At 45.4% G+C, this 69,183-nt stretch overlaps 1 protein-coding gene across 2 annotated transcripts; it reads right to left on the reverse strand.

The window, feature by feature from the left end:
- Nucleotides 1-419: 419 nt before the first annotated feature.
- On the reverse strand, nt 420-38,098 carry HAS3 (hyaluronan synthase 3). 2 transcript variants are annotated; one of them, XM_077454158.1, is made up of 4 exons: nt 37,900-38,098; nt 21,858-22,466; nt 13,346-13,447; nt 420-7,098 (listed from the first exon to the last, which is right to left on the reverse strand). In XM_077454158.1, exons 2-4 carry the CDS (start codon nt 22,464-22,466, stop codon nt 6,169-6,171), a joined length of 1,641 nt encoding a protein of 546 aa, XP_077310284.1. In that variant the 5' UTR covers nt 37,900-38,098; the 3' UTR covers nt 420-6,168. The 2 variants fall into 2 exon arrangements, with proteins under 2 accessions (XP_077310284.1, XP_077310276.1); XM_077454150.1 differs by lacking the exon at nt 37,900-38,098 and having other exon boundaries at nt 21,858-22,880.
- Between the last annotated feature and the right edge of the window lie 31,085 nt (nt 38,099-69,183).

The following is a 69,183-nucleotide window of genomic DNA, read 5'->3' on the forward strand; positions in this document are numbered from 1 at the left end:
TGGGGGGGGGGGCGATGAACAAGGTAAGTATTCTTATTCCATACCCCACAGACTAAACAAGCAGGTAACTCTGCTTAAGGGGGCAGCAAATGAATAGCAGAGTTTAAACACTAAATGGAGATCAGCTTTAAGTCCTTTGCGTTGATTGAAGACATCTTGTGAGAAGAGGTACTGTGTGGGACAGCTCTGGACTGAAGGCAAGTATTACAGCCAGGGCTATTTTTTATTTTTAAGCACACTGAGGAACATTTATAAAAAAAATATATATATATGAAGCTGGGGCTGGGCTTTAAGAATACCCCATAGCACAGACGTATATTATTCTAAATAACCAAACAAATCTTTCAGGTTTCATGCAATGTAATGATGCAAGCAAAACACCAGACAGGTTAGATTTGTATAAGCCTCTTTATTTTAGGAAGATTTGAAAAAAAAAAATCCTAAAAGGCATATCACAAAATAAATAAACATTTATAAATTGTAAAAACTGTACAAAATAAATTCAGCATTAAGAACATTCAGACCAGGGACTGGCTCATATCATGCTCCGTGCAGAGGCCATGCTAACACCCTGCATTGTCGCATATAGCAGACCCAAGTATCGCTCACTGTGCCCTGGAGGTTTGTGATATGGAGGACGATCAAACCTGAGCGAAAGAAGAGGAGAGTGTTGGTCACAGCCACCAATCAAGTGATTTGTTTTGTTAAAACTGAACTCCAGGTATGATGTTAACTGCATACTTTGTATTGGTCCAGCTTGGGGCACCGATCACTGTAGTAGTGCGGCTACTATATTGATTGGCAACTTTACCAGAAGCCGCTCGGGTATAAGATATGCATACCTACAATGGTCCACGTTGGACCAATGAAAGTATGCAATTAAGATAAAATCTGAAGTTCAGCTATATGAATTTATTTTAGGTGTCAATTTTCTTAGGGGTAGAAATAGGATTATACAGTGCCTTGAAAAAGTATTCAATCCATTGGAAATGTTCCCTATTTTGTGATGTTACAACCAAAAACGTAAATGTATTTTGTTGGGATTTTATGTGATAGATCAACACAAAGTGGCACATAATTGTGAAAGGGACAGAAAATGATAAATGGTTTTCACATTTTTTTTACAAATAAATATGTGAAAAGTGTGGCGTACATTTGTATTTAGCCCCCCCCCTGAGTCAATACTTAGGCAATTACAACTGCAAGTCTTTCTGAGGATGTCTCTACCAGCTTTGCACATCTAGAGAGTGACATTTTTGCCCATTCTTCTTTTGCAAAATAGCTCAAGCTCGGTCAGATTGGATGGAGAGCGTCTATGAACAGCAATTTTGCCGTTTGTTCATTAAGTTTCTCTAACAAACCCCTGAGGGTGTCACAGAACAGCTGTATTTTTACTGAGATTACATTACACACAGGTGGACTCTATTTACTAATTAGGTGACTTCTGAAGGCAATTGGATCCACTAGATTTTAGTTGGGGGTATCAGAGTAAAAGGGGCCGAATACAAATGCACGCCACACTTTTCAGCTATTTATTTGTAAAAAAAAATTAAAACTATTTATCATTTTCCTTCCACTTCACAATTATGTGCCACTTTGTGTTAAGGCCCATACACACGATCTGACTTTTTAACAACAAACATGCAAATTAGCTGTTTTAAGGCAACATTGGACCGTGTGTACGCTCCATCAGACAAACTTTTTAGGTTTTCAGTGGACTTTTGTTGGTTGTGCGAATGGACAAACCTTTCGACCACAGCATAAGTCCGATGGAGCAAAGTCCAATCGTGTGTACAGAAAACCATCGGACTTTACAAACACGCATGCTCAGAACAAATGCAAAAGATCAGAAACAATACAGAAGTTGACCAAGGGTGGCAGTAAAGAGCAGAAAAACCACGTGATTTGGTGAAAGTTGGCTGAAAAAGTCTGATCGTGTGTATGCAATACAAGTTCAGGGCCAACGCCCTTTGTACAGAAATCCATGGGAAAGTTTGTACAAAGTCCGATCGTGTGTATGAGGCTTTAGTCTATCCCATTAAATACATTTATGTTTTTGGTTGTAACATGACAAAATCTGGAAAATGTCAAAGGGTGTGAATACTTTTTCAAGGCACTGTAGATGTCTTTCCATGAGCAACGGACAGACAACTGCCCGCCAGAGTGCCTGGACCCACAGCAATCTTCTCTGTGACTTCAGTAATAATACAATGTAGCACAAGCAAAGGAAGAATCTGAAGATCTCTGTGTGAGGAAGAGGATATCCTTTAGAATTTTTTCAACCTCTAGGACTAGGGCACTCCTCTAAGGTTTATAGTCCCTTGATCATCACTATTGCATTTGAATTTGTTGCGTTGCTTGCAACTTTTGCATCACATATTACTTTAATACGCTTATGCCACGTACAGACGATCGGCTTTTCCGACAACAAATGATGCATGTGAACTTGTTGACAGAAAGTCTGACTGTGTGTACGCTCCATGGAACATTTGTTGGTGGACTTTCCGCCAACAAATGTTGGCTAGCGGGTTCTCAAATTTTCCGCCAACAAATGTGTGTTGTCGGACTTTCCGATCGTGTTTACACAAGTCCGTCGGACAAAAGTCCACGCATGCTCGGAATCAAGTACGAGTCGGAAGCGCTGGGTCTTGTAAAACTAGTGTTCTTAATGGAGATATCACGTACGTCTTGTACATCACTACGTTCGTAATTGTCGGCCAACATTTGTGTGTCCGTGTGTATGCAAGACAAGTTGGAGCCAACAACCTTCGAACAAAAATCCACGGTTTTGTTTTCGGAAAGTCAAATCGTGTGTATGGGGCATTAGTGACTGGCAGAGGAACAGACTGCCACCAATCTTTCAAAGCCAATAAGGACCTGTATGAGTGAAGAAAAGCAAAGAATGATAATAGATTTGTATAAGGACAGTGTTGGTGAACTGTGCCATTGTTGTATGACATCTTCTATTGTTCCCTGCACAATATGGACACCTTTGTTCAGGACAGTATTTATCCATGGAAGATTTGTGCATCCACGCTCTCTAGCAGGGATGGGGGAATTGAATGATTTCTCATGTCAACAAGAGAAATCTCATTCTATATGGTCAGCTTAAAGCATAACTAAAGGCAAAAGATTTATTTTAGTTTTGGATAGCATGTAGAGTGATTAGACTGCTTGTCAGTTATTATTGATTTTCTGTGCACCCATTAAGGAGATTCACCCTCTCTATTTGTCCTGTTTTTCATTATCAATGAAAGTGAAAAAAAGAAAATCCCAAATTTTCGGTTGTCCCCCCAGAAAAGTAATAGAGAGGAAATCTTCCAATGGGGATACTAGTTCTGGTGACCTGGGGGTCCCCAAGGAATTCCATTAAACAGGGATTTCCCCTCACTTCCTGTTTAGCTATGGGACAGGAAGTGAAGGGAAATCTCTTCAATGGGACACAAATAGCAAAAACAAATCTGACAGGGGTTATAAGCATCCCTTACTGTATTCAAAATGGAAAAAAAAGTTTTGTCTATAGTTCTACTTTAACCACTAGCCAACCGCCGCGCACACATATACGTTGGCAGAATGGCTTGCACAGGCAAATGGACGTACCTGTACGTCCCTTTGAATTTGCCGCCTTGCGGGCACCTGCCTGCATGCCACGGGTGCGTGCCCATGGGTCCCGCAAACTCAATGTTCACCGGTGGCCCGCGATCATGAGACAGAGAGGCAGAACGGGGAGATGCCTATGTAAACAAGGCACTTCCCTGTTCTGCCTAGTGACATGACAGAGATCTACTGCCCCCTGTCACCGGGAGCAGGGATCGCTGTCATATCAGTGGTATCCCACTCTTCAAATCACTTCCTAGGACAAACTTAACCCCTTGATCGCCCCCTAGTGTTTAACCCCTTCCCTGCCAGTATCATTTATACAGTAATCAGTGGCTGTTTATAGCACTGATCGCTGTATAAATGACAATGGTCTGAAAATAGTGTCAAAAGTGTCCGATCTGTCTGCCATAATGTCTAAGTCCTGATAAAAATCGCAGATCGCCACCATTACTAGTAAAAAAAAAAAAAATGAATAATAAAAATGCCATAATACTATCCCCTATTTTGTAGACACTATAACTTTTGTGCAAACCAATCAATATACGTTTATTGCGGTGTTTTTTCCTCAAAATTTGTAGACGAATACATATCGTCCTAAACTGAGGAAAAAAAAATTTTTTTTTTATATATTTTGTTGGGGATATTTATTATAGCAAAAAGTAAAAAATATTGCTTTTTTTTTAAATTGTCGCTCTTTTTGTGTTAGCGCAAAAAAATAAAAAACGCAGAGGTGTTCAAATACCACCAAAAGAAAGCTCTATTTGTGGGAAAAAAAGGAAGTTAATTTAGTTTGGGTACAACGTCGCCCGACCGCGCAATAGTCAGCCAAAGCAACGCAGTGCCAAACCGCAAAAAATGCTCTGGTCAGGAAGGGGGTAAATCCTTCCGGGGCTGAAGTGGTTAAGTTCAGTTGCAGTATTTCGATCTCTCCACAAATTAATGGATTGTAGGGTGCCATAGATAGTTGCACAAACCTGTTCCTCAATCACTTTAATTTCTGACATTGTTGATTTGCAAGCTTGTGCAATCCATCACAGATAATTGGGTTGATCAGAAATCCCAACACAATGCAATGGGGAGGACACTTATGAAATCCTATTAAATCCTCCCACATGTTTTTAAGCTTTAAAGAACGCATTCCCTAACGCAGCCAGAGCAAAGCGGGGATAAGATGTCAGGATGAGATGGATATGTTGCAACCCTGAACATTGTTCTCCTGTATTGATAAATTCTGCGGGAACTGTTTAATTCATTACATGCAATTTATTCCACTGAATCATACAGCGAGGCGTTTTGCTGTTCACACCTCTCACAAGCACTTCATATTGCAGTTTCTTTTAACACTTTGGAGCAGTGTGGGAGTCAGGAATGGTATATTGGGAGGGATGGAGTTAAGTTACCTTTTTTGCTTTGTCCTGCATGAAATAAGGAAAGAGTCACTTTGTGTCAGGCTGGTTCACACCAAAGATGCACTGCACACAGAACGCACGCATTTTCATGGCTTGAGAAACATTACATTAGGCAGCCCATTCAAAATGAATTAGCTGTAACGTAAATCAGTGCATGAAAATTTTGTGCATGCAGCATTTTTTTTTTTTTTTGTAGCACAATGTAGAAGTGCCCAAGACAAGTTCCATCTTAAATGGTGCCATTGCCCATAACATAAAGTAGTGTGATGGCGGAACGACGGTCCAGGCTTCCATGTCCATTGTAATCAAGTTTGATTATACTTTTTAGCCCTCCCTGTTTAGCTCATTACTTATCATATTTATGCTGTCATGTTGGCGTCAGGAAAATTGTATCAAATACTTACTGTGATTTTCCTTTCCTGATGCCAATCCATGGCAGCATGCCTTGGTAGCATCCCTTTTTTTTGAGCTTGTTATTTTTATGGAGAATGGGAGAGGTTGCTCTAGCTTTCCTTTTATAGATTCAAACAGGTCATGTAGGTGGAGATAGGTGGTGGAGCTATATCACTTGTATGCTGCCATGGATTGGTGTCAAGAAAATTACGCTAAGTATTTGAAACAATTTTCCGTTTTTTGTCTGTGAACCTGTTGGAGAGTTTTCCATCATTTCCTGTCTTGGGAAATCTCCCAAGCAGGGACACAGTGATAAATACTTTCTAGAAGCCCTAACCCTTCCTGCTCTGCCCAAAACAGAAACAAACTCAAACTTTGTTGCTTGAGTTGACCTTCAAGAGAAGATTAGATTAGGTTTAAGAACCCCATTTCTGTCGATGTAGTTGTGCAATGCCCTTCAGAGCTTGCTCACAGTGATTGCTTTTTCGGTGGCACCAAACCGATAATACCGAGTATGTTAAGGCTGTGCCAGGTATGGCTCATATTGCTTTGGCAACTTGCTCTTCTTCTGATCTGCCTGAGGTATATGTATGCATAGTGTAGTCTTGTCTCTGTTAGACTTTGCTGGTGATAAAATTGTCCCTGGTGACTTCAATCTTCCACTGTCTTTGACCCTGGTAGGCCGCGCAAGGTAAACTTTTGGCTGGTCCTGTCGTTGTAACATTCTTGCGGTGTCATCTGAAACAACTCATCTGACCTCATCCGTTCACACTTCTGCTAATGCCAGGTTGTAAAGCTCCTGTTTCTTGCCACAGCGCCGGGCAACAATCGCCACGTACAAGCTTAGAAGCGCTAGCCAATAACAGCCATACAGTATTGCTCCCGTTATCAGGAACAGCAGTTCCGTGTCAGTGAAGGGGTCCTGACTTTGGCAGTAGGCTGTGTACACTAGACCACCCAAAAGGACACAGAACCAGACGGATACTGGTACTACCCCCATGAAGTTAACTACAAGCTTTTTGCGTCCTGAGGTACCCCAGCCAGACTTGTTGATGGTGATCACGGCAAACATTTTGGCAGGTAGCAGGCTTGTCATATAGAGAAGAGAATACAAAGACATGAAGATCATTTCAACATTGCCACGGAGGAAGCACGCATAGGTGGCCTTCACAATGCCGACAAGCTGAACGGTTAGGAGGAAAAGCATGATGTTCCAAATGCGGCCACGGTAAAAAAGCTGCACCACGGTGGCCACCAGAAAGAATGGGAAGAAACCGGTCACCACTGATTCGTAGGTCATCCAGAGGTGATGCTTGTGGAACCACAGAGCGTTGTACAACCACTCCCGAAAATAAGATTTGCTCCACCGTGTCTGCTGGTTAAGCCAACGCAGGTACCTGGTAGGGGTCTCTGTCAGGCACTTGGAACGCGCTGTGTACTTAGTCCGAAAACCCATACTAAGCACGCGATTGGTGAGGTGTCGGTCGTCTCCAAAGCTACATTTCTGTCCCAAGAAGGTCTGATGGTACCAATCCTCCAGGAAATATTGCAAAAGGCTGTTCCGATACATCCCCAGTGGGCCGCTAATGCACTGCACACAGCCAAAGTAGGACTGGCAAGCTCGCTCCACATTAAATGCCATCCAATAACGCACACTGCTCAAGAAGGAGATCCATGAATCATATTTGTTTAAGATCTGGAAGGAAATCAAATGAGACATCAATGGCAGTAAGAATTGAGTCAATGAAACAAAATAATCCTAAAGTTTCTGGGTTAGCCAATCACATTCCTGTGATTCAGGTTGCTATGAAAATACTTATTTTTTCTTCAGTTTTCACACATGTGGTGTGCTATAGTCTTCAAAGTTAGAGCACGTATATAATAATGGAAAGGTTGAGACCAGGTATTCCTGGAGGGAGCCCAACACTCTTTAAAAGTATAGGGACGCACTGGACACCCAGCAATAGCACAATGGCAGCGAAGGTTTCCAGTGCGTCCTCTCACCAATTCACCAATAGTACAAACAAACGACAACTGACCCAACCTATAAGGCTGGGTTCACACTGCTGCGGTTACGAGAACCGGATGTGATTCGCACCGCACTGCAGTGCAAATCACATCTGATCTCTGTGCGATGCGCATTCAGCCATACAGATAGTATGGCTGAATTCGTATTGCACCCGCCCCAAACTCGCACAGGACCCTTTTTTGGTCCGCAGCAGAATCGGATCGCATGGGTGTTCACACCATGCGATCCGATTCCTGTCCGAGTTTTTCAGATCGCACTGCAATATGCGAACTGATCTGGGGGTGTCATTAACATTTCACTGACACTCCCAGCAGTTCGCATAGGGCAGTGTGAACTGCCGCCGGGAGGTATGCGATGCGGGACCCCGCCGCGGATTCGCGGCGTTCCCGCATCGCTGCAGTGTGAACCCAGCCTTAAACACGAACAAAAGAGGGCGCACCAGCCTAGTGCATAATCCAACATTTATTGAAAAGCAATCGTTTAACATTATACTAATATATATAATTTTAAACGATTGCCTTTCAATGTATGTGAGATAATGCACTAGGCTGGTGTGTTCTCTTTTGTTCATGTTTTCTGTTCAAACTTTTTCATTAGTGATAAGCAATAAACATCAACTGATACTCTCAGTAGGACAGTAGATAACGTAACTTACACAGCGTCTCATTATACAGCAATACAGTAGAAAAGAAACGTTTGCTAGGTGCAACGATACAGTATATAATTGTTTTATCTATAAGTATACAAACATCGGGTTCATTAGGGAAGCTGAAACAAGAGAGGCATAATCCCAGTTCTATTGTGTGTTTGGGGTGGGAACGTTCCTCAGTAATTTGAGGACTAGGAATTTGTAGGGTTTGTGCAATCAGTAATTAACATTACCAGTGGTGAGATTATGAATAAAGCGGATAATTGGAGAGAAGGAAAAAGATCAGGTAAAGAAAAGTGATTAGAGGAGAGAAGCAAGAGTAAGTTGGGTGGAGGTTGTCGGGAGGATCAAAATACTGTGAACCGAGGTCTGGGATATCTACAGGGAGGCTAATGCCCCGTACACACGATTGGAAATTCTGCCAGCAAAAGTCCGATGTGAGCTTTTGGTCGGAAATTCCAACCGTGTGTATGCTCCATCGGACTTTTGCTGGTGGAATTTCCGCCAGCAAAAAATTGAGAGCAGGTTCTCTATCTTCCCGACGGAAAAAGTTCCAATTGGAAATTCCAATCGTCTGTAGCAATTCCGACACGCAAAATTCCTACGCATGCTTGGTAACAATTTGACGCATGCTCGGTAGCATTTTCATTTTCTCGGCTCGTCGTAAGTGTCGTTCATCACCGCAATTCTTGACGGTCGAAAGTTCCGAGAACTTTTGTGTGACCGTGTGTATGCAAGCCAAGCTTGAGCGGAATTCCATCGGAAAAACCATCCAAAATTTTTCCGAAGGAAATTCCGCTCGTGCTCGTATTAGGCTCCAGTAAATGTTTGTACAAGTCTGGAGGTAGAAAATGTTCTACCCTTGGGTGTGAAATTTTGAGGTGTTGGAGAATTCTGTATAAAATTGTAGCCTCGATTTTGCTATGTATCATAGCTTGGGTGATTCTATTCTTTACTTCGGTGAGGTTTAATTTGGGGGGGTTTCCAGGCCTTAGATATTGTCTGTTTGGCTGCTGTAGTGAGTTGAAGGAGGAGACGGAGCTGGGATTTAGTACAGTCCACCGTAACATGGTTCAGTAACGCTAGAGAGAGGTCAGGGTCTATTGTAGTTTAAAGAAGAGTGGAGGCCATGCGGAATATAGATGCCCAAAATTGCTGTACCTTCGGGCATAACCACCATGTATTGGCGTGTGTGCCCTTCTTACCACAGCCTCGGAAGCATACCGAAGGACAGTTCGGTAAAAATTTAGATATCCTAGCCGGGACTAAATACCACCGTACAAGGACCTTTGTTCATGTTTTGTAGTGGTTTCAGGACATCTCTATTCCGAGAGGGCAGCAAGGCTTGTGGCTACATCACCGTGACACGGAGTTATTCTCAATAATAATACACCTCCTGCGCAATAATGTAGTGTTCCAGTAAGGGATACTGGGACATTACATTTTTGCGCAGGAGATGTATTTTTGTTGTTTCCACCCCAACCTATAACTGGCCTTTGCTGCAAGGAGCACATAGAAGGGCGACACATGTCAAAAAACAATAAAGAAAAATTCCCAGCTTCCCAACTAACCGAATTGTGCTGTCCCTAGTGTACCTTTTAGTGTATCCATTATCATATATGTGCCCCAACTTTGGAGACTCTCAAAATGTATGAAGTTAGGACTGCAGTACACCAGGGTGCCACGAAGGTGCCCTGCAGCTTACGCATATATTTGAAAATGTGTGCAATCGAAACCTCTGGTTTTAAAGTGAACTGTTAGACAGCACAAATCAGTTTGCTGCAGACTGGCTGGTAAGTGTGCTGGGAATTTTTCTTTGTTATTTTTTGACTGCTATATTCTTCAATGTAGATACCAGTCTTATTAAATCTAGTTATAATATTGGAACCCCAATGTATTTTGTAAGGTCAGCCTACCCAAAATATTAGGTTCTGGATAAACGCTGGTGGGTCAGATCATACGGTTTTGTCTCACATCTCTCCAGAGCACCAGGGATTACACCACCTTGTCAGGGTTTTCCTCTGCCAACCCCTTTGGCATAAGTCTTACTCCTTTAGTTGAAATTCTTTAAAATACATTCAAGTGTTTGGTACCCCAACATTTCATATTCCTGATATGTGCCTGATGTACCATGTACTTTTATGATAAAGTATCCTGTTATCTTTGTATTGCTTCCTTTGTGTGAAATCCCTGGTGTTCCTACTAGTCTCTTTGCTTTCCTATTAAACTGACCACACTAAGAAGGAGAGAAAACCACGGTCAGTTTTCTAGCTGTGCTGGGAACTCAGCCTGCTCTCCTCCAATGATCAGACTTGTCCTGAGACACCCTGCCCATGCCGCTAAGAACAGAGGGAAGACGATCACTTATTAAAAAGCGATAAAGAGGTTTCGCCCGGGCGGATGGGAGGTGAGCGAGGGGTGGAGGTGGGAGGTAGGAGATGACTGAGGCCTTTCTTCATCTACCGCCTCCTAATAGAGGATTTTCTGTTCAAGAAGGCTTTGACCTCTGAACGTTTGGTCAGGAAGTAGGGCCAAAACGAATCGATAACTAATCAATTATGAAATTAATCGATTACTAGGCCACTAACATAATGGGGTTTAATGGGGTTAAACAAAAAATTTAATTAGCCCTTTATAGTACAAAAAGAGCAAATCGCTACTGTAAATATTACTTTCACTGTCCCATAGTAAAAAATGAACCCCTTACAATAGCGATTATTTTCTCTTTTTGTACTAATTTTAGTTTTTTTAAACCCATTATGTTACTAAACATCTCAGGCCTGGGTCACACCTCTGTGTTTTTTGGTGCTTTTTGCAGAAACACACTACAGTTCATTTACATGGTTTCCTATGGGACACGTTCACATCCATGATTTTTTCAGCTGCTGCGTATTTGGAAAAGACAAGGACATTTTAACACAAAACGGTGCTATTTTGTTTTTCTGGTTTAATATACTTCAATGGAGAAGCTGCAGAAAAGCAATGTAATAATGCGTTTTTGCGGCAATTTGTATTTTTTTAATCTGCCCAACAACAAATTGGCCAAAAAAATATGTAAAAATGCAAATCGCAGCAAAATTAGCTTTTTTTTTTTTTCTAAGGTTATTAACCGATTAATCGAAACAATAATCGGCCAACGAATCGATTATGAAAATAATCGTTATTTGCAGCCCTATCAGGAAGTATCTGCCACTTGACTTATATTGATACGTTTGGAATGTGTGTGTTCTCAGCCTCTCCTTCCGTCCATGTGATGAAGCCAATATGTTTCTTCCCTTCCCTCCCCAATTGTTTCTAATATGTGTATGTATTGTATTGTCTAAGCCCATGTTGGGCATTTGTAAAAGAAATAAAATTTATATAAAAAGTGACAAAGTGGTATTTACAGTATATATATATATTTTTTCAATATATACACAAATGTTTTGCCTTTCATTTCTATTTTAACCACTTGCCGACCGCCGCACGCCGATGTACGTCCTATTTTTGAAGAGGGATATCTCGGTAACGGCAGCAGCTGCTGCCACAACCGAGATATCCATCTCTTCAGGCGGCGGTCGGCTGTACGATAACGGTGGTCTCCACGGCGGATTCGCCACGAGATCACCGCTATCGGCGGCGGGAGAGGTGCCACCCCCCCTCCCGCCGCCCTCCCACACCTTCCGCCGCTTACCGGAGCCGTCAGTAGCGGCGGAGGCGATCGGGTCCTCTTCCTAGCTGGGTATAGAGACAAGTGAGGCTAAGATGGCCCCCACTCGTCTCTATACCATAGGAGAGCGGAAGCGACGTCAAAACGTCGCTTCCGCCCATACCTCTTAAAGGTATATTTTTTTTAAATGTCATATTTTCTTTTTTTTTTGGCGTTTTAGCCCAAATATGAGATCTGAGGACTTTTTGACCCCAGATCTCATATTTAAGAGGACCTGTCATGCTTTTTTCTATTACAAGGGATGGTTACATTCCTTGTAATAGGAATAAAAGTGATCCATTTTTTTTTTTAAAACTGTGTAAAAATAAATAAAATTAATTAAAATAAATAAGAAAAAAAAAAGTTTTTTAAAAACACCCCGTCACAACGAGCTTGCGCACAGAAGCGAGCGCATATGTGAGTAGCGCCCGCATATGAAAACGGTGGTCACATTGCTAACGAATTCTGCTGCCCCCCATAGGAGGGGGTGGTGGAAGAAGGGCCTGCCCTCCGGAAACGACGAGGGAACGAGTTGCCTGGTTCTGGAACCAGTCTCGATACCATCCCCTACTCATATTCCCTCTTTTTTTCTTCTGTTTATTATAAGTATAATGTGATGGCTGGCCCTTTGGTTTTACGTTCATGCTTTGTAGCCCCTGCGAGGGCGCACAAGGAGCAGATTGTAGGCTCTTGTTTATTCCTGTTTATTCAACTTTTCAATAAAAAATATTGAAACAGAAAACGGTGGTCAAACCACACATGTGAGGTATCGCCGCGATCGGTAGAGCGAGAGCAATAATTCTAGCCCTAGACCTCCTCCGTAACGCAAAAAATGCAACCTGTAGAATTTTTTAAATGTCGCTTATGGAGATTTTTGAGGCTAAAAGTTTGACACCATTCCACGAGCGGGCGCAATTTTGAAGCGTGACATGTTGGGTATCAATTTACTCGGTGTACCATTATCTTTCACAATATAAAAAAAAAATTGATCTAATTTTACTGTTGTCTTATTTTTTTATTCAAAAAAGTGAATTTTTTCCAAAAAAAGTGCGCTTGTAAGACCGCTGCGCAAATACGGTGTGAAAAAAAGTATTTCAATGACCGCCATTTTATTCTCTAGGGCAGTGATGGCGAACCTTGGCACCCCAGATATTTTGGAACTACATTTCCCATGATGCTCATGCTCTCTGCAGTGTAGTGGATCATCATGGGAAATGTAGTTTCAAAACATCAGGAGTGCCAAGGTTCGCCATCACTGCTCTAGGGTGTTAGAAAAAAAACAATATAAAATGTTTGGGGGTTCTAAGTAATTTTCTAGCAAAAAAAACTGTTTTAAACATGTAAACACCAAGTCTGAAAAAGAGGCCTGGTCCTTAAGTGGTTAAACTAAGTGTGTTGTTTTACAAGGTGATCGTTTACAACCACTTTAAGCTTGGGGATCCCATTATGTTGGTCTCAGCAAGTGAGCTGACTTGGGAAGTCAGATACATATACAGTAACATTGCAATGCCTCTAAAACGGAATATACTCTTTACCTGCACTAGCCATTCAATCGAAAAAAAGGTTGTGACATTTACCTGTACATCTCCTCCAACTCCACCCACTTTTGGGTCTTCCTCCAAAATCCGCAGCATTTCTGCAGTGCATGCTGGGTCCAACACAGTGTCAGAATCGCAGACCTACAAACAAGTTGAAATGGTAAAAAAATCATGTAGAGCTGTTCTGTTTTTACGTATTCTGAAATCGAATGTATACAGTATCAGACATGCAGGAAAATATACTACACTGAGTTGCAGATGTACCTCATATACCATGTACAGTGGAGATCTGTCAGGCACTCCGACCCTGTCCACATTCTTTGCTTTAATCCACCAGTTCAGCCTTCCCAAAGTCCTGTGCAAGATTTAACCTTCTGAAAGGCGACTCCCTACCCCGACCTCCCTTTATTACAGCACTCAAGCCTGGTGATTGGCTCCTCAGGTACCACGTGAGCCACTGTTTGATGGCAGAGTGGAGGATCGCGTTTTCCTATTTCCAGGAGCAGGAGGACTGTCATTGGCCACTGCTAAAGCCAATCATGGTCCTGCTAGCCCCGCCCACCATCTGGAGGAAGATGACTCGCTTGGCCACTACCAATCTCAGAAAGAGGATTTTACTGCGATTGTGAAAATCCCAATCCGGTGACAATTTGTGGAATGTTGAGCTTCTGGCAACTTTGTTGAAATTATTCCTGAACCAATGCGTCACTTACTACCGAACCGGCACTCTGTGTCCCTTTACGCCACAGCCAGTATTCAGCGCAATTTCTCAACTCTGGGAGCCCAACTTATGATCCTGCACACGGGCCCACTGTTCCAGAAAATGCCCCTGACCTGAGCTCATCATTGCGCATCCATTCCTGATGCTTGTATGTGACATCACATACATCCCATACAGCACATACAAGCAAATGCTGATGCTGACTTTGCGGCGTCGCACCGATTCCCAAAAGTCGTTTCTGTACTACTTTTGCAGATTTCAGGTGCGATTTCAATAGACATCTGTGTAGGAAACCACACAGATGTCTCTGAATTCGTCAGACTGACATGCGGGAATGAAATTGTGCAAGTTTACCTGAACTCGCACTATTTCAATCCGGCATCAATGTGAACCAGGCTACCAGGGGGGGTGGTGGCACAACCAACACAACTACCCCAGACAAAGACACGGCCAGCGATGATCACCCCCTGCACGCACGGGAGACACGGACACAGCCAGCAGCGTTCATCCAGCACCCGCAGCATTCCCCCCCAGACACTGACACATCCAGAAGCGATCACCCTGCAGTACCCCCCCCCTCCCCCACCTGGCGGGAGACACAGCCAACAGCGATCACTAGGTGTGGAGGCATGGAGGAGACACGGAGGCAGGGAGAAGGAGGCGCCGGGCTGCTCCAGTGAGGACACATGCATCCTCCTTTCCGGCCGACTGGAACCTAGAAGTGTGTCCTGAGACACGATTGGCCAGGGAGTCATAAGACTCCCTGGCCAATAGGTGCTTCCAGATTGGCCTGGAGGAGAATGTGGCAAAATAGCAAATATTCATTTGCTAGTGTCCCACAACTGGGTGGGATCAGGTTGCACTCTCTCTGCGCCCCGAGCCCACCCTATTTTGAAGCCTATTAGAACCTCTAGTTCTAATCAGGTGATCCAAAATACACACCTAACGCCTATCCCTGCAATTGTAATTCATGTGTCCGGCGTCCTGAAAGCGGCCAGGCACATTAATAGGGCGCGGTAGCGGTGTTGGGGGGGGGGCGCCACCCATGCGCCCACAATGTACGGGCCGCCACTGGTACACACTATAGAGGGACATGCTTTGATCATATTTCATGTGTGAGCTTTACAACCACTTTAAGGCCAATAACAGAGCATTTCCCAACAATGGACTTTATGAAAAATATTTTACAGTAAGTACAAAAATCTTATTTTCCTTATGTTCTATTAAGGGACACAGGCATTTAATAAATGACTGACGTGTAAAACATTCAATAAAAAAAATGAAATTGCAAAAGAGCGGTGGGCAACAGCTGCTAAAAGATCCAATAAATATGGAAATCCTTTGAGAAAAGTATCGAAAGGAAGAGCTGGCAAAAGAACTCGTAAAAAAAATGGGACAGTATGGAAACTGCTACTGTAAAAAAGGCACCAAAAATGAATCTGCTATTTCAGAACAGTATAAGTAGCACCACTAGGGGGAGACTGCTATCTGAAAGGTTACTAGATCTCAGCAATAAAGTGGAGGAGAACCCAGCAACCACCATAAGGATATAACAGGTAGGAGGAAACCTACAACTCCATAAGTGGCCTACAAAAAATAAGATGATTTGTAAAGTAAGGCCAAGGATACAAAATCCTTGACCTCAGTGAAGGAATGACAGATAAGGTATGCCCCAACCAAGGATCCAACAGCTGGGGGTAGAAGCAGAATACTCTTAATACTTGAGTGCAGGGAAAGGGAGATTCAAAATAAAACAGCCCTCTAAACCCGGCCATAAATTGATCGAAATTCAGCCGGATCACCATGTATGGGCTAGCTGGCTAGTATGACCGCATTTTGGACATGAGTAAGGGATGTTTCTCTTCATGGAAAACTCATTCTTAATATCAGATTTTTTTCCCCCTTCAGGTTCATGATTTTAATAATAATAATTTTTGGCACCACACATTATTTTTAGCTGTGAATGAATAAAATATATATTTTAGGGCTTATTGGGTTCTGTATGCAGAGAGATTGACGCACAGCTCTTATGTTGATGATTTATCAGTCACAAAAAAAAAAAAATCAAGCGCACATAAAACTTCACGCTAAATCTCATGTCCTCATGCCCTGCATCCTCTCCCCGCTATCTCTTTAAATTGGATCTTTTATTAATTTGTTATGTATATATATCTAGATATATCTATAGATATATATAGATCTATATATATATATATATATATATATATATATATATATATATATAGATCTATATATATCAATATATATAATATATATAATATATACTGTATATATTTAGTGCTGCAAGGCAGTACTTTAGCATTTATTTTCCAGGCGAAAACAACGTCTGTGAGCCCCCCCCCCCCCATCTCAGATTTTGCACATACACAGATGTGCTGCCGGGCTTCAGATCCTGAGTTCTGTGGCACATCCGTGCACGTGTCGGTTTCCCATGTGCATGCGCAGACAGGTAGCACAGAGATCTGAAAGAGTCCCCATCCTTGCACATGAGCAGAAAATATTCTGCACATGCACAAAAGGTCTGAAGAGTTCTCCCATGACCTGACAGCCAGAAAGAGTCCATTAGGATATCTGTTTATTCTCCATAATGGCAGCACCCGAGAGGGGCACAGAGAAAATGGACAGAGGGCTAAAGTCCCTTTTTAACAGCTAGCCAGCAAAGAAAACAAATACACCGTTTAACAAGTTGCGTAAGGATTTAGCTGCACTACATTTGCAAATATGTGGAAGCCACGCTGCCTCAAGGCTTCTCTGTGTAGTGTGATTCCTAACTCTACTAATCCATGAGGACCTCCATGTTTGAGCATACATAGCAATGGATAAACTGCGGTTAGGTATGCCTGAAGGCAGCCCATTAAATGTACAAGGACACACTAGAAGCCCAGTACAGCACAATGGCAACTGAAGGCCTCCAATGTGTCCCTTTGCCAATCCTAGAAAACTAAACATAAGACTAGGGGAACTTTATAGTTGGGTCTATTGATCTTCCAGGGGAGTACGGAAAGTAATATAATGTTTATTTCCCTGAGAGTAAGAAAAGGAAGGTGTATTATAGAGCAGAACTGGTACGGGTTAGGGAGGAATGCAGGGATCCAGAAAAGAGTTTGAGTATAAAGCCCTGTACACACGATCGGAAATCCCACCAGCAAAAATCCAATGAGAGCTTTTGGTCGGAAACTCCAAACCGTGTGTATGCTCCATCGGACTTTTGCTGGCAGAATTTCCGCCAGCAAAAGATTGAGAGCAGTTTCTCTATTTTTCCGACAGAAAAAGTTCAGATCGGAAATTCCGATCGCCTGTAGCAATTCCGACACCCAAAATTCCTACGTATGCTCTGAAACATTTTGACGCATGCTCGGAAGCAACTTAATTTTCTCGGCCCGTCGTAGTGTTGTACGTCACCACGTTCTAGACGGTCGAAAGTTCCGAGAACTTTTGTGTGACTGTGTGTATGCAAGCCAAGCTTGAGCGGAATTCCGTCGGAAAAACCATCCAAGTTTTTTCAACGGAAAATCCGATGGTGTGTACGCGGCATTACATGGCAAAGTGTAAAGATTATGAGATGTTGTCCGCTGTAAAGAATCAGACATCAGAAGTCATAGGTGAAGTCTAATGCCCCATACACACGATAGGATTTTCCGACAACAAAACCGTGGATTTTTTTCCAAAGGATGTTGGCTCAAACTTGTCTTGCATACACACGGTCACACAAAAGTTGTCAGAAATTACAAACGTCAAGAATACGGTGACGTACAACCTGTACGATGGGACTATAAAAAGGAAGTTCCATAGCCAGTGCGCCACTCGTACTTGATTCCGAGCATGCGTGGAATTTTGTGCGTCGGAATTGTGTACACATGCTCGGAATTTCCGACAACAAGTTTTGTTGTCGGAAAATGTGACAATCTGCTCTCAACCATTTGTGTGCGGAAATTCCGACAGCAAATGTTCGATGGAGCATACACATGGTCGGACTTTCCGACAACAAGCTCATATCCAACATTTCCCATCAGAAATTCTGATCGTGTGTACGCGGCATTAGAATGCCTCTAAAAGAAGGGTCAAGGAAATTCAATTGAACTGCAAAGGGAGTCAATGTAAAGACTGACTTCCATATTCAGATAGAAAATGTTTTAAAATTAAGGAAAGAAAAAAAAGGATTATCGTTCCATCCAGAAACCAGCATACGAAAATAGGTTTCCTTAGCAAAGCTAAGGAGCAATCATCCAAGCTCATAGGACACTAGCAAAAAAACACAACATGATAGTTGGAGGCAGGGTTATAAGTGGCCTGGCTTAACCTTTTTTTTTGTTTTGCCATTGTCCAGATCTCCTAAAGGAATCAGCATAACCCACACATCTATGGTTTACTTTATCCCTGTGTCAGTCAATGGATGATAAAGAAATTTATTTTTTAAATACAAGCAATGTAAGTAACTGAATTAGATTTTTAGCCCCTGTTTAGCAGAGCTTAGAATATAAATTGATAAGCAGCACAAGAAGCCAATAAGTTGTGCTGCATTGGAAGAAGCATGTTGAAAGGAGACAGCAGAGTGACTGCGATATACGCTCACCTATCTGCTGCTTCTCCTTTCACTGTCCAGTCATAAGTTGGGGGCTAGGAGTTGACCTGTTAATGATACTGAACTGCAGCAGAGACAAATCAGGTCTTCTGACTCGCCGCACAAGATTGTGCTATCTCAGAACCAGATGGAGAGGAATAATTCATATTATTAAAAAAATAAAAAAAATTCATTTTTTTTCACATTTTTAGGTTTTTTGGCTCTCTGCTTTAAAGCATGTTATACAGCACAGTGCTTGTGCTGTGTAATTTGGCCCTCTGTAACACCTAAAATTCCTGGCTGATCCTGCCTGGTTCTTTCCTCCCCCCTATAAACTGACCGTGGTTAATCATGGCTGCTGAGCCCTGACACCATGGACAGTTTACATGCCTCCATCATCTACAGCTCTCCTGTCCACCTCTATCCTCCTCTGCCCCCTCCCCTCCCTGCCTGTCTGCTCCTGTGTCAGTGCCCGCCCCCCTCCCCTCTTGCTGCTGAAGTTTCATTTAAACTTTATACCATCCTGTCTGTTTAACAATCCTATGTGCCCCTGTGTCTGTTTTATAAAAATAAACCTTTCTACCATTTTTCAAAGCGCTGATTGCCGCTCATGTGACCCACCACCTCTCTCCCCCTCCTCCCCTCCCAACTGACATTAGTGGGGAATCCTCTGCCCTGCCCACTGTAGCTTTCAGACGGGGAGGGGAGAGAGCTGGTGGGTCACGTGAGCGCTGATCGGCGCTCTGAAAACTGGTAAAGAACGGCTTACTTTTATAAAACACAGACACAGGGGCACATAGGATTATTAAACAGACAGGATGGTATAGATTGCATTAAGTGGCTTAACAACCACTTTAAGGCAGAACTGGTCATTATATGCTTCATCTCATAAAATTTGAATATCATCAAAAAGTACATTTATTTCAGTAATTCCAAAAAGTGAAACTCCTATATTTTATATAGATGTGTCACACATCAAGCATTTCTTTCTTTTAATTTTGATGATTATGGATTCCAGCTAGTGAAAACCCGAAATTCGGTATCTTAGAATATTACATAAGACCAATAAAAGAAAAGGATTTTTAATACAAAAATGTTGGCTAACTGAAAAGTATGTCCATGTACAGTATAGTATGCACTCAATAATTGGCCGGGGCTCATTTTGCATTCATTCCTGCATCAATGCAGCGTGGCATCTACAGCGATCACTGCTGAGATGTTATGGAAGCCCAGGTTGCTTTGATAACGGCCTTCAGCTTGTCTGCATTGTTGGGTCTGGTGTCTCTCACCTTCCTCTTGATAATACCCCACAGATTCTCTATGGGATTTAGGTCAGGCGAGTTTGCCGGCCAATCAAACACAGGGATACAATGATTATTGAACCAGGTATTGGTACTTTCGGCACTGTAGGCAGGTGCCAAGTCCTGCTGAAAAATGAAACACAGTGGACCAACACCAGCAAATGGCATGACTCCCCAAATCATTATGGACTGTGGAAAATTTTGCATTTCATTTGGATATCAGGATCTGAGAGTCTAGAAGAAGAGTGGAAACACAGAATCCAAGTTGCATGAGGTCCAGTGTGAAGTTTCCACAGTCAGTGATGATTTGGGGAACCATGTCATCTGCTTATGTTTCTCCACTGTCCACTTTTATCAAGTCCAAAGTCAGCTCAGCCATCTAGCAGGAAATTCTAGAGCATGTCATACTTCCCCCTGCTGAAAAACTTTATGGAGATGCTGATTTAATTTTCCAACAGGACTTGGCACCTGCCCACAATGCCAAATGTACCAATACCTGGTTTAAAGATCATAGTATCACTGTGCTTGACTGGGCAGCAAACTGGCCTGACCTAAACCCCATAGAGAATCTGTGGGGTATTGTGAAGTGGAAGATGAGAGACACCAGACTTAAAAATGCAGATGAGCTGAAGGCCGCTATCAAATAAACCTGGGCTTCCATAACACCTCAGCAGTGCCACAGGCTGATCACCACCATGCCATGCCCCATTGATGCAGTAATTTACGCAAAAGGAGCCCTGACCAAGTATTGAGTGCATACTATACTGTTCATGGACATACTTTTCAGTAAGCCAACATTTCTGGAAAAAAAATCATTTTTTTTATTGGTCTTATGTAACATTCTAATTTCCTGAGAAACTGAATTTTGGGTTTTCATAAGCTGTAAGCCATAATCATCAAAATGAAAAGAAAGAAATGCTTGAAATATACCACTCTGTGGGTAACACATCTATATAAAATACATGGGTTTCACTTTTCAAATTGAATTACTGAAAAAAACTTTTTGATGATATTCTAATTTTTGAGATGCACCTTTATATATAGCCCTATTCATGCCACCATGTAACCCCACTCTAACTTACACAATAGCGTACATTCAAATGCCATGTGCTACAGCCCAGGCTGGGTTGCCCATGATTCCCACACTAGCCCCAATGAACAGTGGCGTAACTAGAATCTTCAGGGCCCCGATGCAAGAAACCATGAAGGGCCCCCCTGAACCCCAGCCAGGGCCCTTCCCTCCGAGTCCGGCGGTGGAACTCCAGGGCGTGGTCACAGGTATGACCTTTGTGAGCCCTGTAGTTCCACCACTGGCATCAGTAGTTTTTTTTTTATTATTTTTATTTTTTATTTTTAGGTGCCCCATCTGGCTGGGGAGAACAGACATCGGACTGAGCAGCAATGCATAGAGCAGGAGAGGGGTACTCTGAGGAGCCGGCCGAGGACACAGGTCATGCGGGGAATGCACAACTAAAGAGCAGCCAGTGTGATAGTCGAGCATGGAGCTCTGCTAGTCACCCTCCACCTCCAGCCACCCATGTGCATGGTGCACTGGTACCCCTAGCTGCTTATGCTGCTGCCGGCCATATGTAGAGGGGACTGCATGGGCCCCCTGCAGCACAGGGCCCAGTTGCGGTCGCGACTGCTGCACCCCCTATAGTTACGCCCCTGCCAATGAACACAAAGGGGGTTATTTACTAAAACTGGAGAGTGCAAAATCTGGTGCAGCCACGCAAAGGAACCAATCAGCTTCCATGTTTTATTGTCAAAGCGTAATTGAACAAGCTGAAGTTAGAAGCTGATTGGCCACCATTAACAGCTGCACCAGATTCTGAGTGCACCAGGTTTAGTAAATCTCCCCCAAAGCCCTATATCCTTGACAAATTACAACTGAAATACATACATTTAATTACCAACCATATAGCAATGCCACATCATAGCCCTTACCTGCACGTAGTCCACACTGTCCCCAAGTGCTCGGAAGGCTGTGTACATCACTTCTCTTTTTCCTCCCCATTTCTGCATTATACAGGTATACGGAAACTTCTGTACCAGTTCCTCTACGCCCCTTTCACCTTCCTGACCCCCTTCTTCAGTGACATGGTAGTTATTGTCCCACATGTAGCAGCAAGTGCCCTCTGATCCCATCACCTCCCTGAAGATGTCCATCATGTATCTGTCGTCTTCTGTGTTTCCATCTACCACCATCACCACCCGCAGGTGAGGGTAGGAGAGCCGCCGTACCGACTGCAGGCACTTTCTAAGGTACTCTGGGTCTTCTTGATAGGCTGCAATGCATAGCGCAACTCTAGAGTTTCCCGTCGGGAACTTCTGCCTTCCTTTCCGCATCCGTCTGTGCTCCAGGTAGGCAAAAAGGCTCTGGGTGAGTAGATGCAGTCCCAGGATGGCCCCGTATAGTCCAAAGGAGAGGTGGTGCCGGTCGGTGTGTATGAACTGGTATCCCGTGACATAGGCAGCAAGAATGCCCCCCAGCACCAGCAGGGCAAAGAGACTTGTGCCCAGGACCTTCAGAGCTGTCAGCAGCCGACCTGGCATCTGCCCCAAGACAAAAACAGACAAGGAAGAATTAAGCACAGTGAAGCACGTACCCATAGATACATCCAAGTCACCACATGTATAGCTGACAGTTTACATGCCGTGTCTGCCAGTTGTGTCAGCTAAGTACGTCCTTCCACGTGATAACTGTCATAATTATACAGTTAGTTATGAAAAGTTCTGACTATGAAAGGTTTACTTAAAGGGGAAGTTAAACTTATGTCATGCTTTTTTCAAAGAATTAAAAAGTAGATAAAAAAAAGTTAAATCAGATCTCCATGTAATTTTTTATAATCCCTACTTCATTCCATCCAAGAGAAAAAGTTCCCAAATCACTACTCACCTACTCCATGCTCCAGCACTGACTTTCAAGTCCACCACCATTGTCCAGCTTTGCCCCTCTTCTGGGTTAAAAGATGCCCAGCGTCATTTAACCCATTTTGTGTGAACCCCTGGGGGGGCGCGTCATTACATGGCCTGGGCTCACAATAGAAAGAAATGGACCTCACAGGTGATAACTTTAGTGCTGGCCTGTACAGAAGACTGACCCTGGCTCATCTCATGGCCATACTGAAGATTCCTGGATTGTAGGTAAGTACCCTGGGGCTTTTTCTCTTTCAGTTGTTTTTATTTAAGATTTTAAAAAGGTACAGAATATAATCTCATATTGATATATACGTAAGATCAATATATCAGTGAATTCCAAAACAATATCCATCACACATCAAAAGAAAGAGGAGAACATGAAAGACACAACAATAAGTTTACTGAAGTACATGCGAAAATATGGATTGGGCGCCAACAACAAAGTAAGGGACCCTCATTAGTTTGATGAGGATGCTAAGTCCGCCATGTACAAAGGAAAAAAATAAAAAATAAAATAAATATATATATATATATATATATATACATTTCCAAAGCAGAAGAGCCGGAGAGAATAAGACGGGAGGGGAAGAAGAAAAGGGGGGAAGGACATCGGAGACTCCGTAGCTGGAAGTATCCTGGGACGTTTTCTTTTTTCTTTTTCTTGTTCAAATATTTTATTGAGTATATTTCAATGTAAATAAAAGCAATACACATGACAAGAAGGTCAGATCAGAAAAGATCAGACAACAAGTTATTATATCCTGGGACTTTTTCAAAAATTGGTACAATAGGGGGGCACTGGCGATATGCTTTAAAGTGATTGTAAACCTCAGTTAAGAAATATGAAAAAAAAAGCATATCCCTCTATAGTGTGTACTTGTCTCAATCCAGAGCACTAAGTGTAATTTCTCTCTGTTGCTCCATTCCTCTGCTATCAGAATGAGTCACTTCTGACAAGTTTTCCTGACACCAAATTAAAAGGTGACAGGGGAGGATCTCCAGATGAGGATTGACAGCCTCAGCTCTGTTCCTGTGTGCTATGTGAAGGTGGCGTGTCTCCTCCCTCCAATTAGCTTTTAGAGCTCTCCTCTCTGAGCTCTCGGTGTAAGCTCAGCTCTCCACCCCCTTTTTTCTAACAACTCAGACAAGCTTTATAAATTTTGGACTTTGAACGACTGTAGAGAAGAGAAGACTGCAGATAAACAGGTACAGCTTATGTAGGGGATTTGTTTTATCTCTGTGTATCACCCGAGGCCAGTCACTTTACTGGGTATACCGTATGTAAGGGTTTACAACCACTTTCAGCTATAAGTCAGTCATTTTAAAATAGCAATTATCAGGCCATATATCGCCTTCAGATACAGAAGTTAAGCCAAATTAATTCAGTTAGTTGTTTAGCTTATTAAAGCATAATGTCAAACAAAATTTTAGGATCTCGGTTATGTGCCCCATATAAAAGTTACACCTTACCCCAACTGCTGCAAGTACACAGTTCAACACCCCCCCCCCCCCACACACACAAAATCACAGTTGTAAGATGGTGCTGACCCAACTGTTGTGTGACTGCAGGCTCCTCCCCCAGCCAGCTGATGGGCAACAAAGAGGAGCATCCTAATATTGAGATAATCAATGAGATTTTACGCTCCTGTAAGCATGTTTGTAGTGTTAAGACCTGTGTCAATAGGCTTTGGGCTTTTGTCTATGGCATCAGTTTGAGAAACTTCTGAGATCATTAAGGCTCTATTCACACCTGATTGGGGCAGAATTGCCACCATTCTGCCCACGATTTCTGAAAATTCATGCTGTTCCGTTCTGCAATGCAGAACTCCTTGTGGCAAAGTAGTGGCATTCTACTGAGCCACCCATGTTGCTTTCTGGAGGACTTGCTGGTATGCCTGTGTGATGGGTTTTTGTTTGCTTCAGTTGGGTATTGCATTCCTATACCAGTCAAGGGCCGTTTTTAAGGCAGGGCAAAACCCTGTCATTGTTGTGGGGCCCAAACCAGCTGCTTCATACTTGCCAACTATGCTGGTTTAAATTCCTTCGCCCCTTGAGGTTTTAGTCCTGTGCTGTGTCCCAGATGACTCACCTGGAGACCCTGTGTTTACATGTAAATTACTGGCATTCATATGTAAATAGAGGTGGTTGGCAGCATTGTTATGTATATCATGCCCCCCTGAGGTCATATCCACAGTAATCTCTAGCAACCAATCAACAAGCAGAAATCATGTGCTATAACCTCTAGCAACTAACCAGTGAGCTGTAATGTGTTCTGTGACCTCTAGCAACCAGTCAGTGAGCTGTAATGATACACTGAAACCTCTGGCAACCAATCGCAATAGCTGCCTGATCTGATTCAGTAAACTGATTTTGAGTCTAGCTGCTATTTATTGTAAGTCTCAGAGCAGGTGGAGAGCGAAACTGCATGGGGAGGGGGCCCCCCAAGAAAAGTTTTGCCCACGGTCCAATCAATATTAAAGACGGCCCTGATACCAGTCAATGGGAATGAAGAACATGCTTGAAGCATGTGAAAAGCAGGCCAAATGCAAGTCAGAAGGAGGTCAACTGCAGAGCAAATGCACCTGTCAATTAACTCTGAGGCTCCATTCACAACCTGATCAAGGGCGGAATCGCCGCAACTCCGCCTGCATTCCCAAATAGCTGCAAAACTCGGGGCACGTTTGTGATGCCATTATTTCTTAACGGCACCCCAATCACGGCAGGATTTTGCCACAATTGTCACATGGTAAATTGCGCTGCCATCGCAATGTGCAATGCTTGCCACTGAAAAAGGAACATGAACTTCCTTTGGATGACAGAGTCGCGCGTTGCAATTTGCCGAGATTGCAGCATGATTTATCCCGTTACAATCGTGGTAAAATCGCGGCGCGATTGGGGTCTCATTAGAAGTTATGGCATTGCAAACGTGCCCCGCGTTTTGCAGCTATTTGGGAATGCAGGCGGGAATTGCGGCAATTCCGCCCCTCGATTAGGTTGTGAATGGAGCCTCAGAGTTCATTGACAGGTGCATTTGCTCTGCAGTTGACCTCCTTCTGACCTGCATTTGGCCTGCTATTCATGTGCTTCAAGCATGTTCTTCAGTCCCATTGGCTGGTATAGGAATACAAAACCCAACTGAAGAAAACAAAAGCCCATCACACAGGCATTCCAGCAAGTCCTGCAGAAAGCAACATGGGTGGCTCAGTAGAATGGCACTACTTCGCCCACAAGGAGTGCTGGCTGCATTGCAGAACGGAACAGCATGAATTTTCTGATCAGCAGAGGTAGTTCCTACATTTGATGGTTTACTTAAAAATACAGGGCAATGGAAGGAAGTGGAAACATAACAGATCTAATGGCAGGATCAAATATGTTATGAGGAAGTCACCTAAATGCAGAAAAACAGGACAGACCTTTACAGTTAATAGCAAGAAACCCTTTTTCCTGGAGGACACTGCACTTTAATCTTTGAATTATCAAAAGGAGAACTAGATAAACCTTCAGCTAGACTGGAAACTCTCTTTACAATGTCCTTTTGGCAAGATATGAAATGCCCATAAACAGCATTGCTGGGAAGAAAACGCCAGTCACTTGCTTGGCTCATAATTAGGGCTTTCAGAGCTGCATGTGAAAAAACAAAAGTCCCAAAGGCTGATATAAAGGTTGTATATAAAGCCGGCTTCTCAAATGACGGAGCTGAGCACAATTGCAGCTTGAAACCCTAACATTATCCATCAGGCTGGGGCCTGTCATCCTGCAGCCATCCCTTCAATTTTGTGTTATTATCAGGCGATTTAGGTCAAATTAACTTTTGGAAGTGTTCATTTTCAGAAAACGCTGATCCGAGACGCAATCTACGGCTCATGTAACGCCGGGCACTGTCAGAACAACATTGAGGCCTCTGCAAAGAGGGACTATAACCCCCAAGAGTTAGTTGGAACCGTCACTACGCCAAACTAAAAGAAGGACAGACAACAAGAGGCTTCAATGTGGAATAAAACACATTTAGATGTATTTATTCAATTACCCTTTCTCTCACCCCAAATCCCCCTACTCCTCCATGCTCTACCCATTCCGTTCTAGGGTGAATTTAATGATCACAATGCTAGCCATCTAGGTATGCTATATGAACTTTTTCCCTTTGCTGGCATTTCCTATACCAGTGGTCTCCAAACTGTGGCCCAGGGGCCAGATCTGGACATTTGCTTGCTTTTATCTCGCCATTTGGGGCACTATTTCTTTCACTAACACCAAGGAAGGACACAATTCCTCTCAATGACACCAATAATGGGGCACAGTTCTTCCCAATGAAACCAATGATGGGGCACAATTCCTCCCAATCACATCGATGATGGAGAACAATTCCTCCTAATGACACCAATGATGGGGCACAATTCCTCCCAATCACACCAATGATGGGGCACAATTCCTCCCAATCACACCAATGATGGGGCACAATTCCTCCCAATCACACCAATGATGGGGGATTGTTTAATCCCACTGATGCTGGGACATTTTGTACTCCCGATAGACACAGTCCAGGCCACCTAAAACCTGAAGGACAGTAAACTGGCCCTTTGTTTAGAAATTTTGGAGAACCCTAACCTATACTAACCATCATTTCGCTGAACTCTTATGCGACATAATGTAGTGTGTTTTTTTTTTATTGACACTTTTTCCCCCAGGTGAATGGGTAGGGGTAAGATGTACCCCATACTCACTCACATATGGTGGGAGGCTTGGATCTGGGGGCCCCCTTATTAAAGGGGGCTCCTGGATTCCGATAATCCCCCCGCCCGCAGACCCCGACAACCAATGACCAGGGTTGTCGGGAAGAGGCCCTTGTCCTCATCAACATGGGGACAAGGTGCTTTGGGGTGGGATGGGGGGGGGGGGGGGGCGCTCGCTCGTTGCACAAAGAGAGATGACTTCTGCCTTTGCTCAACCAGGCACCTTCTTCCCCTATCCTCCCGTTTTTTTCCACCTATTCCCCCTTTTTTCTATTCTAACTTAATCATTTTCTTCTTACACTGGAACAGAGCAGGGAAGCTCCTCTCCCTCAGAGGAGCAATAGCCGGTGGTTTTAACCCTTTCTCGGGTGCTAGCGGGAGGGGGTGGGGGTAAATCCGCACCGCTAGTGGGCGAATACTGCCGCTAAAACGACGGTAAAGCGGCGCTAAAAATAGGGCCATTTTACCGCCGGCGCCCGCACCGCCACAGTGTGAAAGGGACCTTAGAGAATTTGTTGGTATATCAACAATCTGTACAGTGCCACCATGCAGGGACATAACACCAGGAAGCCGACGCTTCGCCTGACACTCTTACATCTACATACAATTGAGATGACCACTATACCACAGCTTACTTGTTTTGTACCCAGTGTGGAGAGGTGACGCCGTGCCACCCTGTGGATTAGCAATATACTCCTGATTGTGGCAGAAGCAGGCATGCTAATTACACACCTGTGGACTGAGGTTCATATGCATCCCAGGGATAGAGCTCAGGGCTCCCACTTGGAGACAGCTCCACCCAGGCAGACAGGAAGTCTGGCTGAGGAGTCAGGAGAAATCCTCTCTACAGACAATACGTCTGTGTATGAGTGTCAGGAGGACACCCATTTTCTTTAGGAGAGAGACTGCAGGTGGCAGTTTGAACCCCGGGTAAGCTAGGAGAGAGCTTGACCCAAGCACACAGGTCTGAGGAACAGACCTAAGGCCTAGCTGTGAGGCCTGAAGCAGCGGTGCTGCAAGTGAGTAAGCCAGGAGGCTGAAGCGTGAACAATACAGTAATGGTGGAACCCCCGTGAGGGAAATTGCTGTTGTTTCTTTAAATTGTGTTTCCTTTTAATAAACGTTGGCTGCCATGCCTTTACAACGCAGTCTGGACCGACACGTGTTCCTTAAATCGCATGCACCCACTTGAGTATAATCGCCCTGATATTTTACACCAGGAATTCTGTTTTCTCATGATGTCTCTCTGTATCCTGGACAGTTTGATACTTTACTGTCTATACTGAAAAACATAACAAAGAATGTCTTTTTGTCTACGAAATGTCTAAAAAAAACAATTCCAGATATGGGACATGTGACCCACTCATCCCCCTGCCCATGGTGAATGGGTAAGGCTACTATATACCCCATACTAATTCACGTGGGGGCAGGATCTGGGGGCACCCTTGTTAAGGGGGACTTTTAGACTCCGATAAGCACCTCCCCCTCCCACAGACCCCCACAACCACCGCCAGGGAAGGGAAGCTGCCCCCTGTCTAAACACAATAGCACAGCAGGGGAGAGTGTGGCACTAACATCCGACTGTTAGTACAACGCCTCTGACCTTAGCTGTGAGTTTTTGTTCCAGGTTGAATGAAAAAAAAATAGTAATGTGTACCAGGCTTAAGACACAGTTAAAATAGCATGAAAAACACATGCATACTAGCGCCTTATGACATTGGCTTGCAGGGGACTGGATTTTTTTTTATTACCACTACCAAACAAAGAAGCCACAAAGCTGACTTAATTGGGTGATGAACCTAACAGTAAAGTTTATGGACATGCCAAAAAGTGATATCTTACTGTAGGAAAGTGAAATGAACCACGACCATCTCTGAATGGAGCAAAAGCGTAGTTATTCCAATCTTTAACCACTTCAATACAGGGCACTTAAACACCTTCCTGCCCAGACCAATTTTGAGCTTTCAGCGCTGTCGCACTTTGAATGACAATTGCGTGATCATGCTACACTGTACCCAAATTAAATTTTTATCATTTTTTTCCCACAAATAGAGCTTTCTTTTGGTGGTATTTGATCACCTCTACGGTTTTTATTTTTTGCGCTACAAATAAAAAAATACCGAAAATTTTGAAAAAAAAAATGTTTTTTTTTGTTTCAGTTTCAAAACTTTGTAAATAAGTACGTTTTCTCCTTCACTGATGGGCACTGATGGGGCTACACTGATGGGCACTGATAAGGCGGCACTGATGGGCACCAATGTGGCACCAATGAAGTGGCACTGATAGGTGGCACTGATGGGCGACACGGATGGGCGACACGGATGGGCGACACGGACGGACACTGATAGGTGGCACAAATTGGCACTGATAGCTGGCACGGATGGGCGGCACGGATGGGCACAGATGGGCATGGATAGGCGGCACAGGTGGGCATGGATAGGCGGCACAGGTGGGCACTCATAGGCGGCACAGGTGGGCACTCATAGGCGGCATTGGTGTTATACTATAGTAATGGATGCCAATCAGTGCCAAACAATAATGCATGCCAATCAGTGATGCCCATTGTGGGCACTGATTGGCATCCATTATGGGCACTGATTGGCACCCATTGTGCTGACTGGCATCCCTGGTGGTCTAGGGAGGATTATGACCTTTATTACCTTTTCCCTGGTGGTCTGGTGGCGTCCCTGGTGGTCCAGTGTGGGCATCATCGGGGGGGCTGTGCTGATAATCGATCAGCACAGACCCCCCCTGTCAGAGGAGCAGCCGATCGGCTCTCCTCTACTCGCGTCTGACAGACGCGAGTGAGGGAAAGCCGATCACCGGCTCTTCCCATTTACACTGTGATCAGCCGTGATTGGACACGGCTGATCACATGGTAAAGAGTCTCCTTCGGAGACTCTTTACCGAGATCGTAGTTGCCGGGTGTCAGACTGACACCCCGCAACAACGATCGCCGCGATGCGCGCCCCCGGGGGCGCGCAGCGGCTCACAATCCTGATCACGTCATATGACGTCCGGTCAGGATTATGAAACCACTTTGCCACCGTCAATTGCCTATAGGGCGGGCGGCAAGTGGTTAACTAAGAGTGATGCAAATCAGTAGGGAGTCTTATGCCGTGTACACACGATCAGAAATTCGGCCAGCAAAAGACAGATGAGAGCATTTGGTCGGAAAATTTGATCGTGTGTATGCTCCATCGGACTTTTGCTGGCCAAAGTTCGGCCAGCAAAAGATTGAGAGCAAAAGATTGAGAAAAAGTTCCTATCCGAAAATCTGTTCGTGTGTATGCAATTCCAATGCGCAAAAACTCACGCATGCTCAGATTCAACTATGAGACGGAAGCTATTAGCTACTGGCCATTGAACTTCCTTTTTTTAGTCCCGTCATACGTGTTGTACGTCACCATGTTCTTGACGGTTGGAATTTGGTGTGGCCGTGTGTACGCAAGACAGCTTGAGCAAAATCCCGTTGGAATTCCGCCTGGAAAACCATCAGAGCTTTTTCCAACTAAAATTCTGATTGTGTGTATGCAGCATTACAGTAACAAATGATTGTATTCCTTTACAATGTCCCGTGTGCTCTGCTTATTTCACAAACAGGAATAATTAATTGTTCCCGAGCCCCGGGGAGGAAATCGGAAAGACACCTGTATATCGGATACGGTGACTGAACATCCTGGGAACCCAAGGAACATCAAAGGGACAGTCTGATGAGGAGGGGGACAAGGAGCACTTCTAATGATAGGTTACATCTCACAGAGTCTAAAGCTCCTCTTTTAACTTCTAAATGTAGGATGAGCAACTACAAAGCTTAAATAAACTGAAACGAATGCCCCAGCTGTTCCACAGAGGCTACAGCAGACTGAGGGTACGGCCCTATACCTGCTGCAAATCCAGACAAAGTGAAACCACTACCGATAAAATCAGTGCAATCAGAAAGCACACACACAGTATACCTTTATTACTGTAATGCGTAATTCACTGCAGCATGATTTCACAGAGCACCTCACAGGGTCACAGGGAGTATACTTCCTGAGCTCTGTAACTTCCTTCCCCTCAGTGATCACATTCCCAAGTCAGGCTTGATTCTGGATTTCAATTCCTTACATGGCTTTCTGTCAGCAGGTTTCTCTGTTTGTATTGTTAAACATAAAAGGCCTTCCCAACATTCAGTGTTCACTGAGGCTGCTATCACATACACTGTGCACAACTTGGAGTTAAAGTGGGAGTAAACTCCCATACATGAATATTACCTGTAGGTAAGCCTATAATAAGGCTTACTTATAGGTACTGTAAATATCTCCTAAACGTGCACTGTTTAGGAGATATTTACTGTACATGTAGCCAGTGACATCACTGGCACATGCGCTGTGAAGGAACAGCCACCCTGGCCATTCCTTCAGAGTCTTGTGCCGTAGACGGCGGCTCCTACACGCATGTGCAGGAGTGACGTCATCGTGGCTCCGGCCACTCACACAGCCGGAGTCCATGAACCCGGAAGGGAGATGGGGGCAGATGGAAGCCCTGTCAGCAGTGACAGCTTGCTGCTGGTAGGGCTTTGGTCTGAAATAGGTTTCACATAAATGTGCTAGTATGTGATGCATACTAGCACATTATGACTAATGATGGGCTCAGGCGTGTTCTGATGTTTCGGACAAATATCCACCCTAAAATGATCCTTAGGACAAATAGAAGGTGAATCTTCCCAATGGGAAACTTTATCCAAAATAAACAAAAAAAAAAACCACCAAAGCTTCACCCGATACCTGAACAGTCAGCAGTGATCGGTGCGTGGGGGAGTTCCATGCTTCTGACTCGCGGCTTTTAGCTGCTTTAGTGAAATCAATACAGCGGTGATTGGTGCTTGTAACTCTCCCACACACGATCACCGCTGACTGTTACCGCATCCTCTATGCCCCCTCCGTTCTGCTGTCCCCCTCTGTTCTTCCTCCGTTTCCCCCTCCGTTCTGCTGCTGCCCTCCTCCATTCTTCCTCCGTGTCCCCCTCCGTTCTGCTGTCCCCCTCCGTTCTTCCTCCGTGTCCCCCTCCGTTCTGCTGTCCGCCTCCATTCTTCCTCCGTGTCCCCCTCCGTTCTGCTGTTCCCCTCCGTTCTTCCTCTGTGTCTCCCTCCGTTCTGCTGTCCCCCTCCGTTCTTCCTCTGTGTCCCCCTCCGTTCTGCTGTTCCCCTCCATTCTTCCTCTGTGTCCCCCTCCGTTCTGCTGTCCCCCTCCGTTCTGCTGTTCCCCTCCGTTCTTCCTCTGTGTCCCCCTCCGTTCTGCTGTCCCCCTCCGTTCTTCCTCTGTGTCCCCCTCCGTTCTGCTGTTCCCCTCCATTCTTCCTCTGTGTCCCCCTCCGTTCTGCTGTCCCCCTCCGTTCTTCCTCCGTGTCCCCCTCTGTTCTGCTGTCCGCCTCCATTATTCCTCCGTGTCCCCCTCCGTTCTGCTGTTCCCCTCCGTTCTTCCTCTGTGTCCCCCTCTGTTCTGCTATCCCCCTCCGTTCTTCCTCCGTGTCCCCCTCCGTTCTGCTGTCCGCCTCCATTCTTCCTCCGTGTCCCCCTCCGTTCTGCTGTTCCCCTCCGTTCTTCCTCTGTGTCCCCCTCTGTTCTGCTGTCCCCCTCCATTCTTCCTCCGTGTCCCCCTCCGTCCTGCTTTCCCCCTGTTCTTCCTCTGTGTCCCCCTCCGTTCTGCTGCTGTCCCCCTCCGTTCTGCTGTTCCCCTCCGTTCTTCCTCTGTGTCCCCCTCCGTTCTGCTGTCCCCCTCCGTTCTTCCTCTGTGTCCCCCTCCGTTCTGCTGTTCCCCTCCATTCTTCCTCTGTGTCCCCCTCCGTTCTGCTGTCCCCCTCCGTTCTTCCTCCGTGTCCCCCTCTGTTCTACTGTCCGCCTCCATTATTCCTCCGTGTCCCCCTCCGTTCTGCTGTTCCCCTCCGTTCTTCCTCTGTGTCCCCCTCTGTTCTGCTGTCCCCCTCCGTTCTTCCTCTGTGTCCCCCTCCGTTCTGCTGTCCGCCTCCATTCTTCCTCCGTGTCCCCCTCCGTTCTGCTGTTCCCCTCCGTTCTTCCTCTGTGTCCCCCTCCGTTCTGCTGTCCCCCTCCATTCTTCCTCCGTGTCCCCCTCCGTCCTGCTTTCCCCCTGTTCTTCCTCTGTGTCCCCCTCCGTTCTGCTGCTGTCCCCCTCCGTTCTGCTGATGTCCCCCTCCATGACCCCCTCCGTTCTTCCTCCGTGTCCCCCTCCGTTCTGCTGCTGTCCCCCTCCGTTCTGCTGATGTCCCCCTCCATGACCCCCTCCGTTCTTCCTCCGTGTCCCCCTCTGTTCTGCTGCTGTCCCCCTCCAGTTTTCCTCTGTTCTGCTGTCCCGCTCCATGTCCTTCTCTTTCCTTTTCTGTATGAACAGAGTCAGTGATCACTGACTCTGTCCATTCACATAACTGAAACATTGTAACCTCCTGTGATTACGATGTCTCAGTTTATGAATGGAGAGGAGCCACTGTCTTCTCTCCATTCATTTTCAGCGCAGCTGAGGTTGCAGAGAAAGGGACTGGGAAATCTCTATCCTTTGTCTCTTTCTCTGTCTCGAGGGGGAGAAATCAGGGGTCTGTTAAGATCTCTGATATTGCACCAAAACCCCCCAACAAAAAAAAAAACAATAAAAAAAAAACACAAAGTATTGCAAGGAATATATATATATATATATATATATATATATATATATATATATATATATATATATATATATTGTAAAAAAAATAATAAAAATTTAAATAAAAAACACAAAGACAGCATACACCCCCCCCCCCTAAAAAAAAAAAAAAAAAAGAAAGAAAGCATTGTAAAAAAAAAACAAAATAAAAAACACTGTCACGTGACATCGGTACTTGTACTCAGTCTTATAAATGTGGTATCGGGACAACCCTACCTATTATTGGTACTTACCAGTCCTGTGGTTGGTGACTCCAATTTTTATTCTTGCAGCTATACCCACTAGTAGAAACTTCAGCACTCAACATCTCTGGATGTGGCAGATGCCAGAGTCCTATACTGAGTCCTGTAGTTCCATCTACCGACTGCAACTAATGTGTCCCAGCATCCAACACCTTGGGGGGTGTCTCTATGTGCTGTGGTTCCACCCACTGCCCACCACATCATCAAAGGAGAAGTATAGCCAAAGCTATTTTGGTTGTATTTCTCCTATGGATCACAGGAATGCAGTTCGTTCTGATCACCTGTGACCCGTTTTCATCCAACAGAGGGCTAAAGCGTCAATCAGCTGGTCCAGGCTTTGGACAAAACCCAACTTTACAGTCGGATCCACCCAGAGGCCTGGGAGACTAGCAACCTGAACCAGCCGCTTCCGTCCCCTACACAGCACTGGTGGGGCAGAGCAGAGAGTCGGTGACTGACCGTCACTGGCTCTCTGCTCAGTGAACACTGAGAAATGAGCGATCAGCAGTCTTTGATCGCTCAGTTGTCATTCATAGAAGCGGCCGGGGACATTCACCTAGGTGATTATGTTTTTTTTTTTTCAACCCATACTTCTCTATTAACGAGGACACAGGTATCTGACACCACTGGAAGTGTTGGATGCTCATGATTCTACTGATGACTGTTGCTCTGCAACAGAGCAAAGATTAGAGTCATGGCCATTGGGATTAACAAGCATTAGGGCCCTATCACACCAAAGCGTTTTTGCTACGTTTTTACCTTGCTAAAAAAAAACCCACAAGAAAAACGTTTCCTTTTAAATTTTAGCGGACTCTTCACACCACTGAGCTGCGAGTGTGATGCGTTTTGAAAAATCGCACATGTTTATCTGCCATCTTCTCTTCTCTACATCCTTTCAAAGTCCATAATTTATACAGCCTATTGGAGCTATTAAATAAAAAAAAAGTGGGCGGAGAGCTACACTCTGCAGAGCTCAGTGAGGAGATCTCTGAGAGCTGATTGGAGGGAAGGGACACACCCCTCTCCACACATCATATAGGAACAGATCTGAGGCTGACAATCAGGAGAAGCTCCTCCTCTGTCACCATTTTTCTCTTGGTGTCAGGAAAAATTGTCAGAAGAAATTAATGCTGATAGCAGAGGAACGAAGTAGCACATAAATGAAACTTAGTGCTCTGGAGTGAGACAAGTACACACTATAGAGGGATATGCTTTGTTCATATTTCATGTCTGAGGTTTAAAATCAATTTAAAGAAGAAAGAAAGGACCCAGAGCTGTGCAACCAAGTGACTATTAGAAAAAAAATATTATAAAAAACGGAATTTACACCTCTGTTTATTACAAGCGGTCAGCAGAATTACTAAAGGCAATGGGCAGGCAACATATAAAGCTTAGTTAGCAGAAAACCATAAATCAATAAAGGATCAGGATGTTTTAACATGGTCCTAGTACAGTCTATTTTAACCTAGAGGATGCTATGTGATGGTTGTCAATGGACAGACCCAACAGGAAAGATGACTTGTAGAGGCAGGCGGCTTACATAAAAGGTAGGGGCGAGGTGAATGTTCCCAACTCCCAGCTGGAATTTGCCTTTCTTGCAGCAGCAGGAAAATTAGAAGAGCTTTTGATGTGTCACAGGAAAATTGCGATTCACCTCCAAGTTCTTTGTCAGCGTGAGAGCTTCTGAAAAGCCTCGGAAGCAAGTGAAAGGCGATGATACGAGGATGGCAACTCCCACTCGCTGGCACAAGTCGCAGAACAAAAGGAAAGCTCACAGCGAAAGTGGAAAACCCCTTAAACTTGAACTTTCCATTTTTATTAAATAGATAGGAGCTTATCCCCCATACGTTCCCATCTTCTTCCAGTGCTTGCCCTTCCTCGATGTTTTCCTGCAGTACAGATCTATTGCATTTTCAATGAATCTCCTTTGCTAAGAACGTCTCTGGCTGTGCTGCAGTGCAGGTGACACCACATAACCCTTCAATGGTGTCACAAAGAGACCACAGGCTGACCCAACCGTCTTCTGGACATCTACAATATATCAGCTGTTGTGTATCACACCACATAGGCAGGGCGCTCTCCAGTTTTTTTTTTTGGCAGAAAGAACAAATGAATACACAATCCTGGCATATGTACTTCCTTTTTCTTTCTTTTTTTTTTTTTTAACTGTCAATATTCAGCAGTCGGAAGATGCAGGAATGGAATCAGGTAACACAATATAGTTCATCAAAATACTGTTTCTTACAGTACAAGGTTATAATATAGGCAGAAGTGAGATTCTTCAGCTTTTTTTTTATAAACAATTTTGTCTGCACACAGTGATAAGTAGCCACTGGCTGCCCAAAAAAAAAAACTTTTTCTAAGCATTATGTTTATAACTGGGGTGCAAAAATTATTCAGGAGCTCCTTAGTCCAATCTGCAAGCCACAAGGCAATCAAAGAACATCTGTCATAGGATAGCATGTAGGTTATCATTAGTGAGATCTCTTACCAGGGCTGGGGCAAGGGGTGGGCAGGAGGAGCAGCTGCCCTGGGCACAGCAGAGCAAGAGGATAAAGAATGGACACAGGGCAGCACGCATTATCAATGGGGAAGGGGTGCAGTTCCGCATCCTTGTCCTGGGCGCTAGATGAACCTTCTCCGGTACTGTCTCTTTCTGAAAATGCTAGTTACCTGGCTGCCACGCTGATCCTCTGAAATCAATATTCTAAGCCGCTGACCCTGAATAAATATGCCAGTAAGGCCTTTCTGTGATTTTTATGCTTGTTCCAGTTTAGTGGCTTGAAAATTATTAGGACAGTGGAACAGCCAGAGGGATGTTTTACAAAAGGAGGGCAATGAGAACACATTTCCCATAACAATCAAAGAGCAGGCTATATCTATATTGGCTGTTTGGCTTTCCAAAAATAAGGTAGCCTCAACCAAGGTCAAAATAACAGCTGATCACTTATTTAAAGCAGCATGTCCCTTTAAATGTGGCTGCAGAATACAAAACCCCTTCAAAGTTTCTAAACTGTGATCTGCACAGTCCAAAAACTTTTTTTCTAGGCAGGTGATGTATACAGTTCTCCAGCAAGTGTAGGACTACAAGAACCAGCAGAGAAACTCATCTCACCATGTTATCACCCACCTCCTCTGTAGGGGGGTGTCAAGAAAGGATAACTGCAATAGAAGAGGGGGGAGGGGACATGAGAAAGCCTTGCTACTATGATGATCAGCACAGGAGGGTGACACTAATGATTTACTATGGGATTGCAGAATAAAATGACCACAATAGCAGACATCTATGGTTCTGTAGAGAGGGGTGTGGGGGGTTCAGTGCATGGTCTTCCCTGGGATCTGTAGAGTGATCCTCAGATCTGCATGCAGCACAGCCCACAGTGTACAGTCCGGGACTCACCGTGTCAGATCACTGCACCATCAGATCACTGGCAGCTCCTTCTCCAGGGATCATCACTCCTTCCAGTGCCGGGATTCCATTCACTCAGCATTGCATCTCCCTTCCTGCAGCATCTCAGTCCACACTGCACTCACCTCTCCCTGCCTCACTCCCCCCTCCATCAGCAGGTTGCTTTAACTTCTCCCCTCCCACCCTTTCCACCAGCCCACCACCTACAGAGAACTCACAGACCTCCTTCTCTGGGTCCCCCCTCTTCTCCTGCCACCCCCCCCCCCCACCTATGGCACCTCCTCTCCTGCCCTGCCAGGGAGATCCCCCCTATGTGCCTTGACTACTTCATACACACCCCACCATGTGCTGCCTGCAGGGAGAGCAATCATACACTGAACATGAACACCCATACTGCCTGCTGCCTCTCTCTTCTAATGCCCTACCAGGGTGCCACCCCTGTGCCATGACTGCTCCATACACACCCCACCATGTGCTGCCTGCAGGGAGAGCAAGCATACACTGAACATGAACACCCATACTTCTGCCAGCTGCCTCTCTCTGCTAATGCCCTACCAGGATGCCCTCTCATGTGCCATGATTGCCCCCCTTACACATCCCACCATGTGCTGACTGCAGGGAGAGCAATCATACACTGAACATGAACACCCATACTTCTGCCTGCTGCCTCTCTCTTCTAATGCCCTACCAGGCTGCCCTCTCCTGTGGCATGATTGCCCCTTACACATCCCTCCTGTGCCATGACCCTTACATACCTCATTATGTGCTGCCAGCAGGAGGGGGGGGGGGCTAGGCATAGAGGACTGGCTAATATAATTTGGTCCTGTAATGCCCCCCCCCGCCCCCCACTGTCACACCTACACCTACCTATAGCACTGCTTGCCTACCCTAGCAGGTAGACCCCATGTGCCCAGACTGCTCCATACAGGCATAAGGGAGTGCACACACACAGATCTGCTGCTCATATGCTGGGTTTCCCCTCTTCTGTTGCCTTGACAGGGAGCCCCCTCATCTCCAACTTCTCCCCTTTTATGCCCTGTCTGCTCCATGCACACTTCACCATGTGCTGCCTGCAGGGAGGGCTAATATAATGTGTTCCTTTATAACACCATCCCCTTAATGTCACCCCTTCCTGTAGAACTGCTTGCCAGGGAGCCCCCCATGTGCCCTGACTGCTCCTTACTCACCTCACCCTGTGTTGCCTGCAGGAAGGGCAGCGCATGAGATATTGCACACACACAGCCCTCCTGCTGATACAATCACCTTCCTTCTCCTTGCCCCCCACTTGTGGAACCTTCTGTCCTGCCCCTCCATGTGCCCTGACTGCTCCATGCACACCCCAGCATGTGCTGCCTGCCGGGAGGGCCAAAATTACGTGTTCCTGTATTACCACCCCCCTCCTACTGCCCCCCTTCCTATAGCACTGTTTGCTTACCCAGCTAGGGAGCTCCTCCATGTGCCCTGACTGCTCCATGCACACCCCAGCATGTGTTGCCTGCCAGGAGTGCTAACAGAATATGTTCCTGTATTACCCCCCTTACTGTCACCCCTTCTTATAGCACTGCTTGCCTACCCTGGCACACACACTGAACACCCATACTTCTGGCTGCTGCTTCTCTCTTATTGCCTTGCCAGGGAGCCCCTCCTGTGCCATGATTCCCCCTTACATCTCTCACCATGTGCTGCCTGCTGGGAGAGCAATCACACACTGAACACTCATACTTCTGCCTGCTGCTGATAGAATGACCTCCTTCTCTCTTCTAATGCCCTGCCATGGAGCCCCCCCCCCCATGTGCCATGACTGCCCCTGTATCGTCACATAAGGCGACCCATCACATTTGGCTACCCGCTGGATGTGCATGCACGATGCCGCCATATGCGTTCCAACACTTTTATGACAAAACAGCACACTAAAACCGTCAAATAGTGTAACGAAATTGACGTTGAACTGCGCTTGCGCAGTTATTATGTAGCTCCACCCCGAAGTCCGGGTTCAAACCCCACCATCCAAGTGGACATAGAGTCAGAATATAATTATGCCGAGTGAAGCGAGGCCGTGCCCGAAGCGTGGCCAGCGAAGCGAGGTTGTGCCCGAAGCGTGGCAAGCGAAGCGAGCCCATGTGATGCCCTTTTGCAAAGTGCTGTCTTACAATCAATAATTATACAGAACCAGAGCTTGTCTGTAACGTCACTTCCGTGACTTTATCTGACGGTTTCACTGCTCCTTATTGTCGTAAAAAATCTTTTGGAACGCATATGGGTAAGTTATGCATGCACAGTGCATCATTTCTCAGTGGAACGTCACTTCCATAGCAAAATGTGATGGGTAGCCAAATGTGACGTGACACCAGTTAAACACCCCACCATGTACTGCCTGCGGGGAGAGTAATCAGACACTGAACACCCATACTTCTGCCTGCTTCTCTCTTCTAATGCCCTGCCATTGAGTCCCCTCCTGTGCCATGATTGCCCCTTACACACCTCACCATGTGCTGCCTGCAATGAGGGCTAGGCATAGAGGACCTGGCTAATATAATGTGTTCCTATATTGCCCCCCTCCACGTTTACATCTACCTATAGCACTGCTTGCCTACCTGGTAGGGAACTCCCCCATGTGCCGACTGCCTCCATGCACACCTCTCCGTGTGCTGCCTGCAGGGAGGGCAGAGCATGAGATATTGCATGCACTTAGTGCTCCTGCTGATACAGTGACCTTCCTTCTCCTTGCCCTACTTATGGTACCTTCTGTCCTGCCCCTCCATGTGTCCTGACTGCTCCATGCACACCCCACCATGTACTGCTTGCGGGGAGGGCTAGGCATGAGGGACTGGCATACACAACTCTGAGGTAAAATAAAGTTCTCCTGCATTGTGCCTAAGGTTGCCACCTCATCCCTTTAAAACTGAACACATATTAATTACACAGGTTCTGTGGCTGATTAAGGTGGTAATTAAACTCACTTTGCACCTTATCTGCATTAAATTAGTCTCAAAACCTGTGTAATTTCATATGTGTTCGGGTTTAAAGGGATGAGGAGGCACCCTAATTGTGCCATCCCCCCTTAATTCTGTCATACCCTATCTCTGCTCTCCTGCCCTGGCAGGAAAATCTGCCTGCTGCCACCACCATCAATTTTCTCTGACTGCCCTTTACACACCCCACCGTGTATTGCCAGTGGGGAAGGGCAAGATATGGATGTGACACTGCTCACACACACACTCCTGCTGCTGAGGGTATCCTCTTCTCTGTCACCCCCACACATGGGTAACACCTGCCCTGGCCTGACAGGACGCCCCTCACCCATGTATCATAATTGCCATTCACATAACTCACATGGTGCTGCCTGTAGGGAGGGAAGAACATGAGGGGCTGCAAACACAGTCCTGAGCTAATATAATGTCCTCCTGAATTTGGTTCCCCATCTTTTCCTGTCACCTCTACTTCTAATACAACCCCCCCCCCCCCCACGCCTCATGCACCATGACCACTCTTTACACACCTCACATGGACCATAGTGCTGCCTGCAGGGAGGATAGTCGTGAGGGACTAGTACATACAGTTCTGAGATAATGCATTGTGTCCCATATTCTTACACACTTACCTATAGCACTGCACTGCACTGCTCTTCTGACAGGCACCCCCACACCCATGCCCTGACTGCCCTTCACACACATCACCATGTGCTGCCTGCAGGGAGGGCAGAGCACCAGGTACTGGCAAACACAGTCCTGAGCTAATATAATGTGTCGTCCTGCACTGAGTCCCCCTTCTTGCCTCGTCACCCTTACTTAGCACTGCTTTCTGATAGGGAGGAAGCCCCCACTATGTGCTATGATTGCTCTTAAATACCTCACATGGTGCTGGCATGAGGGCCTGGCGCACATAGTCCCGAACTACTATAAAGTTCTCCCGCATTGTGCCCCCCCTTCTGTCACCCCTATCCTTCATGCCCACTGAATCTTTTTAACAATGTTGTTAGGGGCATTTGGTGTTGTTTTTTTTTTTTTCTGTCTCTAAACTCTCCTGCATGTTGGCCTATGTGTCCATGCACACGTAAGCATTTAGACCCCTTTCACACTGAGCCACCCCTATTTTTTGTAACTGCTTCATCGTTGTTTTAGCAGCACTATTTTGCCGCCAGTGGGATGGTTTTAACCCCCCGCTAGTGGCCGAAAGGGGGTTAAATCTGCCTGCAAATGCAAAACGGCGCTGCAGCGGCCCTTTTTGCCGATGGTATGGTGGTGCTGCCCCATTGTTTTCAATGGGCAAAGCGGTGTATTCACCTCTCCACCGCTGCAGAGAAACTGCTGGCAGAACTTTTTGTGACGCCCTGCCAGCGCGGCGCCCCAGTGTGAAAGCACTCTAGCTTTCACACTGGGTTTGCAGCTGAAACTTTTTCAGGTGCTGTTTTTAGCGATGTAGTGCCTGAAAAATGCCTCCAGTGTGAAAGAGGTCTTAAAGGGGTTGTAAAGGTAATTTTTTTATTTTCTACATAGGTTCCTTTAAGCTAGTGCATTGCTGGTTCACTTATCTTTTCCTTCGATTTCCCTTCTAAATGTTTTTTTTTCTTTGTTTTCTTTGTCTGAATTTCTCACTTCCTGTTCCTCCTCAGTAAGCTGTTCAGTAAGCTGTTCTGATTGACTAACCACCAGCTCGGATGATGGTGAGAAGTTTACTGAGGAGAAACAGGAAGTGAGATATTCAGACAAAGCAAAAAAACATTTAGAAGGGAAATCAAAGGAAAAGGTAAGTGAACCAACAATGCACTAGCTTAAAGGAACCTATGTAGAAAATAAAAAATGTACCTTTACAACCCCTTTAAGCCTTGTACACACGGTCGGAGAATCCGTCGGAATGTGTCCTATCGGACCGTGTCGTCGGATAATCCGACTGTGTGTGGTATGCATCGGACTGATTCTGTCCGAATCTCCGTCGGACCCAATTTTCGAACATGTTGGAAATATTTCCCGACCAACTGGGCCGGTCGGACCTAATCCGATCATGTGTAGAGCATTTTGATCGGACCAAGTGCCACGCATGCTCAGATCAAATTCCTACATCAATGCTATTGGCTACTAGCCTGAACGTTGTCCCATCGTAACGAAATTACGTCATCACGTTCTGAAAGATCTGATTTTTCGCCAACTTTGTCCGACCGTGTGTATGCAACAGTTTCGGACAAGATCCGACGGACAAAATCCGACGGGCAGAATCCGACGGATTTGGTTGTGGAAATCTCCGACCGTGTGTACAGGGGCTTAGAGGTAGAAAACATCTAGAAGCAGCAGAATTTTGGCAGAAAAACTGCCTGACATATGTAAGCGTCCATCAACGCTAGGCACAGCAAGCGTTTGAGCGTTAATTCATTTCAATGGCCATAATAAATTATTATTCTGACCAATTAAATGAATCACCGCCCGATGGCTTGATGCGCCTAAACGTGTCTACATGTGTTTACACAGATTTACAAGCATCAATCGTTTTTTTTTTTGACCAAAACACTGCTACCAGGCGGTAAGGCGTCTAGGAGAGATGAGCAAACATCCTGTGTGCATGAGGCCTTACCAATAGCACTGCTCTTCCATCCTGGCTGGGAGTTCCCCCATTTGCTCTAACTGCTTCTTACACACCTCAACATATGCTGCAAGCAGGGAGAGCCAGGCATGAGACACTGCACACACGATCCTATGGCTGATACAATGACATTCCTTTTCCTTGCTCCCCACCTATTGTACTGGAGTAGGGACCCCTGTTATGTCCCCTGACTGCTACATGCTCACCTCACCCTCACTTGAAGGGCTGTGCAGGTCATGGAGGACAAGGCATGAAGCCTTGGCACAGGCACAGTCCTGCTGCTGATATAATGACATTCCAGGGAAGGAAAAAGTGGCATAAAGTGTCTATTTAGAGGGAGGGACAGCTGGCAGGGTACGGGGTTAAGGTCTGCTAGCATTCTGGAATTATCATTGAACAACTGCTCGCTACACTGGGGGCTCACTTAGGCTACCAGTGTAAGGATCAGGCGTTTGCTTTACATTATTAAAGCTTTCCAAATGCTGCGCAAGGCAAATGCCTGACCTGTACATAAATATAGCAAATGTTTTAGTACACACAGTCACTGCAATGCCAAGTGCGTCCATTTTGATCTTGCCTGCAACATATAGCAGGTATTACAACTTGCAATTCAAGTCAATGGAAGCACGCTGTGAACATGTTCTGATCATTCATAGAGTATGTAGCAGCCATAATTCGTTGCTGTGCGGCCTTGACTTAATGGGCTTACCAGTTACCTTCTCTTGGCCTGCTCCTCCACATCTAGGAGTTCCCAGGGTTGATACCCAACGACTTGTACACTTACACAGATAAAGTCCTTTCAAAAGGTTTTATTTTGCAGTAGAACTCTCACAAAACACAGTCTCTTTGGGAACAGAGGGCATGGGTGAAGAACTCAGGTACCTTGAACTGCAGGTTTAACAAAGTCTCTATTTTCACCCAGAGTGTAGCCACTCGCAGCTGGGTACTTCAAGGCTGAACAGACCTCTAGCCAGAGGTCATGGCAGTCAGCACGTTGATCCAAACTTGAACAATCAACCGAAGATAAACTGGAACCTTTTTTCGACTGTACCTGGAACGTTTCTAGCTTCTTTTGAGGTACTGGAAAAGTGTGGACTTGTCAATGTCTTTCCCAACTCAGTAACCAGGCACTTCTCAGGATGCCACTTGTCGGCCCTCCACTGAAGAGTCCTCCCCCAGTCACTTGTACGAGCTGTGGTGCCCTTCCATGCTGAGAGCGCACCCAGACACTGAATCCTCCCTCAGTTACGGCGCCTCGGACCAGCAGGTTCCGGGACTCGGGAACAGACAGATCCCTACCCCAGACCAGTCGGGTCTAACAGGGGTCACTGACAGGAACATGCTGCGGGATGTCAAACACCCCGTGACTGGGACCCCTCATGGGGCTACCCTGGTCCTGGAACCAGTACAGACCACATGGGTCTCTCGAACAACTCCGGAACCCCGACCACGTGACCCACATCTGCTTAAGTATCCCCTCCCAGACTCCTCAGAGGGTCCGGCACTCCCGCTGATTAGCTCCGAGAGGGCCATACCAAAACATCCAACCAAGCCTGGTTCTCGCCTGTCACTTGCACCTCACCATTCACATGACCAGCCAGAACATCAATCATGGCCTGGCCAGACTGGTGTTCAGTCTTACCTACACAATTACCCCTCAGTACTGTAAGGTCCAGAGGCAAACCTAAATTTACAAAGCATGTGACATTTGGTCCCACATGTCATCCGCTACAAGTAGGGCATAGATATGCATTTGCGGCAAGGTCCATTTCCTTGTGTTCTCCTCAACCTCCTCAAAAAGAAGCTTCATAAATTGCTTTCTAAAACCTCCAAAATGCGTCTGAAACACAAATTAAGACTATAGACATTTCTGAGGTGTTTTAGTCTTATGCCCATGTAAAGATTATGAGGTATTTTTGGGTTCATCCTTGGCTCTGAGAAGCGAAAGCTGAAACTATGGTCTTGGTCACCCGGCATACTTAAGCATAGGCCTGAGGTGGGATGCACAGGTTTTTTATTGAAAAAGCCCATGGCGTGCAAACACACCCAAAAAACTTCCACCCGGTGCATAAAAAAAGTGCACACACATAAAGAGTGAAACACTAAAAAGTGCAGACGGGTGCCTGATGTCCTCCAAAAGAAGGACCATACCCTGATCCCCCGGGGCGTTAGGCTCCAGACGGGGACTGAGGTACCAGACTCAACAAGTGGGACCCGGACAAAACCGGAATCCCTCCTTTCCCCGGGAGGACTGCCGAAACAGAACCTCCTAGGTACTTGGTACTGTGGGGGCTTCCCCGAAGGTAGGCCCCCCCTCATGGAGATTGGACCAAGCCAGAAGACCTATGTCCGCTCTCCCAGAGACTTTCAGGATTGGTCCGAGGACCGACACCCTACTCATCAAACGTGCAGTGACAAACAGTGACAAACACACACAAATAAAATAAATAAAAAGTGAGGAAGGGATAGTGGAGAGGAGAGTGAAAAAGTGGCCATTGTGCAGTACAATGGCCGGCCCTCCGGCCAGGAATCAAAAATTCCTCTGGTCCTAGCCAAAAGGCCGGGCCCTAGAGGCAGGTGTAAAAAAAGCGTGTAATGGTGACGTGACCTAGGTGCCTAAATCAAAGTGCTGACGCACAGTGAAAGAAGGCACCCCTGGACTGCCACTCCAGGGGCACATCACCATGGGCTTTCCAACAAAAGCATCCCCGACAGCCCAGCCCAGACCACGACAGCCCCCACCCCAGCCAGAAAGGCATGGAGATCAGCGAGCTTAGTGAGACCCTTTGCCATCAGGTCCCACCCTCACTCCCGTCACTCCTACCTAATTATATTCGAAAGGTACCGGCCGCCCCTCTGCTGGAACAGAAGAGCTAAGCGTTCCCTCCCGAAAAACTGACTGGGGCTAAAGCTGCCACAATCCAAGCCGGTCTGCCAGGGTCCCCTCCCCTGGCGCCGACCAGTGGTTCTCCGCCCTCATCAGAAGGCTTCCCGAACCGGCTACGAACCAGGCCGGGTCACCTTTACACCAACAGGCTTTGCATAGTAACCGCCACCCCTACTCCACCTCGCCGTAGAGCAGGGACGGTAAACTAGCGCCACCTATTGGCAACTGATAAGAACAGATACTACACTTGATCTTAGCCAAAAGGGTGGGATGCACAGGTGCTCATTACACTCAGGCAGTCCTATTCATGTCAATTGGGATGCAGCCGCTCCACAGACACAGCCACTACTCCCAATTTGACATTCATGCAAGTTCATGAGAGCACACTATCTATGTTTGGGGACCTGCACCCACAACCACATCCAGCCACGTGTCCCAGTTGACATGAATGGAACTGCCTGCACAGGAATACCTTGAATCCCTATGCATTCCTGTGCAGGTAAACACAGCCCTGGAAAAGGTGTACATTTAAGTACACCCAAGCGTTTCAGGCTTAAGAATTAAAAATGACCTGACATGCATTTTAAACATATCTAAGGCCAATGGTTTACTTTTGAACAGAGATGGGAATGGTTAGAACTATCCGTTTATTGATTTTTGTTGCTGTCTGTATCTTGTTGGGGAGATTTACTTTCACTTCCTGCCCCAGAGACACAATAGGAAGTGAAAGCAAAGTCCTTCAAGCTGAGGGGAAATCCCTTTCTGGCCCCTGTTCACACTTGAGCATGGGTGTTGATTAGGCGATTTAAAAAAGTTTTTTTTGTGGATGTTTTTAGACTTGAGTGCTTTTGTTTTAGCCAATGGAACTAAGTATAAGGAAGAGAAGAGGCAATAAATTGCATGAAAGACTTGAAGTTATGTGCCAAAGGTGTAACTAGAACTTTGAGGCCGCGTACACACGCGGGGACTGTTCGCTCAACTTTGTCCGCTGAACAGTGTTTCGGCGGACAGTCCGCTCGTGTGTGGGCTTCAGCGGACAGTTTCAGCGGACAGTCTGACGAACAAAGTTTTTCGGAAATTCCGTAAAACTGTCCGCTGAAACTTAGTTTGAGCGGACAGTCCGCCCGTGTGTAGGCTTGTTCGTCAAACTAAGTTCCGCGCATGCTCAGAAAGGATTTACACGGCGAAGGTTGCATTGCAGTGTATAGGACGTCGTATTTCTAGTCCCGTCGTACGTGCCGTTCACGTCATTGCGCAAGTTTCAGCAGACTGTTCGTTCGTCGTGTGTGGCCAAGTCCGTCCATGCTAATTTTGAGCGGACTGTCCGCTCAAACTGTTTGACGAAAACAAAGTTGAGCGAACAGTCCCCGCGTGTGTACGCGGCCTCAGAGCCCCGGTGCAAGAAATCATGAACCCCCTGGCCGGTGCCCTTCCCACTGATCCTGGAGCCCTTTACTCACATTGCAGGACCCATTTTTATGGTCCCACAGCAGGAACCTTTCACGTGTGACACCTCCCACAGTGGCAGAACACCAGGGCACCATCGCAAGTTCGATCTTTGGGACCCTGGTAGTTCTGCCACTAGTGCCAGTAAGTTTTTATTTTATTATTATTTTTTACCATTTTATGTTTTTTCCTTTTTTTTTGTACAACTTTATTTTTGTAGGAGCCCCGTTGGGGGACTTTGGTGAAATATCAGGGGATTAAGAACACAGCCCTCAATCTCCATCTCTGCAGCCTCAGCTGCAGAGAATGAATAGAAAGGATTAGCTCTGTACAGAGCTTCCTGTCCATTTATAAACTGAAGCATACTAAACACAGTTTACTATGTCTCAGGTTTGAATGGACAGAGTCAGCGATCGGAGCAGATCGCTGTCTATTCAGAAACTGAAGGGGCCGGTAAATTACATATTTCCTGGCCCCTTCCTCTCTCTCCATTCTGACTCATTCCTGAACCTGGTAGTGCTGCAGATGGGTATCACAAGAGCACACAGGGAGGTAGGAGAGCACACAGGGGCCTGAGCACAGCAGGACCTGGATAGGAACATGGAGGGGATTGGTTCTTCTATATGCCATGGCCCTTGCTGCCCCTCCTATATAGTGTAGAGGGGGGCAGTACAGGCCCCTTGGAGCATGTGGTCGGGTTGCAATTGCGACCTCTGTAGGTACACACTATAGACATTTCTGAGGCGTTTTAGTCTTAGGCACATTTGCAGGTATATTTCAGGTGCTCCTAAGTCTATAGTGGCCAGAAATGTGCAACTCTGCCACAAAGAAGCGCATTTACTTTTTTGAACTTCACTTAAATCTGAATGGGCACCACTGACACTGAATATAATGGGAATCTTGATGTTAAAGCATCTCGGGAAATGCTGTCAAATTGCTCAGGTGTGAATGGGGTCTTTGAGGGACAGGTGTTTCCCTTGGAAGATTTCTTCTCACTTCTTCTTTCATTAACAACTTAATTTCCCATCATTTCTCTTCCAGTGACATTGTCACATTGGCAGTGGTGTGAACTGGCCCAATAATGAACAAGGCTCTTTTTCTTGTCTTGCATTCAATCTGTGCTGGGCAAAGCTGTCCATCGCAGTCCCAATTCACCTGCTGTTGGCCTTCCTTACAAAATAGCTGTTATCTAAGGCCGGTTTCATACTGCTGCGCTGTGGTTTGGTCTAAAAGTGCACCAATAGTCCTGCATGCTGCATATTTGGTACTCTTTTAGAAAACCCAAAATGCATGTGCTAATAGAAGTCTATTGGAAATCTCACAAAAACCACAGGTATATTGCCCTGCACCTGCGCTGTGGCCAAACTGCAGTGCAGCAGACTGAAACTGCCCTAAGTCCACGTTCACATTGGGTCGATTTGGCATGCGATTTGACACATCAAATTGCATGCCAAATCAGAGCCTATTGCCGGCAATGGCAAAGTCCGAATCGGTGCGACGCCAACTTTGCAGCGCTTTACCGATTTTCAAAAGTAGTTTCTGCACTACTTTTGGTGACTTTGGGGGCGATTTCAATAGACATCTGTGCAGGAATACGCACAGATGTCTATAAAAAAAACCCCGAAGACGGACTGAAATGCCAATTTGAAATCGTGTCTGTTCAACTGAACTTGCACAATTTCAAATCCGCCCTCAGTGTGAACCTAGGCTTAATGTTATCTTGATCTCCTGGCTTCCATACATTTTAAATCATTGCATTGACATGTCCAGTGAAATCTCTGTATTTGTTCCATATTAGTGAATCAGAGACTCTTAAAGCTCAACTCCAGGCACAATAAACTTGCCAGACTTCAAGCATTTATACATTCCGTTGCCTAAAAAGCAGCCTCCACATTCTACTGTCTTCTTCTTTTACATTGGTTAAATCCTCTGGTGTACATGCCTAGGGATGTACAGCTCCTGATGTGGGTGTAGGATGTAGGCCACTGTGGATTTAAGTGCTGCAGGTCTCATGGACCCCAACGCTATGGTCATGTCTCCTCCTCCCTCTTCTCCAGGCCATTCACAGAACACACAGCCCCAGGTTTCATTTTGTGAATGGCCAGGAGAAGATGGAGGCAAAGATATATTTGTATCCACAACGGCCCAGAAGTACAGCAGAAGCTCTACTAATTCTGTTATGTAAACCAGCAAATTTGATCTAACATGGCTGTAGGGTTGCCACCTGTCCGGGATTCACCCGGACAATTCGGGTTTTGAATCATGTGTCCGGGTTTCATACCACCTGAAACCCGGACACAATATTCAGAATAGACTGTGGCTCCCCAAGTACCTCAACTGCAGAGTGCATAGTTGTGCACATGGGCCCAATACACGGACAGGACAGGAGAGAGGGCTTGATCTGCTCCTCCTCCTCCTCCCACCCTACTCCTCTGTCTGCCCTCTGTACACTCCAATCCCCAGCATTCTGTGCCTCAGGAAAGGGATGTGTGGGCTGGAATTTTGAAGCTCAGCAACCGGCAGATACATCGTGGATGAAAGGTGTTGATGCCTGAGCCTCCATCCTTGGGAGAGTGAGCTCACCATCAAATGTCTTGGTCTTGGTCTGAAGTCTCCCCCCTCCCTCCCTTCTCTCTCCTGCCTCCAAGTGAGTGAGTACACTAAGGTGGAGGACTCAGATGTATGGGGGGCCCTGTGGACTCTGATGAAAGAGGGGCTTTGGGAACCTTAATTTAGGGGGGGTGCTGGGAACTTTGATGTAAGTGGGAAGTTTGGTGAGCAGAAACCCCCTTACATCGGAGTCCCCCTTTACACCAGAGTCCACAGCGTACCCCCTTTAACATTAAAAAATTGCCATGTGCGGCTAAAGTGTTCGGGTTTGGCTTGAAAAAAAGGTTGCATCCTTACATGGCTGTGGGGTTGCTTTTCGGGAATGTATACCTGCTTAAAGCCTGGTAAGTTTATAATGCCTGGAGTAGGGCTCACAGCCAGGGAACTAGTATTTTCAGAAGGATATTAGCAATGGTAACTTCCAAAAAAGGTTTTGGGGCTGATGATTAAGACATGACCAGCTGATGCCCCAAGAGCCGTGGGTGAGCCGGATACAACCTCAGTATGCTCTGACACACGTATCACCATCCGCCCTTCACTATGCAAAGCAAGGTTGCCGTTTTGTAAAGGAACCGCGCCCTCCTGTATCCATGCACTATGGGGACACCACCTCTCCGCCTGGGGGAACAGTGAGGAAACCGATCCGCAAATCATTATTTTTAACCCTTTCCGCTGTAAAATATTTGCAAACATCATTACAACTGGCCCATAAAAGTATATCCTTAACAGAGTTGGCCTAATTTCAATTTAATATTATAAGCAGTGATGAACAAACAGGCCTGAGTTTGGATCGTGGGGGGATCCAACCTGAAATCCATAAATACGGAAAATAGTGCCCAAACCCCACTGAGGTCGACGGGATCAAATCATGCAATTGCAGTGTCATTTTTTGGTTTTATCAAATCAAAAATCCATATAGGACCACTATTAAAGATAAAAGTTTGATATGGATTTGCCATCTATTTTTTCATGTGGGCCCCTCTCAAAGTTCACACCAGAATTGTGTCCAGGCAAGTAACCTGGGTGGTCAGGAAAGGAGGAAGCCATGATTGTGTGCTTCCTCCTGAATTATACTAGACCATATGTCCTTACGGTTTAAAAATAAATAAAAATAAATGGCATGCCTGCCAAAAAAGTCTATACCAGACCCCTATCCTAGACAAGGGATTTGTATGTATTTTAGGGAGGCCTTGAGCCATAAAAATGGTATGGGATCCCCCCAAACTCATACCAGACCCATGTTGATGGAAATAAGGGTCTCATCCCCATATCCCTGGCCTTGTGGATGTGAGGGTCTGTGGGAAGACTTTTCAGAATCCGGAACCCTGCTTTAATAAAAATGATCCAGTGTCCCTCCACCATGTGAATGAGTAGGTGGTACCTAGAACACCCCTCGTTCACATGTTACTCATTCACAAAAAAAAAAATCAAAAATACAAAGTAAAAAATACACATAAACTGTGACAGTCTATTATTAAAAATAAACATTTCCCCCAATGTACAGTAAATACAATGCCAATCACCCCAGTAACATAGAACCAATGTCAGTCACAATGAATGAATTGCTCCCTGATGACCCACTGACAGAGTGGCCCATGCCACAACCATCCACTCCCCTTGTCAGATGACAGCTCCCCTGTCGGGCTGCTGAATGTCAACAAATCACAAATCAGCTGGCTGCTGTATTTGACCAAATTTGGTCTAGAGGGCTCTCCAAACGTTTAAAACAGGGATCCTCAAACTACGGCCCTCCAGCTGTTGCAAAACTACACATCCCCTGAGGCCTTGTAAAACTCTGACATTCACAGACATGACTGGGCATGATGGGAATTGTAGTTCCTGAACAACTGGAGGGCCGTAGTTTGAAGACCCCTGGTTTAAAATAAAGGGCCAGTTTTCTGTCCTATAGATGTTAGCGTGGTTGGACTGTAGCCAGTGCGAGTAAAAAATGCCCCAGCTTCAGTGGGAGTAAACAATGACCCATCATTGGATTTAGTGGGAGAAATAGCACCTCATTGTTGGTATCAGTGGAAGGAATAGTGCCCTATTGTTGGCATCAGTGGGAATAATACTGCCTCGTTGTTGATATTAGTGGGATAAATAGTGCCCCACCACTGGTGTCAGTTGTGGATAGAATAGTGCCCCAAGGGCCAGGTAGAGGCAAGCAAAGGTCAACATCCTACCCCACGGCCATAGTTTGGAGACCATTGGTCTAGATCATAATTGGTCAATTACATCACCTATGATGCCTGGCAGCTTCTGACCCACAACCAGAAGCTGTCACTTAAGCATACCATAGATTATGCAATTTTCTTTCCTTCAACCACGGGTTGGCAGCAGTGATCGCATGAAAAAAGAAAAAAAAAAAACAACAGGCTGGTAACATTTCATATGATACAATTGTAGTTAGGTGACTTCTTGCAATGTTGCTAATTGGGAAAAGGGATATTACACGGATAGGGTAACATAAGTGACTAGCCTAAGAGGAATAGAAAATAGTGCAAGTTATGCATTACTCAGTTTGCTTACAAGGCAAATCCCTACATTTTCCAACCAATAAAGAAACAAGAACATATTAGCACAATGGAAAATTCCCAAGGTGTACATTATCGTTAAAAGCTAGTTTAGGTTGTATAAATAGATGAGCCTAGTTATGTTTTTTTTAAAGGACCCATTGAGCCTGAAAGGTTATATGTGTAGGGATATGCTGACCTCTAATATTAGCTGATAATATCACAGTGTTTTGTATAATTATGCATCAGCACTTCCTGTCTCTGGGAGGCTGGCTTTGAAACCCCAGAATGAAGTAGAGAGAAGAAAGAAATTCTCAACCACATAACCTGTCCATGCTGCTGAATCCAGCAAGGAATTAAAGTGGTTGTAAACCATTACAAACCACTTTGACCTACAGGTAAGCCTAGATTAAGGTGCACTGAGCACACTGCTGTTAAAGGTGATATGCCGCGAGTGGCGGCTCCCGTGCGCATGCGCGGGAGTGACGTCATCATGGCTCCGTCAAATGACAGCGCTGGAGCAGCGAGACCCACCAAGAAGATGGAGGCTCCGTACACAAGGGGACAGCGGTGACTTCGCTGGCTCCTGTGTCAGGTAAGTGACACATAATGGACTACTATGCGATGCATAGTAGTCCCTTATGCTTTACCTGTGCAGGGAATCAAAGAGGAAGTAAACCCATCAGGGTTTACTTCCTCTTTAATAGGCAAGTGCTCCTATAGTTTACTATTGCTGTTATTTTAGTTAACTCTGTGCCTTCTGGTCTGGGATTCTATAGCTAGTTTTAGCCTAGAGCTCAATAACTAACATAGGCTAGAGCCAGGTTAGGCATCTGAGGGTCACTTCTAGTAGTTAGAGGTCCAGTTGCATGGCAGATTAGAAGCTACTATGAACTAAGAGGCAGTAGGGTAGAGTACAGTAGAAAGGCGACTCTGAGTTACAGTACCACACCACAGTTTTCTGCCAGTGAGAATCTGCTTTCCAGGCTGGTTGGACAACATTTTGAGGTTCTTCCCATAACCACTGATCTGGTCTTCAGGTCTCTGACACTAAGATGGACACTGCATGATGATCATCCTTAGAGGTCATTGATCTTGATGTCTTTATTCATAACTATATATACCTGGGTATATGTGCATAATTCCACCAGGACTCTTGTTGGGCCCTTTGCTGATAATACAGTACCTGTTTGTACATTGAATGTATATACTATTATTAATTTCTTCTTATATAAAGCTTGTATTATTATTTCCAAACTGGCGTGCATCCATATACTTATAGTAATGTCATATGCTGGTTGCAGTAGTTCTTCTGCTGCCAAATACTTTGATTAGATGACTGGTTAATTTCCCAGGAAGGGAATCCCCTCTAGTCACAGATGCCCTGCCCTGCGTGGAGGCACTGCCAACTTTATTATCAAACTCACCCTTCCAATTAGTGAAGGTTTTGGTTCTCTATATACCTAGAGACTTACAGCAATATCCCGATGGGGGGGGGGGGGGGGGGGGGGGGGGCATTTGTGATACCTCTTCCCTAAAAGAGGGCAACAATTAAAAAGTTACATTATAGTTTAGATTTCATATATTGTAAATGATGTAACAATGTCCGCCTCTGGAAATATTTTTTTGTATGTCTTTGTTAAATTCAGCATCTAGTTTCTCATGATATAAAAGGTGAGTTAGATCTCAATTTACAGTAAAGCACGGAGGGTGGTGTTTGTGAAAGCCACTTTTTCATAATGTACCTCCTTGGCTGTTAATAGACAGATATGGGTCCATTGTGCAACAGTGGTTCAATGTGTATCAGGTGGAGGTGAGTCATGGTTTCCAAATAACAGTAAAATGATCGTAGTACATAGATAAATGTGTTATACTGTGCATATAGTTTAAATTGCTTTAAATAAGTTAAAACGAGAGGACACACCCAATGGCAATGAACCAGAGTAGCATAAGGGTCACCACACTTAGGCCTCCATACAAGGCTTGGCTTTTGACTGAATCTTGTTGAATCAGCCAAAATTTGAGCCACGGGCACCCCAATCAGCTCCACAAGGCTCAAAAGGAACCAGGTGGAAAAGTAGGGGGGGTAGAAAGTGTGTCTATAGCTGCAGGATTTCTTCCAATTACATCATTTAACCTGTTTTGAGAAAAAATGAGGAGTACAAATACTGCAGCTGCTGACTTTTAATAAATGGACACTTACCTGTCCTGGGGGCCCGCGATGTCGGCAGCAGATGACAAGAAATTGCTCATCTCTTGGCTGCCCCCGCTGCCATCCTCTGTCAGGGAATCAGGAAGTGAAGCATTGTGGCTTCACTGCCCGATTCCCTACTGTGCATGCGCGAGTCGCTCTGCGCATCTTCACTGGTCCCCGTTGTGTCCTGGGAACTGCGTGTTTCCCAGAATACAACAGGGGGGGGGGGCATCTGCCGCTAGCTATTCCCGGAAGTGGGTGCAGATACCTGGATTATACAGGTATCTGCACCCCCCTCGCCCCTGAAAGGGGCCAATTGTGGCACCGGAGGGGAGGAGGAATTCGATGAGTGGAAGTTCCACTTTAGGGTGGAAATCCGCTTTAAAAAGTGTTATGCCGCGTACACATGACAGACGGCAGACTAGGTCTGTAGGGAGAAGTCCGTCGGAAAATCCAATCGTGTGTGGGCTAGTCCGATCATTTAAAAAAAAAAAAAATCAAATGGACCTAGAAATAGAACATGTTTCAAATCTATCCGACCTACTCAATTCCGACGGACTAAAATACGATGCAATGTGTGCTGGTCCGACGGACCAAATACGACGCAAGGGAAGCTATTGGCTACTGAACAAGGAATTGTTTAGTTCCGTTTACGTCATCACGTTCAAAACGAACGGACTTAGTCTTTTCATTCGGAAAGTCCGTCAAAACTCAGACGAAAGTCTGTCGGGAAGACCATCGGACCTAGTCGGTGTATGCGGCATTAGTGTTTTACTATTATATCAAGCTACCATGTGCCAGTGCTGTGCTGGAGACCCGAATTACTGCTCTCACACAGATTAGAGATCCAGACTACTGCTCTCACACAGATTAGAGATCCAGTCTACTGCTCTCACACAGATTGGAGATCCAGTCTACTGCTCTCACACAGATTAGAGATCCAGACTACTGCTCTCACACAGATTAGAGATCCAGTCTACTGCTCTCACACAGATTGGAGATCCAGTCTACTGCTCTCACACAGATTAGAGATCCAGTCTACTGCTCTCACACAGATTGGACATCCGGTCTTCTGCTCTAACACCAGCCTAGCGCATGACCTTTATATACCATTCATTGATTAAATAAAAGCAAATATTATACTCACAAATAAATGTGTTCCCAATCCACCAATATATTGCAAAACCAGAAACGCTGGATCTACTGCACATACTTTTCATCAGGGGAAGAAGCCACCCAGGTCTACTAAGGCTGACACATTTCAAGGGGCTCTGAGAAGGAGGTGACTCCCCTTGAATTGCATCAGCCTTAGTAGACATGGGTGGCCTCTTCCCACGATGAAAAATATGTGCAGTAAATCTGACATTTCTGGTTTTGGAATAAATTGATGGGCTTGTGAACACATTTGTTTGTGAGTATGCTAGGCTGGTGTGAGAGCAGAAGACTGGATCTCCAATCTGCGTGAGAGCAGTAGACTGGATCTCTAATCTTTGTGAGAGCAGTAGACTGGATCTCCAATCTGTGTGAGAGCAGTAGACTGGATCTCTAATCTGTGTGAGAGCAGTAGACTGGATCTCTAAACTGTGTGAGAGCAGTAGACTGGATCTCTAAACTGTGTGAGAGCAGTAGACTGGATCTCCGATCTGCGTGAGAGCAGTAGACTGGATCTCCAATCTGTGTGAGAGCAGTAGACTGGATCTCTAATCTGTGTGAGAGCAGTAGACTGGATCTCTAATCTGTGTGGGAGCAGTAGACTGGATCTCCAATCTGCGTGAGAGCAGTAGACTGGATCTCCAATCTGTGTGAGAGATCCATGTGGTATATCTGTGAATCTGTGTGGTATATAAAAGGTAATACACTAGGCTGGTGCGCCCTATTTTTTTGTTCTTTCAGCACTGTGTTTATTGGGGCTTCCCCAGTCCTAAGAGGGCAGCAAAGCCCGGTGGCCTTTCATAATTCTAAAGTGGAACAGCGAAAGTCAACGAATTTCTGAGCACCACACTTGAGCACAGAAGGTTGTTCTAATTGCCATTGTGACCATTGATTGCAGCACTGTGCAGGGTTGTGTTGGATTAATAGAGATCCAGACCCAGCTCAACCTGAAAACGGTTTAATTTATTATGGGTAGAGTGTGAAAGGAGTTAGAACGTTTGTTGAGTTTTTGTTACTCTTAAAGCGCAAAATAGACAGAAGTCTCTTGAACGTAGACATATAAACAAAAACACATTTAGTAGGATGGGAAAGAGTTAAAACTTCCAACAAACTTTTTATGGTTGTCAGATGCTTCCTGCCCTGGTGACAACCGCTCCCCTAATTGTACCCACCATAGGCTCCCCTAATTGTACCCACCATAGGCTTCCCAAATTGTACCCACCATAGGGACAGAAAGTAATAGCTCTCTCAGCTGACCAGAGACTTTAGAAGGTGATTGGACATGCAGGCAAGGTGCAGATACCCTCAGACAACACTGTGCCCCAGAAACTTGACTGTTCATTTTAGCCAAGCCAAACTTATGTCAATGGAGAAGAGGAAGGGGCCATCGGAAACTATAGAAAATCTTTTTTTATGGCATACCATTGTATATTTTTTGATGCTTTATTGTACACAGGAGTGCCTCTATCTCCTTTATCTATAATTACAGAGCACCTGTCAGTACCCGCTACCCTGTGTCATCTGATCATTATCACCCGCCTGATTTTAATCAGATTTATAGAAGTCACTAGTTTGCCACCGGCACTGTTGGCAATGTCAGGGAGTAGAACAAAAGGTCAGATTAACAATTAACAAACATAGTGAAATCTGTAATTATAATGAAATCCACCATGAATCACAATAGGTAAAAACAAGACTGGGGCAATTTGTCATCTAGAAAGATTTTATCCCAGTAACGTCACCATGCTAAGGCTGTGTGATCTGTAGGTGGGACAAGCTTGCAGCGGGTTAAGAACTGGAAGGGGACTTTTGTAAAGTGGACCTGTCATCAAATGCATACATTATGTGAATCAGTAGGACTCGTGCTATTATCAGCTTACTACATTGATTGAAAAAAGTATCTCTTTCTTGCCATGAATTAAAAAAAAATCACACTGCTTGAGTGAGCAATCTAGCTTAGGCCGCGTACACACGCGGGGACTGTTCGCTCAACTTTGTTCGTCAAACAGTTTCAGCGGACAGTCCGCTCAAAATTAGCATGGACGGACTTGCCCACACACGACGAACGAACAGTCCGCTGAAACCGTGCGCGATGACGTGAACGGCACGTACGACGGGACTAGAAAACGACGTCCTATACACTGCAATGCAACCTTCGGCGTGTAAATTCTTTCTGAGCATGCGCGAGACTTAGTTTGATGAACAAGCCTACACACGGGCGGACTGTCCGCTCAAACCAAGTTTCAGCGGACAGTTTTACGGAATTTCCGAAAAACTTTGTTCGTCAGACTGTCCGCTGAAACTGTCCGCTGAAAGCCCACACACGAGCGGACTGTCCGCCGAAACACTGTTCAGCGGACAAAGTTGAGCGAACAGTCCCCGCGTGTGTACGCGGCCTTAGGATAAAATCACATATCCTAATGTGTAAAATATGACCTCATATCAGCCTCTTCTAATCTCCTCTACAACAGGATACAGATTAAAAGAGAGAGACAATCAAGTGTGCTGAGATGGCAAGGAACATTCTGACAGGAGGAGAGAGCAGAGAGAAACAAGAATGACTCGTTGCTGTGCTGCTGTACTCTTTCGCGATCCAATCAAAGGCTGGGGCAGCGAGGTCACCAAGCTGTACTGATAAACTACAGCAGTAAAATGTCAAGTCACCAACCAGGCTCTGCTCTGCAGCATTCACAATACTCTGAATACTATTTTTATCATTCTCATTAGAAAGCGGGTGCTATGTATTATTGTCAAAATGAAATTTTACAAAGGGACCTTATGTCGTCTTTTTATCCAGTTCCTCTACTGGGAGAAATATTGTATGTGGGCCACCATTGCTGCACGTCAGAAAATGCAAGTTGCCTGCTGGACTATGGCTGCTGTTCTTCTGTCAGGAATCCGTCCGTTCCGTGCGATCGGGTCTCCGTTCGCGCACGCGTGTTCGTGCCGCGGGTCGTCGTGGGCACGCGCGTCGCCAGACGCGCACGGGTGCACGCCGTTCGTATGTGTGCGCGGCGCGCGCACGTGTGCGCGCTAGCGCGATTGGCGCCAGTGGCCCTTTTTAAAGGTACAGCTGCAGATGTTCAGTGCTGTTCGTCTGCAGCTAGTACCTGAAGCAACCCGTTATTCCGTCTGAAAGCTACCTGATACCTGACCCGGCTTCCGTTTGACTCTGCTGTCTTCTCCTGCTCCGACCCCGGCTTGTTTGACCCTTCTTGGACTGATACCTGTTGCCGAACCCCGCTTGTTGACTGTTCTTCTGCCTCTCCCCTGCTGGCTCCTGCTTGCTGCTGATTCTACTTGCTCTCCTGCTCAGAGATCCTTCCGGGCCTGCTTCTGCCTCTCCAGATCCGTGCACTACCCGGTCTGTCTCCACAGTCAGTTTGCCAACCATCATCGGCTGCCTTCTGCTGCAGAGAGCTCCTGCATCTGGAAGATCTTCATCTCACCAGCACCTGCTGCTGCATCTGGCCAGACGCTCCTACCCCGCTGTGCTCCTGTCCCTCTGTTCCCACTTCAGAGAGACTTGAACCAGAGCCGTAAGAGAGGTCTCCTTCCACCAAGTCAGACTCACCATCCGAAAACCTAACAACTTCTGTGAGTCACTGACCCAGAACAAGCATGCAGCTAGTGAAGAAAGAGGAAATGTATGATTTGTATACTCGTTCCAGGTCCATAACTCAGAATATATAGGAAAGCTTTACTAGGCATAACAGCCAGACAACCAACATTTTCAAATGAGGAATTAAAAAACAGGTTTCTATAAGAAAGCCAGGAGAGCCTGAAGCTGACTGACATAACGTGAGTGTTTATTGGTGGATTATGGTGACCCGATTACCTCTTTGGATGTATCAAGCTATTTAGTTGACTGGTTTCCTTGCTTCCCTTGAGACATATTGATTGTACATACATTAGTGATCAGCAATGCTTGTAACCTTATATTTTATTTACAAAGTCAGTAACCAAGGTGTCTGATGAAAGTACTCTAATAAAGCATCCTGGTCCCACCAAACACTGGAGGATGGAGGATGGGGCTTTGTCGATTGTTGTCTTTATATTCAAAGCTACCATTGTACTGTGCAGGCCAGCAATCAAGAAAGAGAGGAAACAGCCTTATGCTATACAAACTGCAGAGAGTCTTAGGACTCTACACCGAAGCTTTTTCATCTACAGATATCAAAAAAATTTAAAAGAAATAGATTACCCCTGTGTTACCACTTGCACTAAGCTTATCATGCCTGGACCACTCCAGATTGGGGCAAAATAACATTTCCTGTAAGCTACACCATCATTCCATTTGACTTAGTTACAGGGGAGGGCACTGACACAACATCTTCTATACCACCATCCCCTGCACTGCATACCAGCCACTCTCCCATTGCAGAGAAATGAGGTAATATGGTAACTGGTTTAAGGCTGATGATCTGGCACAACATTTGATATTACAATGGACCCCATCATTCTTAACAACTTAAGACCCATCAACCTTGCTCCCATTTACCTCTAAACTTTTAGAACGCTTAGTCTACAACCGTCTGAGCTCTTACCTCACCGACAACAACCCTTTTGAACCCTAAGCCCTTGTACACACGGTCGGAGATTCCGACGGAATGTGTCCTATCGGACCCTTTTGTCGGATATTCCGACTGTGTGTGGTCTCCATCAGACTGTTTCCGTCAGAATATCCGATGGACCAACTTTTCCAACTTGCAGGTAAAATTTTCCGACAAAATGCTCCGATCAGACATACTCCGATCATGTGTAGCCTACTCCGGTCGGAAAAAGTGCCACGCATGCTCAGATCAAATTCCTAGACCAAAGCTATTGGCTACTAGCCTGAACGTAGTTCCGTCGTAACGAAATAACGTCATCACGTTATGTATAATCGGATTTTCCAACAACTTTGTCTGACCGTGTGTATGCAACAGTTTCGGTCAAAATCCGTCGGACAAAATCCAAAGGATTTGGTAGTCAGAATGAATGTTTTACTGACTGCTAAAACCAATGGCCACTACTCCCTACTCAAACTACTAGACCTCTAGTTTTGAACATCCCCTCCTCCTCAAAAAACGCCACTCCTCTTGGCCTTCAGGACTCTGCTCTCTCCTGGTTCTCCTCCTACCTATCACAGCGCTCCTTTAGTGTTCCCTATAACTTTGTCTCCTAATCTCCACTTCTTCTTTCTGTAGAGGTCTCCCAAGGTTCTGTCCTCAGACCTCTCCTCCTCTCCATCTACACCTCCTCCCTTGGTCACTTGATAAACTCCCATGGCTTCCAGTACCATCTCTATGCTGGCGACACACAAATGATCTCTCTACTCCTCACCTCACTCATTCAGTCTCCTTTCGCATTGCTGACATATCAGTATGGATGCCACACCACTTCTTCAAACTCAATCTTTCAAAAATTGAGCTCATAGTATTCTCCCCTGCCCGTGCCCCCCTCCTGACTTCTCCATAAAGATCAATAATACAAACATTAGTCCATCCCCTCAAGCCAGGATGCTAGGTGTAATCCTAGACTCTGACCTGTCCTTTCAGCCCCAAATCTTGTAGACTTCACCTCTGTACATCCCCTCTTCAGTCTATCATGAATGCTGCTGCCAGACTCATCCATCTTACCAACCGTTCAGTGTCTGCCACCCCTCCCTGCCATTCCCTCCACTGACTTCACTCTGCCCAATGAAAAAAAGTCAAAACACTAACAATAACATACAACGCCATTTACAACTCTTTCCCGAGCTACATCACCAAACTTATTTCCAAATATCACCCAAACCATCTTCTCCGCTCCTCCCAAGACCTGCTTATTAGGTCCCTTGTCTCCTCCTCCCATGCTCGTCTCCAGAGCCTCTCCCATCACCTGGAACTCACTACCCCAATCTGTCCCTCTATCTCCTACTCTGTCCACTTTTAGGAGATCCCTAAAAATGCATCTTTTCAGGAAAGCCTATCCTGTCTTCAGCTAATAACTAAATCTTTTATTTCTCCCATCAGTTCATCCCTTACAGTTAATACCTTTTGTTCCACCTGCCCGTTCCTATTAGATTGTAACCTCTCAGGAGCAGGGTCCTCCTAACCCTCCTGTATTGTTTCCCTTTATAATGTAAAGCGCTGTGTAAACTGTTGGTGCTATATAAATCCTATATAATAAAAATAATTTTCATTCATTCCTACAGCTACTAAAAATATGAATCCAATTTGTGTGCACCAACTGCCTTTGCAAACACAGTTATTACCTTGGAAAAGTAGAGGTGACATTATCACTGTGCTGTACATAGCCTGTGCAGAGAATAGAGTTGTGGGAGTGACAAAGCTGGCTCCACCCACTTCAGGTTGCCTGTGTTCTGGCAGATAGTGTCCTGCCATCATATAGTGTCCGCCCCTTACTGCGCATGCGCAGTACGGAGCAGACAAAGCTTCGGAAAATCTCTGAAAACTACAGGAGGGGGCTGAGACAAAACCAGTCACCCTGCAGAAATAGAGAGAGCATCAGTGACCGGTCTTTATTACAGGAAGCTCTTGCAAGGTTTACATTGGATTAGTGCACAGATCTGGAAAAAATACACAGAGCACACCAAGATTATAGTAAGAATACACAGGGCTCTATAAATAATTTGGTGAATTCGGCAGACCCTCATAAAAACACTATCCTGCTACTTTGATGTTCTTGGAAGAGAAAGCTTCCTTCTGGGAAACAGAGAGGACACCTAGAAGGGAGTGCTGGGGCCTTTTTGCATAAGGAAATGTCACTATTCTGAAGAAACACTTCTTGATGCAATCAGTGTAAAAGTCCCTGGTCTTTCCTCACTCTGGAAGTGCCCAAACATGATCTGAAATCTCCAGATCAATGTAAGCAAGCCAACATAAAGCGAGCCATCTAAATTCCAGGAAGAGCTTGCCCCCACCTCTTATCTTGAGAGCCTGAGAGTCCACCCTTGATGGTGGACATTATATTAAAAGACCTATACAGTAGAAGGGTTCTGAGTTTAATTCAGATTTTTCCAAGAATAGTGGAGAAATAAAACATTTTTTGCTTTAGATATACCTTAATGTTTTTGTTTTACAAGTTACAGTGGCTAAGAAAGTTTTTGCAAGATATTTGACATTGTACTTAAAGTTGCTAAATATAAGATCCAAGAATTATACCAGAATTTTGTAGAATTTAGACTACCCCCAGGGGATTGAAAAATTCTTATAAGCTTAAAAACGTCACCCAAAAGGGGAAGTTTGCTTTTCTGCCTCCTTGCCCCCCCCCCTACCACTTTTGGCTACATTTATTCTTTGGGGGGAGCCTGGCTTTGACAGGTACCCGCTCACACTTCTGCCCCCCACCTTTCAGCTTTCTGGGACATGTCACAGGTCCCAGAAGACTGTGGAACAATTCACAAAGCACAGCCCGACACGCACAGGGAAGCCAGTTGTATAGCCACAATGAGTTACAGCCGACTTCCCTTAGTGAAAAGGCCTGCAGCAGGGATCCAAAGACTGGTGATGATCCAGCCCAGAGCCCACTGGATCCTTGAAGAGGTGAGTGTCCCTTCATTAAAAGTCAGCAGCTACAGTATAAAAGTATATACATTTTTTTTCATACAGTCTGAAGAGCCTCTTTAAATTAAATGCACATTAAAGCGGAGGTCCACCCTAAAGTGGAGCTTCCGCTCATTGGAACCCTCCCCCCCTCCGGCGCCACAATTGGCACCTTTCAGGGGGGAGGGGGGTGCAGGTACCTGTACAGTACAGGTATCTGCACCCACTTCCGGCATAGATATCTGCAGAATCTACGCCCCTTTCCGCAGAATCTACGCCCCCTTTCCGCAGGTCCCCCGCTGTCTGCTGGGAAACACACAGATCCCAGAGACAGCAGGGACCATCCTTATTGCGCAGCGCGACTCGCGCATGCGCAGTAGGGAACCAGGAAATGAAGCCGCAAGGCTCCACTTCCTGATTCCCATATCCAAGATGGCAGCGGCAGCACCCGAGAGACGATCGAGAGATCGGCTTCGGGTGCCGACATCGCGGGCGCGCTGGGCGGGTAAGTGTCCTTATTTTAAAAGTCAGCAGCTGCAGTATTTGTAGCTGCTGGCTTTTTTAAAAAAAAAAACGGCGGAACTCCCGCTTTAAAGTCAACCTGTCACAATCCCAGGCAATCCAATTTGGATGATGCTGGGCATCATTCAATTTGGAAAAAGGACAGATGCTGGATCACAATTTCTTGAGTCTGAAGTGAATAGTGTCAGGGAGGAGCCTCTGTCTTCTGCCATGGTTTTTATCCTCCAATTCCTACATTACTACAGGACTCAGAAGCAGGGCCCGTGGAAAAGGGGGTACCACTGGTCCTCCTGTAAGGGGCCCAGGCCAGCATGGGGGCCCAGGCCAGTGTTAATTTTGGCAGTAAATTTCTATTTAGTTTTAGTCTTAGGACTAAAATGGCATTGGCGTTTTAGTCCCATTTTAGCCTTCTGCAAGTGTTTTAGTCATAGTCTTTGACTAAAATACCATTTTAGATTTAGTCCCATTTTAGTTATCGTATTTTAGTCGACTAAAATGTACTAGATATTCCATATTAAAATCAAATGTGTTTAGTTAAATTGTAATGCATTTCTCTAGAATTTTCAAACTCATTAAATACTCCAGGAAGTAAATAAAAAAAAAATCTAATATCATATTATTATTTATAGTAGTAAGGTTTGAACAAACTCACAGATACAGATTTAGCTGCTCTGAACAGTCTGAGGAGGCCTGTAATTCTTCACAGTGCTTTTAACAGTGGTCTGACGAGATGCTGCATAGTGCTGGATGGTTATCTGAGGAGGCCTGTAATGCTGCAGAGTGCTCTGGATGGTGGTCTGAGAAGGCCTGTAATGCTGCAGAGTGCTCTGGATGGTGGTCTGAGAAGGCCTGTAATGCTGTAGACCAGTGGTCATCAACCCTGTCCTCAGGGCCCACTAACAAGCCAGGTTTTATGTATTACCTTCGGGAGATGCAAACTAGAATACTCCAATCACTGAGCAGCAAATGATATCACCTGTGATGTATTTCAGTTATCTTGCAAACCTGGCCTGTTAGTGGGCCCTGAGGACAAGGTTGATGACCACTGCTGTAGAGTGCTCTGGATGATGGTATGAGGAGGCCTGTAATGCTGCAGAGTGCTGGATAGTGGTCTCAGGTCTAAGGGATGGCCTGTAATGCAGAGTGGCATGGATGCCGCCATGCCAGTGGTCACTGTTCTGAGGAGGCCTGTGATGCTGCATAGTGCTGGATGGTGATCTCAGGTCTGAGGGGTGGCCTGTAATGCACAGTGCCCTGAATGCCACTGTCAGTGGTCAGAGGGGAGGTCTCAGCGTGAGCGCTTGGTGGTCATCTCATGAGTCCGGACTCGGGAGTAGGTCTCACGTCAGGAATCGGGAGGCCTGCCTGTAATGCACAGTTCTGCTCTGGTCTCTGGCAGTCATCACGGACAATGCACACAGTCGATTCAACTTGATTGATTGCTGGGAGCGGAAGCAGGCAGAGCTCCATGAAAACCCGAAGTTCGTTCATGAGGGTAAATGTCCCTGCCTCACATTTCCATCCCGTTTTCATTTGAAAATGGATCTGATTTTCGTCATAGTTTTAGTCAATGGACGAAAATGTGTTGTACTTTTCATTTAATTTTCATCACTGTAAATATGCAGCTGATGAAAACTTTGACAAAAACGTTTTCGTTGACAAAATTAACACTGGCCCAGGCAGCAGGGTGAATCATATGTGGGCAGGGAGGGTGATCGACATCTGAAAACCAGTGGGAGGGAGAGGAGAAGAAGCCAGCTGCTGATAACTCTCCCTGTCCATATATGATTCACCCTGCTGCCCAAGCCCCACTACTGCTGAGAGAGCCACACAAAGGATCGGTTCCAGTAATCCCCCCCCCACGATTACCCTTACACTGCACCATACGTTTCCCCCTGATGCCCAGACCCCCCTGTGTTGCCCCTAATCCTTCAGTGCTGCCAGCTTCCTTCCTCTCCCTCCTGCCGGCAGCTGAAAGCACACGATGGGATCTTATAGGATGAACAGTGGGGAAAGGGTCAAGTAAATATGTCATTTACCAGATACTTCCTTTCCTGAACTACCATATTGATTGATCAGTACCAATCACTCACTGTATTCATAACTGAAGCAGTGTTTATTGAGGGGGCTGTCAGGTTGGCTGTGTGGGGACCCGTGGTTTCTAACAGCAGCCCTTGTTGGAAATGATGCATGAATCAGAGAAAGTAGTATGGGACATGGGCATCCAACACTCTGAGAAGTGTCAAATGCCATAGAGACGGATGGAAGTTGCAGTACTGGAACAGAGTGGAGATAGAAGACATGGACTGCCAGATAGGAACAATATAAAAGCTCTTCTCTTGCAAATAACTTTATTTGGATTTTTTACCGATAGGGTTGCTTTAACAACTATTGATAAGATAATAACTACATAGTGAGTGCATTGTTTTTAATAAGGCTGCTTATTCAAAGTAAGAAGCCAAGCCTGAGTATTTTATAAGTATGGTCACCCCCCCCCCATGTATGCATATAACAAAAAATATACAGATAACTATGGCTTTTAAAACATTGACAAACTCTGATCATGCATAAATAAAATGAAAATATTACCATCTCCTTAGATTTCCTGCCTACGAAACAGTAACCAACAGCCAAAAGCTCTAAAACAAAACTGAAATGAGTGTACATAATCACATTACACACAGAGATCAACTGTTTCCCTTAGCACTTGCCTTGGCAGCCCCAAGTGAGACGTGGCATCTAATGCCCACAGCCTGGCTTATATACCACGCAACACACAAATAAATCTCTGCTTGGCCAAACATAAGATCCTAAACGAAGGTCTTCTTAGTTGTACACAGATTTTGCAGAGGGCACTGGCCCAGGAATATTTTAGGCCAGCACAAGTCTGGTAAGCGCAGGGCACAGCGAGACAAAAAGACAACTTTTCCAGGAGCCCCATGGTAACAGGCCAACAATAGCCACAAATCCGGGGTTTCAACACAAGACATGTCCTGCATGCAAAAGGTACAGGAGCTGGCACAAAAGCCACATCCAATAATGGCACGGCATGGTGGCGTGACTGATAAGAAACTGCATAACCTCACATACTGTAACCTCATGAGATTCGAGACAGTGAAAAAATAAAAGTACAAAAAAAAAAAAGAACCAATGGATTAATATATCAATATTTTGTAGGACACATTGTGGTTTCCCAATAAAATAACTTCCAGGATATCAATGAAGGCAACCTAAAGGTAAGGAGCTGAGCATTAAAAGTGTCTAGGGGGCTATGCAAGAACCTAAAGCAAGCATTTACTTTGCTTATGCAAGGCAAAGCAGCAGATTTGCTTTATTCCTCCCCTATCTCCAGCAACACATACAGAGGTTACCTTTTGTGTTCTCCCCGCTGTTTCATTTGGCCAATGAAAGAACAGAAACGACTTCTGGGTATGGAGGATCATTACTCATTCCATATGACAGCGCTGGGCAACGACCAAGCACCGGCAAGAGTCCAAAGCCTTGCATTAGCTATGACTTGAGTGATCAGGAGCTTATGCAGCAGTGGGGAACCAAAGGAAAGTTAAGTATGGGTTTCTGGGGACGGAAGGATTAATGTGAACCTGTTTTGTTGACCTGCATGACAAAACCACACGTTCACTTTAGACTGCATGACCTGGCCACTGAAAGATTGGACAACCTTGCATGTGCGTGCCTATGGAGTAGTGCAGGTGGAGGTAGTGCAGTCAGCACTGGCATGTCTTTACAGGTCGTGAGCCTGCAGTGATGGGCTAGGAAAGTCCATTTGAACAAACAACTTTCCCCAGGCAAGCTTGCTCAGGAAGTATTGGCCAGGGTCATGGAGGTGCCCACAAGCATAAGACCCAAACTTTAAAACCCAACTTCATTATCACTGTAATCTAGTCAGACTTCATATACAGTAATAAATATTCAAATTTTTAAGTTTCTTTAGTTGCTAAGGGCTGAAGCAAGTGTTAAATACTCAGTGCCAGCAGCACATATGGGTGTCTTGAGCAAACAAGCAGGACAAAACTCTGGATAGCCGCACACTGGAAAAAGACTTGAAATCCCATCTTTAATTGAAACAATGTGGGTCACATCAAAACAAAATAAAAAAATCCACAGCAAAAGAATAACAGGGTACAGGAAAAAACTGACGCGTTTCGCACCGTAATCAGTGCTTACTCATATGGGTGTCTTACTGTTGCTCTCACACACAATGCAGAGGCCAGGCTCTCCAGCAAACGTCCCCCCGTACACTGCTCTTATCAATGGCACTCAGTGTTCTGTGGTGAATGTGTGACTTGTGGAGAGACGAACCACTGTATTGTATTTGAGAACAGCAGTAAGACTCCCCTATGTGCTGCCAGCACAGGATATTTTAGCCTTTGTTTCAGCACTTAGCAGCTTATAAATTTAAGAGGCTGCATAATTAATAGTGTTTATAACACTGTACCTTGTTGCCATCTGTGTCTCGACTGGATGGATTTACCATCACTAAATGTCCCTACAAAAAATGAATAACACCTAAATATATATTAAAACAGTCTACACATCGTTTTGTGATTCCTGATAAAGAATCCCATTATTCTCTATGGGCCTGTTCATACCTGAACATTTTTTTGCTTGTCATGTGAAGCTTGAAAAAGTACATGTGGAGGCTGGTTGAAATGTGTGGTTATCAGCCAGATAGCAGCTAACCCAGGCTGGGGTAATGGTTAACTGCAGTTTTAGTTCCCGGGCATTTTTTCCTAGCTAGCCCACCTATGCTATAAAAAGTGGGAAGGCCGAGGTCCAGCGTGTTGGATTCTTTTTCCTGTACTGGTCAGTTCTGTTTGAGCAAGACGC

Source organism: Lithobates pipiens, unplaced genomic scaffold (assembly GCF_037356315.1).
Source record: "Lithobates pipiens isolate NorthernLeopardFrog02 unplaced genomic scaffold, aLitPip1_a1.2 Scaffold_10, whole genome shotgun sequence".
NCBI classification, from domain to species: domain Eukaryota; kingdom Metazoa; phylum Chordata; class Amphibia; order Anura; family Ranidae; genus Lithobates; species Lithobates pipiens.

Bases quoted from the DNA above. Each gene is read 5' to 3' on its own strand.
- HAS3 (XM_077454150.1), bottom strand. From the start codon at position 22,523: ATGGGTACGTGCTTCACTGTGCTTAATTCTTCCTTGTCTGTTTTTGTC. The intron at 13,448-21,857 runs GTAAGGGCTATG...ACTTGTTTGTAG, and splicing joins ACAGTGTGGACTACGTGCAG to GTCTGCGATTCTGACACTGT. The intron at 7,099-13,345 runs GTAAATGTCACA...ATTTCCTTCCAG, and splicing joins GAGTTGGAGGAGATGTACAG to ATCTTAAACAAATATGATTC.